At 42.2% G+C, this 72089-nt stretch overlaps 1 protein-coding gene across 6 annotated transcripts; it reads right to left on the reverse strand.

The window, feature by feature from the left end:
- Positions 1 to 4630: 4630 nt before the first annotated feature.
- Positions 4631 to 60305, reverse strand: BDNF (brain derived neurotrophic factor). 6 transcript variants are annotated; one of them, XM_060017357.1, is made up of 2 exons: positions 60192 to 60305; positions 4631 to 5722 (listed from the first exon to the last, which is right to left on the reverse strand). In XM_060017357.1, exons 1-2 carry the CDS (start codon positions 60192 to 60194, stop codon positions 4955 to 4957), a joined length of 771 nt encoding a protein of 256 aa, XP_059873340.1. In that variant the 5' UTR covers positions 60195 to 60305; the 3' UTR covers positions 4631 to 4954. The 6 variants fall into 6 exon arrangements, with proteins under 6 accessions (XP_059873340.1, XP_059873343.1, XP_059873344.1 ...); XM_060017360.1 differs by lacking the exon at positions 60192 to 60305 and adding an exon at positions 59577 to 59651; XM_060017361.1 differs by lacking the exon at positions 60192 to 60305 and adding an exon at positions 59116 to 59178.
- Positions 60306 to 72089: the final 11784 nt, after the last annotated feature.

Genomic DNA, 72089 nt, shown 5'->3' on the forward strand with positions numbered 1-72089 from the left:
GACCCTCAACCACTGCGCCACCAGGGAAGCCCCCACCCAACCTTTAAAACAAGTTAAAACAACCCGCAGCTAAAAAAAGAATAAAAAAAGAAGCCCAGATTCCATCACTAATTTTGCTGTTCAACATTTTAAGGTTGGATCAAATCTGTGGGTCATTCTTTCCAAGCTAAATAATTTATCTACCTACATTATGTAGATAAATTGTTTCTTATCCCAATTGTCAACATCCTTTACTTAACAATGGCTTACCAAAACATGCAGCCACTTCCACTTTAACTGTCTTATAGAACAGGCTTAATGCGAGAACATGGAGGAGACGTGTGTTTTAATTAGGCCTAAGCCCTAACGCTGCTAGGGTGCTGGCTGAGCTGAGGCCAGGCATGAAGGCTTCTGTTGCAGTGCATAAGGTGTCCGACATTTTATCCAGAGGCTAGTAACCTCTTAAATGAATCAGGGAAAATTTAACACTGATCCATTCTACGAATTAGTTCAGATTCTCACTCAGAACTGTGACAGTATTCACAGAATCGGTACAGCTAATAAAAAGACTTCATAGCCACTGCTAATGACCACAGAGGCTTATGAATAAGGTGAAAAACAATAGCAATGATCTGGCTTATTTCCAGGCATCTTCATAATGAAAGAGGTTTAACCGCTTACCCAATGACTAGAGTACAAATTGACTAGTCCTGTTAAGTTCAAGCTGGTTAATTTAGGAGATGTCTCCATCTTTTGTTTGCTTGTTTCTCTGACCTCATCTTCTGATGAAAACTTCCTGTCATGTTTACCAAACTCCTTTAACTTTAAGGAGCTTGAATGTCACATTGAATTCTCACTTCTTTTTACTCAAGATTCAAAAACCTTTTAGTCTTCCTCGACTGTGAAAATTGGTTAAGTCTGAAGTTTCCTAAAGTTCTAATTCATTGCTGGGCTCGCTGGCTCACTGGCAGCCCATTGCTGTCTTCACTGGCCGTCGGGACTTCTCCTAGGATTTAGAGTACTTTGCAAACTCACTGGACAGATTAGGATGAAGGAATTCCTCTCATTCGATCTGCCCTTCCTTCCATACCCACAAATCTATGTTTGTTATGACTTTCTTGATCCTTATTTATAAGACAATACAAGAGGAAACCATGTGTGTGTATGTTTGAAATAGAAATGATACATTGCACAGATATAGTTCACCACGTTCTGGGATGGGTTGTCAGTGTTCAAATGGGGAGTCTGAAGAGTAGGAACAGATGCTTTTTTTCCTTAATGGCCCTTTCTCTCATTTAAAATCCTTCCATTTATTTCCCTAAGATTTAGCGATAACTTCAAACACTTTAACTAAATTACCCAGCAGCTTGGCAGCCATGAAAGAGGCAAATCTTTTTAGAAATCCTAGCAATCTGTTAGCTCGTGGGTACTGTGATATAAAATCTGCGTGTTCCACGTACAAAAATTAAATCAGTGCAACGGATACGAGCACATAATGCAAACGGCACCATTTCCAAACGGAGGGTACATGACCTGCCTCTAAATATTGAATTTCTATGTTTTTTTCAGTCATTGACTTTCTAAATTTGGACCAATTTATCCTCATTATCCCTAAGTAAACCTACTTTGATTTTTTTTTAACAGTTATTTTATAATCAAATAGAGCCAGCCAGCCCTAATTCACGGATCCTGATGTTGCTAGGATACATGGCTTGGTATTTGATGAAAGTATATCACTTCAAAGGGGAAAACTTTCAAGTGTCCTAGAAAATGACACTCCCGTTTTCCACTGTGGAAGACAGGCCCAATCCTAGAGCTTCTTGAAAGCTCACAGACTGCAGGATTGGTCTCCCATGCTCTGAAATAAGCATCCTCTCTGGAGGGCTGTGCAATTGCTAAAACTAGTCAGGTTGGTCTTAAAGCAAGGAACACACGTATTTATAACAAAACACGTTGTCATGTTTGTTTTACAGTGAAGAGAATAAAACCCAGAACCCCCAGATTTTACGTACTTTGAAAATATATTTAAAAACATTAAAAATTCTATATTTAAAACATATATTATATGTTAATTAGTACACTTAAATAGAACTTGTATTTACAATAGGCTTCTGATGCGATTAAGTTTTAATGCCAATTTTTTCAAGAACATAATTATATAAATATACTAAAATACAATAAATATTTTTTGTTTGTTTTACATGGTGAATAATATCTTTACCATAGAGAGAACAAGGCCACAGACATTTACATTGTCAATGGGAATCACCAGAAAAAAGCAACAGACCTGCTGCCATGCATGAAACACTTCTGCCACAAAGAGACCACAGCAAGACTTTAAAAAAACAAAACCAAACAAAATGGAACAAAAATGAACAGCAACAGAGAAAGATTTTAACAAAATCAACCTTAAGTCAACGTAAACCACCAAGCAGGTGACTGTGATGTAGCTTATTGAATAAGAGACTGCCACCGACCACATGATTGCTGAATGCCTCCTGCTCGGCCACTTAAGAGATCCGGCCTTTACAGTACACTTCGAGACTGTGATGGGGACTTTTTTGTTTTGTTTTAGAATTTTGTCCCTTGACAGGAGGCTGTGAAAATTGATCAGACAGCAGATATTCCGAGTATTCATTACATGTTAAAGATAATTACAAAGATAGTAGTTTCAAACAGCACAAAACAAACCTATACTACATAAGTTATTCCTTCTTTTAAAGACAGGTATTCAGGATGGTACCGTAAAAGATAGCCTCGTTCTAAATGAAAGACTGAACAAGTAGACATTATTTGCTGATGGTATCTTCATTCCCTGGGTCATGATGGACAGCCTCTTTTGCTTATCCCTCACCCTACTAAGGTGCAGCAAATTTCTTGAGGCTTTCTGATACTCAAGGACCCGGTCCAGGACATTTTCAGGTTTACACGATGGGCTAAATGGGCACTAATTTCCACTGGAATCCATTTTACCTAGGACCACTATTTCAGGCTCCCAACTCGACTTCTCCTAACCCAAGATTGCAGAGGTAAGGCAGGGACCCTCTCCATGAACAGACAGGATGGTCACGAGGTGGCTGCAGCCTTTACCGGGGAGCAAAACTTTGTCAGCTCTGTCCTGGCCTCTTCCACCGAGCATAGCGCCTTCAAGCCTTTAGTGTCCTGGATGGGCAGACACCATCCCAAAGTCTTGTCTCTGGACAAGATTTTCTTTTGGTAGCCATGGTCATCCAACCTGAGTTCTGGGGCCTTTTCCTGTTCCCTTCCCCTTTACCAAAAGTTCTCAAAAGACAAAACCCTGGTTTCCTCAAGTCTAATTTCAAAGCAATAAGTGCTCATGTAACAAACATCTCCCATCTCATCGAATCCATTCCATGATCACAATGCCATCGTGTAGTTCCAAAAATGTTCCAGGCTAATCCAGCTTTATGCAAAATTACTCAGAGGTGGAGGGTGTAAATCGGCTTGAGCGCGCGGTCCTCCAGCGAGAACCTCTTAGCACAGTTAGATAATGTAGGCACTTAAAGCGCGAGGTCCAAGCAACTTGACGCGTGTCATTCCAGAGCCACCCCGAGGGTCCTTCAGAGTCCTCCCTTCTGGAATGTCTCAAGTACCCTTCTCCACCCCACCTAGACCTCAGCATGGCCGCTCAGAAATTCCTTCTGCACCACCTGGAAATGATAGGTCAGCTCCACACAGCCTCCAGAAGGCTGTTCAGTCTCATTTCACTGGCAGTGTGGACTCCTGCTCTGATCTAGGTGTTTCTGGGTCTGTACAGAACTCTACCTTTTGCTTGCAAGACAGTTATATGCCTTTCCATGATTTTTTTTTTAAGCCTCACAATGATTGACCCAAATGTTTACCCCTCATCTAAAAGAATTTTTATTTTTGAATTATTTTTTGTTTTTCTCTCATCTAAAAAAGAAAGAAAGAAAGAAAGAAATCACTGTTCTCCATGCTTATATGAGTGCTACGATGTGACAAAACATGTCTACTGATTTGCAGCAGTTGTAAAATATTTCAGAGCGCGCAACTGATTTTTCTCCCTTCGAGAAAACAAAACAAGGAGGGGACCAGAGGGGGTGGGGGGGAAAGAATGTGCTCAGAGTAAATGGAGATCTTTCCAACCAAAGAATCTTCCCCCGACCAAGGCCCAGAGGGTGAGCAGGCGCCTAAGAGGTGCGTCACGGGAAGTGGAGTGAGCACGTCATTCGTTTGCCTTAATTTTTATTCACTTTCCAGTCATCTGATTGATACTGCCGACATCTCTGCAACATACAAATGAATCTTTTATCAACCAGACTCTAGATGGAAGGAATTCTTTCCCCATTCCTACACCCTGTGGGAACTAAAAAAACAAAACGAAACAAAACAAAAAAAAGAAACACAAAACAAACAAAAATATACCCCTCCCATCCCCCATCCCCTAAGCCAGTAAAGCGATGACAACAGCACCTTGACATTGTTTTAATTCCAACGCTATCAGAAGTTAAAAGCAGTAAAACAGATAGAGTACTAACAAGAACGAAGATACTTACTGTCTAAAATGTAAACGGAATGTTTTGGTTCAAATTTTTGTTAGGCTTTTTTTTTTCTTTCTTTCTTTTTTTGTTTGTTTTCTGAAAGAGGACAGTTTGTTATCAATTCACAATTAAAGCAGCATGCAATTTATTAGTAGTATTTTTTAAACTTTTTTTTTTTTAACGTTTTTCAATTCTTGGCAACGGCAACAAACCACAACATTATCGAGGAATGTAATGCAGACTTTTTTAAAGTTGTGCGCAAAAAATGACTGTTTCCCTTCTGGTCATGGAAATGTCCAATAAATAGATCGTAGAACCACTGTACTGTATAAACTTCATTTATACATGCAGTTCATAAAATTATTTTTTTCTTAACTGAATAATTTACCCTGTTATGTATATATACAAATAGATCATTTTTGTCTCAATATAATCTATACAACATAAAGCCACTATCTTCCCCTCTTAATGGTCAATGTACATACACAGGAAGTGTCTATCCGTATGAACCGCCAGCCAATGCGCTTTTTGCTATCCATGGTGAGGGCCCGAACGTACGACTGGGTAGTTCGGCACTGGGAGTTCCAATGCCTCTTGTCTATGCCCCTGCAGCCCTCCTTTGTGTAACCCATGGGATTGCACTTGGTCTCGTAGAAGTACTGCTTCAGTTGGCCTTTCGAGACGGGGACTTTTTCGAGGACCGTGACTGTCCCGCCTGACATGTCCACTGCAGTCTTTTTATCCGCCGCCGTCACCCACTCGCTGATGCTGTCGCACACGCTCAGCTCCCCGCGGCGGGCAGGGTCTGAGTGGCGCCGGACCCTCATGGACATGTTCGCGGCATCCAGGTAATTTTTGTATTCCTCGAGCAGGAAGAGGAGAGGAGGCTCCAAAGGCACTTGACTGCTGAGCATCACCCGGGACGTGTACATGTCCGCGTCCTTATTGTTTTCCTCACTGGGCCGAACTTTCTGGTCCTCGTCCAAGAGCTCTTCGATCACGTGTTCAACGGTGTCAGCCAACGACGACGTCAGGCCTCTCGAACCCGCCTTGGGCCCATTCACGCTCTCCAGAGTCCCATGGGTCCGCATACCTGGGTAGGCCAAGCTGCCTTGTCCTCGGACGTTGGCTTCTTTCATGGGGGCAGCCTTCATGCAACTGAAGTATGAAATAACCATAGTAAGGAAAAGGATGGTCATCACTCTTCTCACCTGGTGGAACTGTAGGGAGAAAGCAGAAACAGGACACAAGACTGTTTAGGGCTTTCTTTTGCTGGGATACAAAGCAGCCATCTGATTGTAATTCCAGGCCATTCTGCACGGTCAAGGTTTCTGCTGTATTGGTGATAAACTCCAGCTGCACCAGACACAGGTTAATGTCAGTAGTGTGCTCGATGGGCCTTAATACAAACCAGAGCTGTGCAGCCTTGGCCCCAAGGTTTAGCATGTAAACCCGAGATTAGGTGGCTCCTGAGCAAGTGAAAAGAAACTGTGGCTTCGAGTTTGCCTCTTTCCTCCCACTTGAGCAGCTCTGTAAGTTTAATTTTTAATGATCTCTGCTCGGGCTGTCACAGGAAACACAACAGCAGAAATGTTACCAAGCAACAACGGCGAGGGTAATAGTAATCTTTTTTTTCCCCTCAAGCCAGCAGCGTGGCCCTATGGCAGGAACGTGTGACAGGACCAGTAGTGGCTTGTGGGGTCTGAGGGGGCCTTTCTAGCTAGGGGCTATCCAGGCATGAACAAGAAAACAAGTCAGGGAGCTACAAGGAGGCTCCCCATTGACTCTTTCCTCCCATGGAGATAATCCATTAGAAGAAAGGAGGGAGTTCCTTGGTGGTCTAGCGGTTAGGATTCAGCACTTTCACCGCTCTGGCCCGGGTGTGATCCCTGGTCAGGGAACTGAGATCCGGCAAGCCATGCGGTGCGGCCAAAAACCAACCAACAAACAAAAACAAAGGAGAAAGATCATTTCGTCAGATCATCCAGTTCTACCGATAAGAAAACCAAAGGCCATGGAGGACTTGCCTCCCGTCACGAAGAAAGTTTCTATTAGAACTCGGGGCTCCCAAGTCCAGCTTCAACGTTTTTCTACTACACCTTGGGTGGTCGTAACGAAAATAAGCTTTGCTCGTTCCCAAACAGAAATCATTTTCTACACGTTGATTTTAATGACGCGTCTCTGCCTGGGGCTGATATCATGAAAGCAACGTGTCTGCCTGAGAGAGAACTGGGGCTTCCCTGGTGGCGCAGTGGTTGAGAGTCCGCCTGCCGATGCAGGGGACACGGGTTCGTGCCCTGGTCCGGGAAGATCCCACGTGCCGCGGAGCGGCTGGGCCCGTGGGCCATGGCCGCTAAGCCCACGCGTCCAGAGCCTGCGCTCCGCAACGGGAGAGGCCACAACAGTGAGAGGCCCGCGTACCGGAAAAAAGAGAGAACTGAAGAAGGTGGCATCAAAAAGCTCGAAGGCAATTTCAAGTGCCTGCCACATGCGCATCGACGTGTATCTCCACTAACTCCCTCAGCCCCTCACCCCTCGGCTTTTCTGGCTCTTGTGCAGACTCATCTAAGAGAGTTCAGCCTCTCTTTTTATTGGAACGTGACCTGTGTGCGTGAGCTCTGAGTCGATCGTACCTTTAAAAAGCCGGGCGGCACTGTGCACATTTTGGTACAGGCAGCTGAGCTGGTGCTTCTTTCTGGGCTTTTGAAGGTTTCTGGGAAGTCCCTTAACAGCACACTACAAAATTAATCTTTTCCTGTTTGCCAGAGAGTAGCTATACTCTAAATTTGGCTCTCCAGCTACAAGCATGCTCTGGGAAGCCAATTAGAATGAGTGAAGCGCGAGGTGAAAACATACCTACAGACACAAGGTTCCCGTCGGATGGTGAAGGACTTGAGGATCACTTACCTGAGGCATCGCGTCCCTGAGTAGCAATGGGAAGCATTCCCCCGCCCGAGCCCAACATTCTAACTTTATTCCTACTTCTGGGTTCTGGAGCAAGGGCTTACAAAAAGACACGCACGTGCCACAGCTGTTACGCTGTGCCAGTCGGTAGGAAAGGGGACTGCTTTTCTGTCCATGAGGTGTCACTTGCCAGGAAGGTAACCTACCTCCTCCAGTCAGTAGGTCATACTGCAGAAAGAGCTGAAACTCTGGGAGCGAGAACCCAATGTTTCCGTCCTCCAATTTTATCAGAGATCACATTTTCTACTACTACAAGACTTCATTACCGTCCCCAAACACCAACCAACTTCCTTGCAGATTCACTCTTGCTTCTGCATGAGTAGCAAGCATGCTCAGAACTGCTTGGAGTACACAGTCTCAGATTAGGAGGGCACACTGGTTTGAATAAAACACAGATATTCAGTCTGCTAATACCTGAACTTTTGTGAAGGTTCTGGATTCCACACCATCAAAGAAATGGATCCTCCAAGGAGCTTTCTATTCCTGGTAGCTGTATTTACACCACTGAATGAAAATCCTTTCTCCTAGTGTTTCCGGTCCAAATTAAAACAACCCAAGGGGCACCTCAAATGCAGGCCGATGAAAAAAGTCAAATTTAGAATATTTTACTCCTCCCCTCTATCACACTGGTAGACATTTGCTGTGATTAGCTATCTTTTAATACCATACTTCATGAAATCTAAGATACTATCCTTCTGAAGTACACCATTTTAGGTACCACTAGGATATCAAAAACGCAGCCAGTTAAACTATTGCTTTCTTTACCACTTAGAATGGAAAAGAGTTCTTTTAGACTTATTTGGACATATTTTATCATAGATAACTTCTGTGCATATGTAAAAAAGAAAATGAAGCAAAATAAATTGGTTAAGGCAATGACAACTATGTTGCAACTGCTACACAGCCAACGACAATAAAATGACATCAACTGTAACCCAATTTCAGAGACGTTAAAAAAATGAATAAGAAAATGTGAATCTTTGAATTAATGAAAAAGTTTAGTAAGTATTTACTAAGTGCCCACACTCACTGCTTAAAATGGCCCAAGGCACTGAGGCATCTTAAACTACAGAGTGGGAAAATTATTTTATTATTATCATAGTAATGAGTCTTTTAATGATCCTTTTTTCTATACTTGGACTTAAAGAAGTTGACCCTGTAAAGTTACTGCTTTTCACTTGTCGCATTTATCTTTCTATTAATAACTTTTCGGTTATAAAAATAGTTAGCACTTTAAGTATCATTTTCTCATCCGTTCCACAAGCAAATTTTTCAAAGGAACAAATGGCATCTGAGTAAATATTACTTGGCTTTCATCCTGAAGCCCAAACATGGGCATCCCTCAAAGCAGAACATCTGCAGACATTCAGTAATTAAACTACCTGGTGATAAAGCCCAACCCCAAGCCACGGCCCCACCCAACTGAGTGACTTTCTACAGTGCTAACTGCCTACTGGCTTATAAGGCCAATACTTTTTGTTGGAACAATGTCACTTCCTAACTTTTCTGTTTCTGACAATGGTTTCTTTTTTTTTTTAACATCTTTATTGGAGTATAATTGCTTTACAATGGTGTGTTAGTTTCTGCTTTATAACAAAGTGCATCAGTTATACATATACATATGTTCCCATATCTCTTCCCTCTTGCGTCTCCCTCCCTCCCACCCTCCCTATCCCACCCCTCCAGGAGGTCACAAAGCACCGAACTGATCTCCCTGTGCTATGCGGCTGCTTCCCACTAGCTATCTACCTTACGTTTGGTAGTGTATAAATGTCCATGCCTCTCTCTTGCTTTGTCACAGCTTACCCTTGACAATGGTTTCTTGATACTTTGGACCACCCAGGCTGCAGGATAGAAATCTTGGAATCAATTCTGCCAATGTATTTCTTGTAGAGCTTTTAAATCCAGTCAGTGAAGAAGTCCTGCTCATTTTTCCTTTAAAATACTTCTCCTGTCCATCCTGTTTCTCCATTCCACTGCCACTGTCTCAGCTCAGCCCTTGCCATCTCATTTTCACTATAATGCCCCCAGCGCTACCCACCTCCCCACGCCCCCCCGCCCAATGGATATGACATCCTTTCTGCTCCATTTAACTCTGATGACCTGCTAACCTCTCATCTTATGCTCCTATACAAAGACTTGCAATGACTTTTTTATTCCACCAGATCAAATCTAACCTCTTTTGCCCGGTATTCAACACCCTTCAAAATCTGGCGTCACCTTACTTAGCTAACTTTCTCATGTCAACTCAGTGCTTCATCACCTCTCCTCTGAGCAGGCCAGAGTCCTTGGAGCCCCAAATGTATCAGTGCCTGTAAGTGACTTGTTCCTTTCTTCTGGAAAATTCTCTTTTCTCTATCTGACTAAATCTTGCTTATCCTTCATGACCCAGTTCAACCATCAAATCACACATGCCACCTTCTTTAAACTACTCCAGCACACACTGCCCTCCTTTGCCTCTAAAATTCCACATAACATGTACCTCATTCCCTACTCACTGGTTAATTGGTAACAGTGCTTGCTAATTATGGTCAGTCTTCAATTGGATGATAAGCTCGCTGGATCATGGGTGATTCCCCCATAATGCTTAACACAGAATAATGTAGCAGTAGACTCAGTCAAAACTTACTGATGGGTTTATTAAACCATGAGAAAACAGTGCTGATGTCATTTTCACAGGAAGCCTTTCCATATGGCAAGCACCAGTGAACTCACTGAAATTATTAGGTCAAGTACAGGCTGTACTAAACCCAAATTACAAGCTCTAAAGTATTTGATAGATGGTAATTATCAGCCATGAGGAATCGCTTGAGTTTCTCTAATAGGGTATAACTTACCTTGAGTAATAATTTTTTAAACGCAAATAACACTACAACACACTAACTGCCCCTACTACTTCCTTTGTTGCTCTGTTTCTAATAGAAGACTTGGAAAGGGGGTTAGTAATAATAATTATAGCAAAATTTGGAACTTTCAGTCTTTTAATGTTCTTTGTCCTATTTACCTCTTCAATGAGTAATTTTATACCCTGTATTAGGAAATCAGGAAAGGTTAAGAACCTCCATGACAATTTTCTTATATGACAGTTTCTTCAGGTGAGTGTTACACAAGAGATAAAGAGGCTATGCAAAATTGCTAAGTAGCTTGTTAGTCTATATATCTATTTAAACATTACAAAATTCACTGCTGTTAATTCTGTTCCAAGCCTTACAACAATCAACTCAACCACATGTATAAAATGCTAGGAAGGTTGTTTTTAGCCCCATTCTCAAAAAATTAAATATAGTGCACAGAGCTAAAAAGAAAATCAACGAAATAGAAATAAGGTTTACTTTTAAGCATGACTCACAAGTCTTAAACATTCAACCAAATGAATATCCATGACAGCAGGCTGTAGTAATAACTTATATTTGTCTAAAAGACTGCAGAACATTCACAAGCATCGTCTAATTTGATTGCCACAAGGAGATAGATAGGACAGGTATTATTATCCACATTATACAGATGAGACAATTACTGTTCAGATATCATAAAGCTAAAAGGTTCCCCGTCTCACTGTCCACATTTTTACCATCAGGCCATGTTCTAAATATATATATTTTTAAATTTAAAATATTTAACCACAGGGAGGAGAGAAGTGATGCTATGAACGGTGGTCAAAGAAGCAGCTTATAAAGTATGGACACAGTTTTCTGCAGTTGTGTGTATCTTAGAGCCCAACTTCCTAAAGGCAGCACCATTAAGATGATATTCTGACCTTCAAGACCCTTCAACTTTATGGCTTGATTGCTTCAGCAGATGGAATTTCAGACAATTCAGTCCTCCTCTAAAAGCAAGCTTTGCAAAAATTTAGGCATGTTAGAGCCAAGTTTCCATGGCCAGAGCTAAGAAGGGGAACCAAACAATAATATGGATAATTTGGGCATACAGGCGGAAAAATACAAGGCTTTGTTTTTTCCCAGTCCCTTTGGGTTTTGTCTATGAGCATGTAGTCAAAGGAAACACAGTTTAAAGATATAGTTGCTCACGTTAGACAGTCCTATAAGCAACAGGGATAATGCTAATGTTGGCAAAATTATCAATTAATATTTAATTCCTAACATACCTGATGCAAAAATCTATTAAGAGCCCAATTTAATGAAATCTTGCAAGTCCAGGCTTATTTTTGGTTGTTCATTCATCAGACATGGATCTGTTTTCAAGCCTTCCAGTCTAGGAGGGAGGTAGGACATATATGTAAAGTAACTAAAATATAAAGGTAGAAACGACCCAGAAAAGTATAGGTACATTTCTATAAAGAGAAAGAGGCTACTTCCACTTAGAGAAAGAAGAATGCTTTGTGAAGACCATAGCAAAGGATAGAAAGGATTTTAATGTATCCAGAAAAGACCCCAGTGGATGGACGGCAGCTTGGTTAAAGGCACGGAGTACATTTCTGGACAGAAGAGTAGTGAGGAATAAGAGTGAATGACTGTTAAGTTTTGAAAGGCTCTGAGGGTGATGCTGAAGAGTCTGGACCCTGCTGTACAAGCACGGAAGAATCAACTAGAGTTTCTGAGTGGGAGGAATGCTTCAAGAAGCCCAGTTTATCACAATGTGTAGGAGAACCTGAAAGAATGATACATTGGAAGAGACACGTCAATTAATTGACTTTATTCTTAGCGGCTGTTGAGCTTTGAAAGTAAATACTAAGGAGTTACGTAAGTGTGGAGTTGGGGTTAAGGGGCCTGGACATAATTTTTAACTTATTCTATGTATGTATGTATGTGCGTATGTATGTATTTTTAGGCTTAATTAAGTTGCCAAAAGCAAAGGGTTTAGAGAGACATGTGCAGAGCTGGGTGGTAACCATGAACCGTGTCTGTCTGGTCCAAAGGAACAGAACGGAGGGAGGTGGAGGGAAGGCGGCCATATAAACTCTCATTCCAATTATGATTACACCGAACTTGGATTCTACTGCTCAGCACTTTTAATTCGAAGATCTCCAAACGCTTTGCAAATATTAATTAAGACTCATAGGCCCCTAGAGGTGCAGGTAACTATAATTATCCCCATGTCATACAGGAGGAAAGAGGACCAAAGTTTTTAATCAACTCATCCACTTCCCCTGGTTCCCCTGAAAGAACAAGGTTAGAACCTCGGATTCCAAAGGAAAACTAGGCCTTCACCTACAGGGACTAGTTTCTTCCATCCCTCTTCATTATTTCTGTATTGTTTTCCCATTAGGTATATATTGTTTAGCCAAGAAGATTTAAAAGAGAAACACCTCACATCCCTCAAAGAAAATAATGGGTAGTTGGAATCCACAAATACAACGGAGGGAAGAAAAGCTCATGATCGTTACAGATGCTCACCTACTCACCTGAAAGACCAGTCAACTGAAACTAATAAATATTTTAGTAAATGATATCTGATAATGCATATGTTCCAAAGCTTTGAAGGAAGTTCCTTTAAAGATGTAGTTTTTAACCATAACATAGTTTATGTCCAAGAGTATCTGATTACACTTCTTATAAAACACAGTCCTTCCTACTACTCTCTGACCCCTGAGTACGCTCATGGTGTTGAGTGACACTTGGATACATTACTTAGCCTAAGAACGCCAGAGAAATTGCTGGTTCTTAGTTCAAACCTGGAGTGACACATACATGCAAGTACCATGAAAAAAAGGTGTATTTCCCTGAATCATAAATTTGATAGACAAAAGTACATACATCTTTGATAGAAAGCCCTATAGCTCTGGCCCTCTATTCACTCCTTCTATTCCGGCCCCCCCCCCCCACCGCATTTCTGAAAAAGGATTTTTTCTATTGGTTGGAGACCTACCTTATCCAGGAGTAAAACCAGACCGTAATCTCCATTAGGAGAGGGATTGGGCATTCTCTGAATTACCACAATTTGTACAGTACCTTGCACAAACTAGGTTCCCACACACATTAAATGACTCAGTTCCCCTCTGTACTGGTAATATTTGCCTAGTATTTAGGGAGGTGCAATGAAAGTAAGAGCAGTAAGTCTTAAAGTGAGCTATAATGATGGAATGAATTTTGGAATAAGAGATAGGAAATGCCTGGCACAAGGACCAGGCCTGGGCAAAGAACACACTCCACCTGGCATTCCAACCCCAGGCACAGCTGCCACCATGCAAAGGTCTACAAGTGCTTCCATCATTACTGCTCTGGGAAACCTGCTGTTCTACGGGAACCAAGGCAGCATTCCAGAAAGCCAGAGGCACCCAGAGCTGGCAGTCTTATCCATTTATCCATACTCTGCCCCCTTCCTCCACCTCCTCTACACAGAGAAATACTGCCCCAACAGTGTACATCTCTAGTCCCTCCTAAAGAAGTCTCAAGCATACACAGGTCACTTGACCATCAAATAAGGAGACTGTCTAAAAATGCTTTTTAAAGTATTGTTTTAAACTGCCAGTTGTTAGATTACAAGAACGAAATGGCAGTTAACATTCAATTAAAAAGCCTAACCTCTTTAATTAGGATTCTGTTTCCTTTAGAATTTCAGGTGGAGTTTGTCATAATGAGCTGAAGTTCATATTTAACAATGTTCTGACTATTAAATTGCCAAAAAGCAAGGTATTATTTATTAAATTTCCACACAGGGTAGACAGTAACATTAATTAAGAAGACACTGTCTACCTGGTTCTGTGAAGTTTCAGTGACCCACTGCGTAAGGAAGGGCCTGAAAAAATTATCAAGTATCCATCACATTTAATGCTAGGTGTTGATCTCTACAAGTCCTGTGAAATCATGGGGAAAAATTTCCCGTAAAGGGAAAATGACTCTGGAAATAGTAAATAAGGAGATATAAACATCATTGTAACACAGGCATTTAAGTTACATTTAAACACATGGACTTTGAATTTATAGAAAAAATTTAAGTACAAAATTCATTTCATGCAACCTAAATCTCCAACTTCAGATAATTTTTTGAGTGTTACATCTATAAATTAAGTGTATTAATGCAATTCCAATTTGTTACTAAGAATACTACAACAGAAGGAGAAACTTGTGGAGCCTGAAACAAGTTTTAGGAAATGTAGGTATGGGATAAGTGTCCATGGGTGGAAATTAAATGAAGCCTTGCTTCTCAAAGTGGGATCCATGGGCCAGTAGCATTAGCAAAACCTGGGAGCTAATAAGAAAAGCAGAATCTCAGCTTCCCCTCCTCCAAACCATCACAGCATCCACTCAATCAGAATCTGCATTTCAACAAGACTCATAAACTTCAAGGTGATTCATATACTTACTAAAGTTCAGAAGCACCGGACTAAGTGATAAAACCAAATGGCGGTTAACATTCAATTAAAAAGCGGTGTCTACTTAAGACACGGAAAACGGCAGGGTTAACATCAACTTAAGTAACCTCCTTGGTTCAACTTGCTTTATTGGGACATTTATTATGCAGCAAAATAGTTCTGCTTTTGAAATGTTAAGTAAAATCTGGGTTCCCTTTATGTCAACTGGCTTTTCCACTGTTGTGTTCATACCATAAAGTGCAGGATACCTATAAACGTGACAGGCTGAATGAGAATTTACAGAGTACTACTGATCTAAATCTGGACTTCCACTCAATCATTAAATTTTATCTCAATGCTACAAGGCAAGTACAAGCATAACTGGCCTCCCTGATCATTAGAACCCTAACATCACTCACTTGATCAGAATGATACTGGAAATGATGTGATCAGTTAGAGCAGCGAGTAGATTTCCAGGCACATTAATATTACTTTCAGCCGGATGTCTCTGATCCTCCTGAGTTCTTTCTGTTGTGAAATGGTGAAACAGAGGCAGAAAGAACTGACTCACCCACTTAATGGAGATTTCTTATTTCTACACTTGTCCTAAAACTAACAGATCGAGCTACCTCCTACCAAGTACTATGAAGTTAAAACAGAAAACAAAAAACTCACAAAATAAAACAGCAATGGGGAAATTCCCTGGTGGTCCAGAGGTTAGGACTCCACGCTTTCACTGCTGAGGACACGGATTCGATCCCTGGTCGGGGAACTAAGATCCTGCAAGCCCCACGGCACACCCAAAAGAAACAAAAACAAAAACAAGACAAAACAAACAAAGAACAACAACAGCAGCAAACAACCAAACCCTAAAGTATATTAGCGTACGTACCAAGCATCAAAATCCCCTCTCCAACCCAAATCTGTCTCTCTTTCAATAAGGTACCCAGCAGCAACCCAATTTCTCAGTTGAGTTCCAACATCTGGGATCATTTGCTTCAAGACTGAAGCACCCAAAATGGTTTTTAAAAAATGTTAGATTTCCAAAGAAAAGTAAAAACTTTGAGTTGAACATCATTATCAGGGAGTCGGTGGGGTAGGGTAATTTCATAAACAGAACTGCTAGAGACTGGTCCACTCTTTAGGCTTTTTACAAAGGACTAAAAAAGATGGCTAGTTACCAAACCCCAAGAAGTCACCAAGTTCACCAGTACAAATGCAAGTGACTCGCACTGGGAACCCTGATATCGTGGGTTACATCATTGTTACATCATTGGCAAATGGGTGGGTGAGATGAGGCTGAGATGCCACAAAACCCTATTTTCCCAGGCAGTATCCACCTTGAGCCCCACCCAGTACAGATGTCAACAAAGCTAAGGGACTGCCTCTCCAAATCACAAACAAGGTGCACCTACTGACAGGGGCTGTTGTGAAAGCACAGTAGAACATGGTCTTCCAAGTTCCTGGATCCAGGAAGGAGCATGCTCTGTCTAAAAAAAATGCAAGGGTGACACAACTGCATTCTTTGTCCCTAAGGGGAGAACATGCACTAATTCAAACCAGAGGATAAAGAAAATCCACCTTTAAGAAGTTGGCCACAATGTGGAGACTGGGAATATGCCAGAACAATTACAATCGGAAAAAAAAAAAAGGCAAAGGAAGAAAGTTAAGACCGTCTGTCCTATTTCAGTCTCTTCTTTCAGAACCGGCAATGTCAAATCGACAGGTTGCTTTCAGAGTGCTGCTGGACACTCTTGAGTTCCTGCCAGGAGGTGCCGTGGGGATTCTGACAGCTGTGAGCCAACACCCACCAGACACCGTCCCCATACAAACACACTCTTAATGGACCCCAAAGCTGTGGTAGAGGTATACCTTTCTCAGTGTTTCCACAGATGGTGCTCCTGAAAATTTCCATAGCCAATGTATGCCTGTGGTTAATTAGTTATCTGAGCAATTTCCATAAAGAAAGAATATCTGTACATAATTAGACCCATCTTAGGTCCAAACTGGAAAACTTCAATGTCATTAAATCAGAAGGGGTACAAAGAGAATGGGATGGGTAATTCTCACCTGATGAAGAGACCTCTCTCTAGATTAGACCCTATCCTCAGAAGTAACACAGAACTTTAATTTTTAAAAAAGCAAGGAAAAAAAAAAAAAAAAAAGCAAGAGAGGTGAAAACAGGTGGGGGAAGAACCTGAACGGAGGATAAGTTGCCTCTAGAATCAAAAGAATAACATTCCTTTAAAAGCTACTACCAAGAAATACTAGGGGAAAGATAAAATTAGCAAGAGAAGGCCAGCAGCTCTGTTGCTCACCTTTATGAGACCATTTTCAGGAATCGGTTTGTTAAATTCCACTGAAGCACAAATGCACACACCACAGCCCTTCTTCTGGGATGCACAGTCATACCATACAGAAGCGTGTGGGTAGAGGCCAAACATGTGTGGACACGCAACCCTTTCTGTAGCAACGCAGTGTTCTGTGCATTCTCTAGGATTAACCTTCTCCACACATGGAGAAAACTGGCGGTTCCACACATCGAGTTGTCCTTCAGGTTATTTTTGCATCCACCTCTATAATTTCTTTTAATTGCTTATTGTAAAACACAGGAAAGTGCTCATTATTTGTAGCTTAATGCAGGAGCAAAACTAATTGCGTTGCCCCGCCCACTGCCCTACCCCAGCCCTCAACTCTTCTGTGTGTCACCGTTCATCTGAACAGCACAAGGAAGCCGGTTTCTGGGCCCTGCACATAATGAGCCAGGTGCACCCTATTCCAGAAACTGGCTGTGCTCCAGAGCTACTATAAAATACAAGGAAAATATTAACATCTCAGATGACAAAAGATCCATATGGCTGGTCAGAAAATATCTACATCATAGAATGTACCTATACGGAAACATTCAGTTCTGTGGTTTCGTGAGTATCAGGACTGTGAGAACGTTTGTTTAGCTCCAACCCTTTTCACTCCACACTGATTCCTACAGAAGTCATGCAAACTCTAACATCAAAACATTTAATCTAAACAAGGGGATGAGGGCTGTGTTTCTACATAGTACCATAAATAAATACAGTATTGGTAATGCTGTATATATATGGGGGGGGTGAGTTGTGGAAGATGCTCTAGGGAGCTGGTTAAATAAGTAACATCAAACTTCTCTTCATATTAAAAAGCGATTTAAAATAACAGCTAACATTTACTAGCTATGAGGTAAATAACCTAATTATTGACAGTTTACAGCTGAGAAAACTGAGGCTCAGAGAGATTTTGTAAATTGCCTAAGACCATATGCCTGGCATGTGGTGGAAATGGAAATCTGAACCTGGGCTAGCTTGCATGCCTCTTTCCACATGGGGTCAGAGGTGAACGTGGCGTCATATTTTGAGGGAGGTCTATTCCACCAACTGCTTATTTATTTAAGCAAAGCCGCATGTGATCATTCCTGATAAGTAGTTTGTTTACACGCTAATTCCACAGAGGTTGAACATCATCTTAATGTTTCTTCTTCACTACCCTCTTCCCAATATTGAATTATTCCCTCAAGGTACCAACCATACATGCATACTTAATAGGGCAGAGTGTCAAAACTCTGCAGGAAGGTAATTTGTTTGAAATGGCAGGACATTTTCCCCTGAGAAGATTTCTTCGGGCACTGGAACAAAACCACATGCTTTTCAGACCAGGAACTATAACTGCCAAATATATGTGTCAACTCCACTTGAGTAAGAATACAGTAAGTCCCCTACATACGAACCTTCAAGTTGCGAACTTTCAAAGATGCAAACGTGCATTCACATGTCCAATCACATAAGTTAGTTGATGTGTCTGGCGTACACTGTCACGTGCATGCACCCTCTACAAGTGGTTGTGCTTTTGTGTGCTTTACAGGACTGTTGCTGTGCAACACGAGGCACTTACTAATGAAGACCTGATGGAATTGGAGGCCCAGAGAAAGGACGAAGAGAGACAAGAAGAAGAAGAAGGAACTGAAGAACCGAAGAGATTCATGCTTCAGGAAGTGGCAAGGGGATTTTCTTTATCTGAGGAGGCACTGTTAGCTTTTGAGGCACAGGACCCGAACGTAGAACAGTACACGAAGGTTGCAGCAGCCGTTCAGAACGCAATCCAGTGCTACCGTGTCATCTATCGTGAGAAAAGAAGAGCTACTACCCAGACATCACTGGATCGTTTTTTCAAGAGGGTAGATAGAATTGAATCCAGCGAGGAACCAGAGCCTGTGCCATCAGCGTCAGGCGTGAGTGAAATTGCAGCTCGCCCTCCGTCTCCTATTGCTGAGGATCCCTCAGCTCTACCATCTCCCACCTCCTCTCCCTCCTCCAGTCAGTAACTCTCTTCTTGCCTGTTCACTCGATGCCAGCCCCTGTATGCCAGCTGTTGTACTGTACTACTGTACTTTTCAAGGTACTGTACTGTAAGATTAAAAATGTTTTATTTTTTTGTGTTTGTTTTCTATGTATTTTTTGTGTAAAAAGTATTAAAACCTATTACAGTACAGTACTAGATAGCCGGTTGTGTTAGTTGGGTACCTAGGCTAACTTTGTTAGACTTACGAACAAATTGGACTTATGAACGCACTCTCAGAACAGAACTCTTCAGTACGTAGGGGACTTACTGTAATTTCAATCAAGACCCAAGTGCCCATGTGTCTTAAAAAAAAAAAAAAAAACAAAAAAAAAACAAAAAAACCTTCTCACATAAAAACCTTTCTTTTCAGTATCTCAACCTAATCCCCTCCAAGTCTGGAGCCTGGTAGCCTAGGTTACCCCACTTCTGACCCATGAGGTTTGTCCTGTTACTCAAGAAAAGAGCTGAGGGGCTGAGATGGGAGTGAAAAGTATGGCAAGACAGTGTCAAATATATGCCTGGGGAGCAGTTCAGACACCTAGTTAGGACCACAAAGACAGGAGAACAGGTGGCCCAGCATGGACAGAGCAGCGGACTGTGCAAATAGAAGCCATTGAGTCAAAAAAGTCAAAGGAACAAGGGTGATGGAGCTCAGATCTCACGCACGTTCTCTGCCACCAAACTGATACCCAGAGGCCCTCCGCGTGAACGACTAAGGCAAAATGGACCCCACAGCTACACGGAGCTGATGCAGAACATATCCCTGGGATGACATCCTGAACGTGTGTGGTGGGTTAGATGATAGCATAAAAGAACACCACGCTTCTGGCCTTAGTCAGCCCTCGGCAGAGAGCAGCCTTCAAGAAGCAGCTGCGAGGAGCCTGACAACAAAACTGGAAATGCCTGTTGTGAAGCCTTGACAGGTATTAACAAAAGAAAATGGGTATCTGCATTTGTCAGTGGTGTGTCAGCTAGCTTCTGGCAGTCCACCCTTATACCCAAGAATTATTTTGTGTTTCTTGTGTAGGGCAGATACAGTCATCAATTAACTCCCCAAGTGCAACTAGTCCACATAGGAGAGAGGAGTGGCTTTCCCTTTTTTTTTTTTTTTTTTTTTTTGCAGTACGCGGGCCTCTCACTGTTGTGGCCTCTCCCGTTGCGGAGCACAGGCTCTGGACGCGAGTCTCAGCGGCCATGGCTCACGGGCCCAGCTGCTCCGCAGCATGTGGGATCTTCCCAGACCGGGGCACGTACCCATGTCCCCTGCATCGGCCGGTGGACTCTCAACCACTGTGCCACCAGGGAAGCCCTGGTTTTCCTCTTTTAAGTGGCCCCTTCAAAAATTCTATGAAAGAGAAGAATGTTTGTTTGGATTGAATGACCATTCGGCCAGGCTCATTCAGCACACTTCTCTGTGCAGTGGAATTAAAGTGAGTTTTTTCTGAACGGAGCACACTGTCCTCAGAGAAGAATAAGACGGAGAATCAATCTTACCAGTGGGAATGGCAGAGTCGTGCGAGGATGATGTGTAATATATGGTCTTCAACATGTGGAGATGTTCTCTAGGCTATAAATCTTATGTTCTCACAGGATGCCCTATTTGTAACATGCAGAAAACTACCCGACAACTTTAATGGGGAAGTCTAGCAATACTGCAACATTGTATCCCATAGTTTTACTTTACTTTAATTACAAATGTTGGGGTAAGTGCAAAATTATTTCTCAAAAGAGCACCCCCTTGGGTATGAAAGCTCCAAATGTAGCAAGACTTCCTCTGTGATTTGGGATCTCTCTCTTGAACTCAGTCCCTAGAAATAAGGTTAGCAGCTGGGAAACAAGCATTGAAAGCCTGGTACGCAGGGCGCTGCAGTGGAACAATTTCCTTTTCTAGTCCAGTAAACACTGTTGTGCTCTTTAGACCCAGTATTGCTAGCTGGGTGAATAATGAATGCATGCTCAACTTTCCACTGCAGGAAATTCTGCAAGTGGCAATGTGGGTCCATTCCATGTGTGTCACTAGAGCTGGCGTAAGCCCACGCCATGGTGAGGCATTATTTCCATTGGAACTGATGCCGGCACCAGCTCTCGGAACTGGGCAGTATTCCCACTGCAAACCAGGGGACTCGGAAGAGACTGAGACCTCACTTAGAAGGTCGCCTCCCGTTTCTCATCTTTCAGACTGACATGCACTCTGTTGGTGAGGCTGTAGTGAAACAGGCATTCTCATTTACTGATGGTGGGTGTACAAAGAGTTCAAGATCTTTTTGCAGGACAAAAAGGCAATACCTATCAAAATTTTAAATGAATTTTCCTGCTAATCCAGCAATTCCACTTCTGAGAATAAATGTACAGCAACAGGTAGGTGCATATGTACAAAATGATGCATACACAAGGTTATTAATTGCAACAAGGCATAGAATAGCAAAAATGCTAGAAGGAGTCCCATTTCTAGCTAAAGGAAAGTATATAAACTATAGTGCATACTTACAATGAATTTGTGCAACTGTAAACAAGTTAGCTCCCATACACTGAAATGGAAAGCTCTCTGAAATATATTGGTAAGTGATAAAAGCAAGATACCAATCAGCAGATGTATACATATACATACTATCTTTTAAAACTGGGGGAATATAACAATATTCATATTTACTGTATTTCCATAAAACACACTGTATTCACATGAGACGAATACAAACGACCACCCACAGATGGTATGTGTCGGGTGGGGATACAGGTGGGCATGGCACAGGTGGGGCAGGAATTCTCAATGTAGCCTCTTTTTTTTAATATATATCTTTGTCGGAGTATAATTGCTTTACAATGGTGTGTTAGTTTCTGCTGTACAGCAAAGTGAATCAGCTCTATGTATACATGTATCCCCACATCTCCTCCCTCTTAAGGCTCCCTCCCACCCTCCCTATCCCACCCCTCTAGGTGGTCACAAAGCATAAAGCTGATCTCCCTGTGCTATGCCACTGCTTCCCACTAGCTATCTATTTTACATTTGCTAGTGTATATATGTCAATGCCACTCTCTCACTTCGTCCCAGCTTTCCCTCCCTCCTCTGTGTCCTCAAGTCTGTTCTCTATGTCTGCATCTTTATTCCTGCCCTGTCACTAGGTTCATCAGTACCGTTTTTTTTTTTAGATTCCATATATGTGCATTAGCATATGGTTTTAGTTTTTCTTTCTGACTTAACTTCACTCTGTATGACACACCCTAGGTCTATCCACCTCATTACAAATAACTCAATTTTGTTCCTTTTTATGGCTGAGTAATATTCCATTGTATATATGTGCCACATCTTCTTTACCCATTCATCTGTTGATGGACACTTAGGTTGCTTCCATGTCCTGGCTATTGTAAATAGAGCTGCAATGAACATTTTGGTACATGTCTCTTTTTGAATTATGGTTTTCTCAGGGTATATGCCCTGTAGTGGGATTGCTGGGTCGTATGGCAGTTCTATTGTTAGTTTTTTTAAGGAACCTCCATACTGTTCTCCATAGTGCCTGTATCAATTTACATTCCCACCAACAGTGCAGGAGGGTCCCCGTTTCTCCACACCCTCTCCAGCATTTACTGTTTGTAGATTTTTTGATCATGGCCATTCTGACCGGTGTGAGGTGATACCTAATTGTGGTTTTCATGTGCATTTCTCTAATGATTAGTGGTGTTGAGCTCAACGTAGACTTTCTAATACTATTTTGATTTTTGAATCATGTAAATAAATTATCAAAAACTTAAATTAAAAATAACCAATTAAAAAAATGTTTAACCCAGTGGCTTTGCTTTCGGCACCAAAGAATCTCCCACACTGCTCTGAGGCAACAGACACTCAAGAGATTTAACCAGTTCTAGGTCCTGGTGGTGACTAAAACCAAAAGTCTTTGGGGGAACCATCTCAATTTCTGGGACATTTCTCTGGAAACCAATCTAACGTGGGACACTTGGATATAAAGGGCTGTCTCTGGGGCTGGGGACTGAAGACCTGAGTTCTGGTCTGCCTTTCCCACCTGCTATTAAGTTGACCCTATAAAATGGCTGAGAACTGGCCATATTTTTACCAACAAATTGGGCAAATTCATGCGTGAACCTTCATGGGTGAGCCAATTCAAGGACTCTGCTGCCTCAGCTCTGTGACAGAAGGAGGATTAGAGTTCTCACCCTGCCTGTCACAGCATCCTGCCAAGGGTCATCAACACGTAGAAAAGGGCTCTATAAACTCTAAAGGGCAACCCTATAAACAACCTTTGTAAAGCACAACACCAAGCTGAGGGGTGACCATGGCCAGACACAGAAGGAGAACGAGACCCATTCCCAAACGTCTCTGAGACACTTAGATGGTGGGGAGGAAATAAAACTCCCAAAAGATGGAATCTAAATGTAAACAGAACACAAGAGCAGGCTGACAAAGAAACACTTTGAAGATTAAGACATGTGGTTAAATGACTCCATATGCGGTCATCTGCAATTGAATATACTGCAAATTCTAGAAGGCTTAACAGGAAATTCGGGAAACATATATGGAGCAAACTTAAAGGGTACAGACCTGAATACAGATGCAAGATCAATGTCAAATGAATGATCCAAAAGGATGGCCCTTATCCTTGCGAGCAGTGTAGTTGTTGGAGCCATGTGCCCGTCACACATAGGCAGGCCTCCAACCTTCCTCCAAAATAAAATGCAAACTTCAAACACTTTTGAAAATGCCCCCTAGGAGACCACCTTTTACCCCAAATTTAGAAATGGTAAGAAAAACACTCTCTAAAAAGGCAAAAAGGAAAAAAACCTTCTCAAAAAACAAACAAAAAAAAGAAAGAAAGAAAACCTTCTCTTCTCCATATTTATGGTCATTTGGAAAGCAGATCTCCCTTTAAACGGATGGTCAAAGCTGGACCACAATGTTAAACTCATCGTGAAAACCCAAAGGTTGCTTCTCTCACCTTCTTGAAGTGAAACATTCCATTCTAAGAGGTAGGAAATAACCACAGGAGGAAGTTCACTGTTGGTGCCCTAACTTGGTACTGCTATCTAGACACCTGGTCTGGAAACCAGAAGTCTCTTTGGAACTCAGAAGAAAGCGAAGAACTCCTTTCTTTTTCTCTTTTTTTTTTTTTGCGGTACGCGGGCCTCTCACCGTCGTGGCTTCTCCCGTTGCGGAGCACAGGCTCTGGACGCGCAGGCCCAGCAGCCATGGCTCACAGGCCCAGCCGCTCCGCGGCATGTGGCATCTTCCCGGACCGGGGCACAAACCCGTGTCCCCTGCATCGGCAGGCAGACTCTCAACCACTGTGCCACCAGGGAAGCCCAAGAACTCCTTTCTACTTCAGTTAAGGAAGGTCCTTGTGCAAGGTGCCTGGTTCCAACTAGGTCTAAGTGGTCTAAACCGTACAATGCATTGAGACCACCACTTAATGACTTTGATGGACCTTGCTAAGAATTTCCCAGGCCACTTTGGGTCAAATGCAATGTCCTCTCACTTTCAGCTTCATGTTTCAGTTGACCATGCTTCCTTACAGAAATTTCCCTAGGAGGCTTACTATCCTATATTATTTCCAGTCAGAGTCTCCTTTTGCACAAGAGGCTTAAACTAACTCTGATTAAGAATCAGAATATGCTCTGTTTTAGTTAAGGATTCATTTATTCATTCAGCACAGGTTATTAAGAACTTACCAAGTTTAGATGTGCTTTGCTTTAAGAAAATCATTTTCAAGGAAGCTTCATGTAAAGCAGGAATAATTAACCTGGTAACTCTTAATGGATTCTTCAAGTGGCTGAATCCTGAGTTTAAATCCTCACTGATTTTCAAATACAACAAGAAAATCAATTATGGAGGTGGGCACACTCCCAGCTAACTGTCAATAGCTTTCAAGGGAGGTGTTTCAATGTCGCTCCAAATGGTCAATATCACATGGTTAATCATTTAGTTAGAGATTCACAAGATCAAAAACAATTCTTAAAAAAATGTTTACAGGCACACAGGGACAATGAGTTAACACCTCCAAGGTGTATGTCAGTGTCAAGGGTACAAGCTCATGTTTCATAAGCAGAGCTCTGGTCACTTGATTGAAGTTGAAGGTCATAACCGGCTATGTTTCTGTCATTTCCTCATGTGAAGAAAAGTAAGTTGTAGCCCATGTTTATTCCACGAGGAAAAAAAAACCCCACAAATGTTTTTAAAGCTACATTTTGGCCTCTTCTCCCACCAGAGCTACAAAGGTTGCCCATCGTTCCATGGCTGGGTTATGTGTGAAGGCCTTGTTTGGATATCAACTTGTCAAACTTATTGCTTAGAATGACTATGACTTAGTGTTCTCCTAAAATTGACTTTTTAACTTTTTGTTCACTTAATAGACATACTCTGAGCACAGATACTGGGGACACCAAAATGAATGAGAGAATCCCTGCCTTTGGAACTTCACTGTTAAAGGGGGCGGGGGATGCAGAACAGTTTAGACACGTGAGCCAACGATTACAGCTCAATGTAGAACACGTTGTAAGCATCCTAAGCAGGATACTCTAGAAAGTTTTTCTCGACTAAGACATCACATCCACAGCTCCTAGCAGAGAACCTGATACAGAGAAGACACCCAATAATGTTTTAATAGTTGTGCAATTATTGCTTATATGATTAACTATTAAATTGTAAGATAGAGACCATGGATGACCCAGGAATCCAGATAGAACAGGTTTCTCTTGGGCAGAAGTCTTTCTAGAGGAAGTCAAATTCGAGCTGGGTCTTAAAGAATGAGTAGGACTCAGATGGATGAAAGGAAGAGCAAGTCAATGAGTAAACAAATTAGCCTCCAAAGATTACAACAAAAGAGTTCTGGTCTTGTCACCGTTGGTACCAGGTGAAGCAGATTTAGGCGTGGAGCATGCTGATACAGTTTTTAATTGTCTTGACAATAAGTCATAAAAGGTACTCTTTTAGGGCTGGAAAGTGCCAGTAATAACAACAGTGGCTGAAATTCATTAAGCATTTACTATGCCAAGCACTGTCCTGAGGACTTTACATGTATGAACACACTTGATCCCTACCATGACCCTGTTAGGAGGTTGAGGCACAGAGATGGGAAGTAGTTTGTACAAGGGCCTAGACCTCGTAAGTAAGTGGTGGCCTTGGAATCCAATTCGACGCTTGGGCCCAGGAATGTCGTGCCAGGCCTTCTGCTCTCACATGGAAGTCTGCAGTTACGCACTATCTTTCAAGTCAGAAGAATATCTTCAACAGGCCTCTGACCTCAAAGCTCCTGAATTTCTGATTATTTACAAGACTGCAAACCCCTTCTAAGCACGCTCAAATCCAAGTATTTGGACGATGAAGTAAATGATGTCTTTTAAAATTTATTTGGTTTCTAGTTCAGCAATTCTTAAACCTCCTGCACACCTGAACCACCTGTGGAAGTTTCTAAACATAACATATGGCCAGGCTCTGGCCCAAACCCACGAATCTCAGGGATTAAGACCTGATAGCTGTATTTTTTTTTAAGTTTCAAAGGTAATTCTGATGATCACCGTCTTTAAGAACCACTGCTCCATGGTATGCTTTCCAACAGTTCACTTACAGGACCCTCAGCTTTAAGCAAAATTATAACTAAGAAGCTCAAGGAACAAGTTGAGCTTCTTTTTCTCTTTTTTCAAGAGTTTTTTGTTTTTTTTAAAAAAAGGAAACTAAATTTAAAAACTCCTTAGAGAAAACATTTCTTATCTTCCCATCATCATCTTCTTCCTTGGCACACAGAAGGTTGCCAATCTCTTCTCTAGAGAGTGGACACTAGGCCAGGGTGACAACACTGGTCTCCATCTGTGCTGGGCACCCACATTAAAGCATCAAGGGTGAAATACGGTTTCTAACCTGACTTCTGCAGTTCACGGTTGTAGACAACCAGCATGATGGTCAGAGGGCTGGATTAGGAGGAGTCACGGAGCTGTAATCCTTGCTCTGGTTCTACAGCTGTACATCTTGGATCAAGTTATTTAACTACTCTGAGCTTCAGTTTCCTCAACTGTTATATAGGAATAATGTCTGCCCAATGGTTTTCAAAGGGTTATTTATAGGATCAAGTGGAATGAGACGTGTGGATGCATCTTCTTAATGTATGGAGCACTACACCTCTGGACAAGGTTATTACCGAGGTGTGCAATCCTACCTACATGTGACAATAAAATCATGTAGGAACGTTAGTGATGGGATTTTTGGTCCCAGTACCAATGTCTACTGGGGCACTGCACTAGGGCAAGTCGTCAAAACCTCTGATACTGGGGCTTCCCTGGTGGCACAGTGGTTAAGAATACACCTGCCAATGCAGGGGACATGGGTTCAAGCCCTGGCCCGGGAAGATCCCACATGCCACGGAGCAACTAAGCCTGTGCGCCACAACTACTGAGCCTGCACTCAAGAGCCCGCGAGCCACAACTACTGAAGCCTGCGTGCCTAGAGCCCGTGCTCCGCAACAAGAGAAGCCACCGCAATGAGAAGCCCACGCACCGCAATGAAGGGTAGCTCCCGATCACTGTAGCTAGAGAAAGCCCGTGCACAGCAATGACGACCCAACACAGCCAAAAATAAAAACACACAAATAAATAAATTTTTATATATATATATATATATATATAAAAAAAATCTCCGATACTGCATGGAACAGTGATGGCGAGGGTTGCCCTAAATTCTTAGATGAGACTAACTCTGAAGAACAATCAGATGCTCTGGAATGATAGACACTTCAAAGTTTTAAGAAAATCATTGCCAGGGATGTGAAAACCAGAAAAATATACTGGTATTTTAGGAAGAACATTTTAAAATAAATTTTATTAATGGTGATAAATTTCAATGATTAATAAAATCTTTAAGGTAAGGGCACCTTACCGTTTTTTTCTCAGCCGTTACACGTCTATGATTATTTCTAAAAATTATGCAGTGGGGAAAATGTCACATACCCGTATCTATGTTACCAAGTTACCATCCGTGAATAATTTAAACAAGCAGATGAACACAACTCTCAATGCGACAGAACGGCCACAGGAACGGGCAGGGGGACAGTGATTTTCGTGAAGAAGGAAGGAAGATTTAAGACTTTGGGATTTCCACTTATTGATTTTTCTCTAGAACAACAGTTTCCCAACTGGGTTTTGCAGACAAGAGTGTCGAGAGGCTTCTTGCAAGGGGCTAAATCGAGGTCAAGGAGACAGGACACTGATGTTCCCACCTGCAGTTCAACTAACTCAGCCCTGCTTATTTTTGTTTTACACATTGGGATTTTAAGTTAAGGCTGTATTACAGGAAAAAAAAAAAAAAAAGTCCTACAATGTACTTATTTACATTTATACCACTAATTTGGAGGTTAGAGGACCTGTGTCTAACCCTCTGATTTTGTCTCAAAGAACAAAGAATGAATGGAATAGTCCTGGCACTATTTATTTACGGCTTATTCTTTCTTTATTTATGGATTTATGGTTTATTCTGATTGCCCTGCTCAGGAGTGAAGGAGAAGGTTAGAAACGTGGCTATAGGTTTGGTATTAGAAGGAAAATGGGATGTATTACCACTTCCTGATCCTGTGATTTTTTTTTTTTTTTGAGATTCACAAGAGAATATGAAAATTTGCTTCCTTGTTCAGTATATCAAGAAGCTAAACATTTCTGAGTTGATGGTACCAAACTGTGCTCTAGTTCCATTGACATATTTACATGATCCACAAACACTACATACGGATTCTTATTTATTCCATGTATTTGAGCAAAAACACCTCCTGACTTCACAGTGAAAGGAGACCAACCCAATGGATTGAAAAGTGGTTTTAGGAAACTCTTAAAAAAATTACCATTTAAGCATGTTATTGACTAACGTTTAAAGGCAATATAGTATTTACTACACTGATTTTTCCTTCTTTTTCTTACTCAGCATAATCATGAAACCAGCTTCTAGTAAATGGAAGCATTTTCACATTTTTAGTTTCTTTAGGGAGGAAACACACAGGGTTTATAAACACTGCAAAATAAAAGACACACTCCTGAATACTAAAAGGCCCAAACATGTCCTTGTAAGTACAGAAAAAATCCATCATAACATCAGTGGAAATGAACAGCATCTTTAGTCCAGAAGTTCTCCTTCTACTGTGGCTTCTACCAGCATCATTACAAGAGTTCCTCTTGAGGGCTTCCCTGGTGGCGCAGTGGTTAAGAATCTACCTGCCAATGCAGGGGACATGGGTTCAAGCCCTGGTCCGGGAAGATCCCACATGACGCAGAGCAACTAAGCCGGTGCGCCACAACTACTGAAGCCCGCACACCTAGAGCCCATGCTCTGCAACAAGAGAAGCCACCGCAATGAGAAGCCCACGCACCGCAGCAAAGAGTAGCCCCCACTCGCCACAACTAGAGAAAGCCCACGTGCAGCAACGAAAACACAACACAGCCCAAAAATAAATAAATAAATAAAAGAGTTCCTCTTGAAATATCCTCAAATAATAGCAAAATGTTTAAGACACTAACAAGCATTTTTGTTGCCTTAATTTGAACATGAAATGATACCCGATTGTTATATATATAAAAAAAGATTAATCTCTTAAAAGTGACATAAATTCTTCCAAAATATTACAATCCATAACTGAAAATACAGGGTGGGCAGGAAGTTCTGAAATGACTCAGAGAATTTGTTCAATAGATTTTTAAAATACTCTTTTGAAGTGAGTATATGAAGAGGTAATGGAAGACTTACCTGGCAGAATCAATGGAGTTCCTTATCCAGGGGCACCTGAAGATGGATGGAGCCATCTAGCCCAGTGCCTGGCACCCACTGGGCACTCAATTAACACTTGATGAATTAATAAATAAAAGAATCATTCCCTGCGTGTAATGCTTTTACTTTTTTTTAAAGAAAAGCTTTGAAACAGGAGAAAACATACATGTAGCAACATGAACTATATATAAAATATGTGATGCTCTAAGGGGGATGTAAACGGTAAACTGCTTGCTTTGATGACTGACAATATGAATATTTGAAAGCAGTATTAGAGACCATGAAGAATAAATATTCATGAGTACTAGGAGTGGGCCATGCAACCTAGGGTCTAAACTTGCATTTTAATGACATCTCCATGTTGGTTAATCTCCAGCTGATCTACAGAAAGCAAAATAAGTTACAAAAAGAAAAGTTAACTCCATCCACGTTGGAGCCTGAAGGGGTTGGGGGAGGGGTCCACTGTTTTGACAGTTTACATTTAAAAAAAGAAACTCTTTGGAGAGCTGAGGATTCTGCAGTTCCCAGAAGGGGAAGGTGAACGTTGAGGGTTTTTTTCAGTTCAGTTGCTGAACTCTCTAAAAAATCTAATGTCAAAAGCTAATTTCTTAAGCAATTTGGGCATCTGAATCTGATCAGGACTCTTTTTTTAAACATTCCATTCTGTCTGATCCAAAGGAGAAATAATTACTTTTGTAAGCATGAAAAAAGTAAAAGCCCAGAACTTTGCAAAGAAATGAGAAGGATTTCTGATGCTCAATTCATGATACGGCCCCTATCTCAGGTAGAGGATCCAAAGACAGAAACATATGATCGTCATTAGGATTGTATATGAACTCAAAATAAGGAGCGTACCTATGATATGATCAATATATTTGAAAAACCTAGGAGTACAAAGGTACTTCAGAATATCCCTAACTCTGACCTCCCATGTTAATAGCTGTCCTTTCTGAATGGGTTTCAGCCTCAGCTTAAACATCTATAACAGGAAACTGATCATATTCCAAAGAAGCTTCTTTTTTTCTTTGTTAGATCATAATTCCCTCAACACAGTGCTTTGTATGCAGTGAGCCTGCAATATCTGCTTAATTAAATGGAACTGAAAGTTCTTCTAGATACTACGTACAGTGCCTAAATTATATCACTGGTCCTAGACCTGCTGTCTGGGGCAACATAAAAAAAAACCCTCTCCCTCCTCCATGTGCCAGTTCTTTACACTCGTGAAGACTGTCCTCTAAATTAGGACGTCAAAAACATGTCACACATGCTGCCACTCTATCCCACAGCCGTGGCGGGCAGAAACAGAACATTCTCATTGAGCCTGGACAGCTCCAGAATCCTTCTTAACCCAGCCTTCCAGGTACCTCCCATCATGTGATTTAGACTACCTAAGGGAGAAAGAATATGTTCACCATTGCAGCCTAAGTTTCCTTGTCCCCAGGCCACCCAGTCCAAGTTCCCTCAGCCATTCCTCACTTGCCAATGGTTTCCAACTTCCTATACATCATGATCATAATGATCTCAATATACACCAATTTGTTAATGCTGTACCTAAAGCAACCTATTTCAGTTCCTTAAACTGAAGATATTCCATACATAGTCTACTTTAGAAATGGGGGGAAATTATTAGTTTCTCCATTTGCGTGTTAGGCTTCTACTAGTACAGACCAAAACCGCAATAGCTTCGTCCAAAGCCCCCCACCGCACACCAACACACACACACACACACACACAGACACACCACTGGCTCCCACTGAACCTGCAGTTATTTAAAACGTCTGAGTTTCCTTTGTACAGTCTAAGTCAGCGCCCAAAACCTTGTCTCAACTCCATATTCTCTCTATTTATACAGTTGACTTTTAACCTAACCACAGTATTTTACATTTAAGTAACTGTAAATGATCCAGGTTCTATCATCCAACAGAATGCCTGCTGGCTTTATGTTTCAGAATGATACGCCCATCATCTGTGACTTCAGATACATTATCAGACAGTGTGTGAATGCTGGATGTGCTCTCCCCATGTTGCGTAAGAGACAACACCTTCACCAGTCTGCTCTAGGAATGTGGCCTGGGACTCCACCAAGCATCTCTGCCCGCAGCATGAAGCAAATTTCTCGGCCTTCAGATTCTGCGTGATGTAAAAGAAATTTATCTGTGTTTAAGAACACTCCCCATGATTCAAGAAACAGATGAACATGTGAAAAGATAGAAAAACTTGTTTCAATCTGAGCACAGGTTCCGTTTTCAAAAGCAGAAAGCAAGTATCAGAAAAGGCAGCAAATGCTGATGGTAACAGCTCCAAACCAAGAGCGATTAGACCAAATCCCATGTGGCAAAAATGTTATTCAAGGAGTTTCCGTCCGTCTCTCTCTCTCCCTCTCCCACCGCACCCCCATCTCTCTCTATGTACGCATAAGCTATAGATATACAGCTTTTTTTTTTTAGTAATTTTTTTCCTGAAAAGTAAAGTTTTCTGCACCTGATTGCTTCTACGCATGACACAGACAATATAATGACTTTCTTTGGTTAACTGCTTACCAGAAATTGGAACCAACTTAACATATACCATTTTCCATTCCCTGAAGCACAAGGACTGGCATCGCCCACCAGTACCCCAAAACTGAAAACATTTAAACGAAAATCCACCAGTAGCTTTTTTTTTTTTTTTTGCGGTACGCGGGCCTCTCACTGTTATGGCCTCCCCCGTTGCGGAGCACAGACTCCGGACGCGCAGGCTCAGCGGCCATGGCTCACGGACCCAGCCGCTCCGTGGCATGTGGGGTCTTCCCGGACCGGGGCACGAACCCGCGTCCCCTGCATCGGCAGGCAGACTCTCAACCACTGCGCCACCAGGGAAGCCCCCACCAGTAGCTTTATAGTTGCTACTGTCTAAATCAGCTTTAACATTTCATATGGTCCAAACATGACAACTTTACGAGTGAGCCAAATTGTACATAAGAAATTTCAGAATTAAGCCAACTAAAGGACAGTTATAATACATACTAGAAAAACAAAACTATTATTACATTTATTTCTTCCAATTTCTGCCTCTCTGCCAGCAAAACAAATACACATTTTTCTATAATTACAGAGTTTCTTCATTGCCCACATTGCTAGTCAGAATCTGAGGCAACTATTAGTCAATCTATTTGTTCGTTCAACAATATTTGCCTAAGTGCCTTTTCTGCTACCAGAATCATTTTGGATACTATTGTGGAAGCATGCAAAAATGAATGAAATGCAGATTTTGTCATCAAAGAATTTTAAGCTAATTTGTAATTATTGGCTCCTGGCTCTGTTACCGGTTTTGGTGCTGGCTCAGATGTACATCTTTATTTATTCTAAGGTTGAGGCAACTCTTAAAATTGCCTTCTCCTTGTCCTTTCCCCGCCCCTTACTTTTTTGGTGTTTAAAGTCTTGCCACATACATGACCCTTTATTTTACTCTTAATTCTTCTCAAATCATTAAAGTTAAAATGAGATCATCACAGATCAAAGACATTTTTAAGGTCTCTCTACTCTATTTATTTGGTGTTATTATATCTCAGAAAGGGCAATGAATTGCCTGTAGCAAGTAAATAAAATCAGAACCTTTGTACTCAATGCTTCAGCATATATCCTTGAAAATAATAAATGTTAAAAAGGAGGCCAGCCTTTATTCCCGGCAGGTTATTCTACATCTGGCTAATATTAAAATGTTAAAGGGACTTAGTGTAGGTATTGAGGTATGGGTATGGATCTGGCTGTTTTAAAATCTCATCTACAATCCGAAGTGCATCCTAAGCCATCCCCTCCCTGCCCCCCCCCCCCACCCCGCACATACACTCACCAAATCCGAATAGGGTGCCAAGGCAATCCTAGTAACTGTAGTCTTAGAAAATGGCTCATATGGCAAATGAGCTGTTTGGCTGGTAAAGCTGGTGATTTTGTTCTCTAGGTGGCGCTATTACTTCAACTTTTGATGAGTTGCTTAAATTCCTTGAAACTGTCCGTTTATCTTCTTTCCATTTCCATCACATAAATCTTAATTGTATACATACTAGTTGTAATTAAAGGAAAGATTGCCTTCTAGTTTGATTTTAATAAGCCACTTGAAGTTAAGTGATTTTTCTACCATATGATTTTACAGATTTCCTAGTTATGCTGTCTTAGATTTAAAGAATCTTCCTTTGCCTGCCTCATCCCTTTAAAATGCAGGGGCATGTCAAAAACACAGAGGGTCGTCTTAAAGCTTCAGTCAGACCAAAGGAACCAAGATGAAAGCACATTTAAGAGCTACTACGTTCTGTGAGGTTTCAAAATCAAGACATTACTACCGTGACAACCAATGAAAAGTTCTTTCAAGTGAACCTCTGGGGAAAACTGCATAACATTCATTATTCTCTGGGCTCTTTGGAAATAAACTTTTATTTTATTATGGCTGTCACTGAAGCTTGTGAATTGACTTTGCTTCCCCCCAGTCACTCTCCTGTTCTACACCCAGTCCCCAATTCATCTAATGGAACCATGCTCAAACTTTAGGCAACGTATAGATGAGATATCAAGGCAATGAGTCACTTCTTAGCATCCAGTATTATTGGGTCAGATTTATTTCACCAAGAGTATAAGTGTCCCAGAGTTTGTACTTGAATTTGAGTACTTTCATTTAAATACTTCTTAATCATGTTTTTCTTACAGAAATAAGAATACCTTCCAGTTCACTTAGAAAACATGCCCATTTGCCACTCCCTCACCCCCAAAAAGGTTTTCCAAAGTCCATATATTAGTGAGCTCCATTGTTTCGTGTCTATCATCAATAATGATTCTATATATTTAATAAATGGGTCCATGACTTTTCTAAGCCTTTAGTATAAGTATTCTGGAAAGTCAGAGATGCATTTAAAGTATAAAATGATTTAGGATTAAGTAATTCTATGCCTTAAGTGGAAGTTTAAGGAGACTTTGAGGACGCTTGTCTAAGCTTAAAAATACCAATGCCTTCCTCTGTCTCCTAGGGTTAAACCCCACATACAAATGACATATGGATTTCACGTGCCAACATCAATTATTGTTTGGCATTACTCCATCCTAAACAGAGTAAACGGATGCAGAGTGTAACCAAGAAGTTCACTGATTCACTTTCTAAATGCTGATCTGGGCATGTTATTCATCCTGACAAAGAAAATTTACCACAATGCAACTTAAAGTTCAAATGACTTCTTCCTCCATTGAACAACAGCCAGTTGTTTTAAACCTAGAATTCCCCGGAATTCTCTCCTCCTTTCCTCTATTAAAATGCAATTCACAGCCTGAGATTACAGAGGCTGCCAGTGGCTGAAAGGCTGCACTAGATGGTTGAGAGTCCTTCAATTAAGCAGCAATTTTGCAATTAGTGGAAACTGCTGTGCTCCATAACAATTGTTTGACAACAAGTTGAGACAAGTTAGCAATTACCCTATTATTGAAGGGAGATATTCACATGCTTTGGGCTAGGCTAGGCTAGCCCCCTCACACAAACAAATCTTCTACACAGGGAGATGAAAGTTGAAAATTATGTTTCAACCATTAAAATAAATTCAGCATTATGGACATCTGAAATAGCAGTGCTTCTCATTTTAAAATGTATTCAGAGTTGAGCTTTCATATATTCAATACTTCTCCATGCTGTTTTCATTCAACCAGTCTAAAATCATTCTTCTGTCTACTCTGGGACTAACCTCCAAAACCTAAAATGTTAATCAACTACTAGTATATGACCTTTCCATTGTGTACATCTTCAATATTCTTGAAGCTCAGTAGAAGATTAAGTCTATGGTTGAGACCCAAAGCTGCTGGCTGCTACATTCCACAAATTCACTACCTGCATGTAGGGGCTGTGGATGGATGTGTGTGACCCAAGTTGGGTGGTGGCGGAGGTGTTGGATACTTACGGAAGATTCTGAAGACAAATGTACAAAAACATAAACAAGCTCTTTGCTGTACTATCAGGTGGGTGTGCTCAGCTTGCTGTGTGTGTTTAAGTTACAAACCAGAGCTATTTATGTTGCAAAGAAATGAGATTATCAATCATATGCCTTTTGACTACTGAAAAGCTGGGACTCTTAACCATTCCAGGAAGAAGAGAATAACTTACATTCTAATGGTGCCCCCTATTAAACAGGAAACTCAAGGACTTTGAGCCGGGATTTTAGAAATTTGCATTATTTACAGGACTTCCCTCTCTCCTGGTGAATCAAAATGAACCAGCAATATTCCAGCACCTTCCCACCCTTCTGTGGCCATTTTGAGGTTTAGGCAATTGACTCACATAGTATAAATGAATCATTCGAGGAGATCATTGCATTTTAGGCAAATGATCACTTTCTTAGTTCCTTCTGTTTGCAAGTTACACTTATTGAAAAGACATCCTAAAACAGAGTTCCTAAATGCTTTATTTTCTGGATATTCAAATGTTGACCTGCTATAAATCTCAAAAGACCTTAAATATCATCTTAAAATAAACAAGATTTCCAGTTACTAATTCAGCTCTGAATAGGCAATGAAAGGCTCCAAAGGTATGTGAAAAATTACTCTGTTATTTTCCTTAAAAAAAAATGTGATGTCTAAGTGTGTCTGCAATGTTCTAATGCTTCAAAACATGTACGTAAGTCTTGTTTATCTGGAAATCATTTCTTTCTGCTTATATCATTCACAAACAGAAAACGTTCTGTAATGACTTAAAATAGCTCTACATACACAGTGCTTCTCCTGTCATAATACTTAGTACCGGTCTATATTTACCAACATTTATCACATTTTGCAAAATAAAGTGGAAGAAAAAAAAAGACAACGACTTTATGGCCCTGGAATTCCAGTAAGGGTAACCAATGTGTTTTAAATTCCAGTAAAGGTATGGTTACATTTCAACAAGTGTCTCTTTCCTTTCTCTTACCTCTGCTGCAAGTCCAGCAGTAAACTTACAAAAGAAGAATCTTAAGCAAGGTATTTGCAAAATCAAGGAACAGGAGTTAGAGGCTGTTTTAAAGGGGTGTGGTTCCCAGGGTCAAAACTTTGTGATCTATTACTTATAATAATAATAATTTGAAGTGCTACATGCCATAATCTCAGAACCCTTCAACCTAAAAAATAATGTAAACATCGAGGGGTCCCATGTTTAGATGAATTAAATCTGTAATTATACCTCAATAAATTAAAATGCAAAAAATATAAGTATATACAAATATACTTTTAAATATACTTTTAAGCCTCTGACTTTATAACGAACATATAAAAAGTAGATTTGGGGGGATAAAATTAAAGGAGAAGGGGTATTTTCCCAAAAGTCAAGCCAATTTGAAGGTCTCATTTAATAACATTATATCCTATTAGAAATCAATATGCAGTCTTATATGCAGTGAAAAATCAACGTTCCCAATTACATATGGCTTTGCTTTAAAAGATAACTGTACTAGAATTAATAAACACTCAGCAATATGCTTTTCTTTGCTTCTGGCCAAGAACATTCCTGCATTCTTGTCAGAAAACGTTCGCTGTTTACTGCTGACGTAGAGAAGTAAGCGTTAAGATCCCTGAAGGACACTAAAATGAGATCCAGGAATCCCTAACACACCACTAACCGTAGCCTGTCAAAGCTCCCCCAGCTCAAGGAAAACTTTTTGCATTGGAGCCAAAGAGGCGCAACCAGTCGAAATTCATCCGAGTCGGGAGTCAGAAGCGTCATTCAACAAGTCCCTCCTACCAGCTACTGAAGGGATTCCGCAAAGCCGTCTCTTACCACTTCCCCACCCCCAGCAGCTGCTCGGGGCAGCTTGGCCGGCAGAGGGCACCCTCTACCTTCCCTAGAGCCTTTCTCCCCACCCCGCCCCCCACCTCCTTCGGGCCCCTCGAACCGAGTCCCTCCACCCCGCTCCACCCGCTCCACACAAACACAGCATCCTCCAACAGTGACTCTAGCTCACCCCAGCAGCCCCAAGGCTTTTCTTTCCTAGGGGTGCCACCGGTCTGCAATTCCCCTTCTCTGCCCGTCGAGCAAAAAGCCTCCAACCCTCAGCGATTTCTTTCCAGGCACGGCTCACTCACCCATTTACTCTTCCCGGCTCTGCATCCCCAGAGACCTACCCGAGTCACAACCTGTCCCCCCCCAATACACACACACATCCTTCCCAGCCCCCGAAAGTCAAAACTTTTTACTTTCCTGTAAGGTGCCTCAAGGGAGGGGCACGGGATGGAGAGAGGTGTGGGCACAACTAGCCCCGGAGTCCCGCAGCCCCTTTCACGTCCGAGCTGCAGCAGTGTCTCAGGTTTCCTGAGATAAACTGGTACTGGACCTGGATAAGTCCGCTTTGATCTCAACTCTTGGGGAGCAGGTGACAGTGTGCAGCCCGGCTGGAGGCCCGGACGGGGATGCGGGCTGAGGGAGCAAGGGGCCCCCCGAAATCTGCGCGGGGACCTCCCAGCCCATGGGAAAGATTCCCATCTCAGCCCCAAGCCCGTCACCTCAGTCGGGGCCCCCGACAGCTGGCGCCCTAAATCGCTCTCACGGCCTCTGGGGAAGGGTTTCGGGGGACACCGGGGCGCCGTCTTCTCCCATCGCGCAGCTCTGGTTCTCCTCTTGGCTTTCTCTCCCCCACTTCGGGGCTTCCTGGCGTCCCTCTCCCTCGGGGGTCCTGGCTGCCCCTCTGGATCGTGGGGTGGGAGGAGAAAGCTCCGAAGGAGCAACTCAAAGTCCCCCCTTCTCGGGACTCGTGCAAGGGAGGAAAGGAGGAGTTCTGGCCTCTTCCCATAACTTCAGGACCCCCCGCCCCCAGCCAACTTTCGCCGGAGGACCGGCGGCTCCCGCGCCAAGACCCACGCCCGATGCTCGCCTACCTCGGGGTTCACACAAAGCTCACGGGTCCCCGGCGGCGGAGTCACATCGTTGGCCCGCTCCTGGCCCCTGCGCCCAGCCCCGGTCCCCGTCGCGGAGCCGCTCGCCGCCGGCCCCACAGCAGCGGGTGCCAGCTGCAGTTCAAGCGTCTCATCAAAGCTTCTCAAGGAGGAGGTGGGGGGCGCGCCGGGCCGGTTCCTCGGCCCCGCCCCGGAGCCCGTGGCGCGACGGGGTGCGCGGGACGGTGAGCGGGCGGGTGCGCCCCGGCGCGGCGGCGACGGGGACCCAGAGCTCCAGCCTGCGCCTCGAGCTCGGGTCAGACATTATTTAGCTCTTCGGTTGAGCTTCGATTGGTCAAACGGCGCCGCCCCCCGCCCCCCCCACCCCCGAGCTCGCCCGCGCCACCGAGACCTGTGCGGGGCGGCCGCTTAAAGGGGACGCCGCGCCTTTCCCTTGCCCCCGCTCGGCCTCCGGGACTCCCCGGGCTTCCGGAGCTCCCCGGGCCCGCGCGCCCCGTTCCGCCAGTCGCTGGGGGCCCGCGACGTGGCCCCGCAAGCCCTGCGCCCGTCCCTGGGGCGACCCAACTGGACCCGCGCGCCACGCCCGCGGCTCTGAGAGGCGACCTAGCCCCCGCCCCGGGGAACCCCGCGTCCCGCGCCCTCCGCGTAAACCCAGGCTGTGCGCGCCGGGGCGGGAGCTAGCGAGCGCGAATCCAGAGCCCCCAGGGTCTTGCTCCCCTCCTCGGCAACTCCCTCCGCCCCATCCCGGCACCCAAGTTCTGAGGGAGAGGGCGTACGTTTCCCGGGCCATGGACACACCTTCCCGCACCTTCCCGCACGACGGAGCTTGAAAACGCTAGCACACAATGAAATCGCATGGAGCATGGGGGCTACTGGTTTACTCCGCTACCTTAAACACGCCGCGGCTTAAACAGAGTTCGTGCACTGACCTCTCCGGAGTTTGCCTAATAGGAATTCAATCAAGATAATAACGGCATTTTTTATTAATGAACGCCCCCAGATAACGTTACACCAAGTTACTTGCTCCAGCCAGGAAGCCGAGGCAATGACAGACCTCACTCAAGCCATACGCTTTCTAGCCGACCAGAGAAAAACGGCAAGAGAAAGAAAGAAAAGAAACCCACCTTATTAGTCACTACTTGTCAAAGTAAACATCAAGGCAGCTGCTCTGGAGAAGACTTCGGCACCGAAACTCCCAGACTCTTTTTTTCACGTTCCCTTTGGTTAAAAAGAAGTGGTAGGGGGGAGTCTTTGGTGCCCGGTATGTACTCCTTCTGTTCTGCACCAAAGAAGTTAAATTATTGATAGTGGAAATTGCATGGCGGAGGTAATACTCGCACCCCCTGAGCGAAGAGCTCCATTTGATCTCGGCAGCAGGGAGATTTCATGCTAGCTCGCCTGGGGGAGCGGCTGCGCGAGCAGCACTCTCCGGGTGAATGGGAAAGTGGGTGGGAGTCCACGAGAGGGCTCCACGGTGCCTTGACGTGCGCTGTCATATGATACCTCCGCTGCCTCGAAATAGACACTCTAGTGCACGAATTACCAGAATCAAAATTCAGCGCATTTAAAATGATACATCTTTTATTAGAAGAGTTCCGTTAAAGGGCATTGCATGGTTCTGCAGATGTTTTCAGTTCCCTCCCTAGCAAACTTACACACATAAAACAACCCTTTTAATAAAGAACCTGGGCAGCAAAGATAAATAAAAAGCCTCTGTTTTAACGTGTGTGTGTGTGTGTGTGTGTGTGTGTAGGGGATGGGCAGTTGGCTCAATTAATCCTCACCTCGCGCCCCTCCCCCCGCAGCAGAAGAGCAGTCTTTCGGATTCTTAGTTGCAGGTAGCCGAGACCCTTGGAGAGAATTTAAGTGGCCAGGGTCCAGAGGACCATTTTCATTTTGCCATTGGACGAACGTTTTCAAACGTCTACCTAGGTTCCTGCTTTAAAGCTGAATTTTCTTCCCATTAGTTCGACCGATTCGTAAGCACTAGGACAGAACTTAAAATTTAGAATAAGGAACGGAACAAGACCCCAGCATTTAACTTGGAGTCCTTGGACCTCCTCCGAGCATAAAAAAACCACCTGGGTTGCCTATTAAAATGCAGATTTCTCCTCCTGAAATTGTGATTTAGTAAGGGTGGGGCAGCGTCCAGAAATTAGCATTTTAACAAGCACCTCTAGCAAATGGGAAGCAGAAAATCTGAGGTTACACTTTGAGAAACACTCTTTCTTAAGAGATGCATAAATGAGTGTCATAGCAATCTCCCATTCCCCCCAAATTTGGTAGGCAGTTCTATGTGTATGTGCATTTTTTTCTGTAATCTCAAAGGGGTTTGACCTAATAATTGCTAAGACTCACTGCTTTAAAAATTTGTCTAAACAGTCCAACATTAATTTGGGGAAAGGGAAAGATTTATAAACAGTTTCCTTTCCTGGACCCTCCTGTGGTTATCAAGAGTGTGCTGTTGAACTGAGTATATAATATCATTATATACTCAGTTCAGTTTACCTAAGGGTTTACAGTTTAAAAAATGAGTGCACTTATATTAGCTGTTTTAGAGCTCCTAAAGACTAGTCACAGAAATTATTATTCCTATTTTATAAATGAAAACCTGAGGCTCAGTGCCACCAAATAATTTGCCCAAGTTCACACAGCTAAATGCCAGAGATAAGACTTTAATAAATCAGGAACTCTAGATAGAAATATCCCTGCCTCTCTCTCCACCCCCAATAAAGGGAAGCTGTCTGTTTCTTGGAAGTGTTATCAGGATGTGTGATCTTACAGAGCCTCTTTGCAAACTGTTGGACTGAATAGTCAAATTATTCAAATACATGCATATTCTTAGAGTGTCATACATTTAGCTTTGCACCTCTATCAACTTGAGGGTATACATGACCAATACAAACTACCATACAGCACAGATGGTGAAGTATATTGTGGAATATTTAATGTAAGTGAAATAGACTGGCTAGTTGGAAGCAATGAAGGACAGAGGCCAAGAAGCCCAGCCTGGCCACCTCAAAGAACCTCTGAATTGACTCCCAGGGGTGTAGGCTGAATGCAGACACAATTTCTTTTAATATGGCAAAACAATTTGAGAGGCTAGATTATAAATTTAAAAAAACAAAACATGTACTGATTTATAAAGTACTGGAGGAGCCCTACCCTAAGATTTTTTTTAAATAATTTTATGCTAACTTCAAACCAATGCTTACTTTCCAACTTTAAATTTGCTTGAAAATGAATTACTTCCTCAGGTTTTTAAGCTCATTTGTAATTTAGTTCCTTCCTGAAAAATACCTAGCCAGTGCGTATCAAGAATCTTAGCATTCTCAGTGCTGTTGAGTGAGAAGTTATGGCAAATCTATATGCTAAATTCACGTCGCCACGTCAGCATTTCTTCTGAAGGAAGGAGTGTCCTTATTTCTGAGACTCTGATTGTATCTATGGCCAGTCTTCTTACTCCTACTCTCCCTTGATGTTATACAGATGCATATATCTTTACTTTCCAGTGTGTGGTGCAGTTTTACTGAGGAAAAGACAGATGAATAGAAATGTCAGGAATATTTAGAAATAAAAGAAGATCAAATGCCAATTCAGATAAACCCTCTAATGAATCAGACCTCTGGACACTTCTGAGCATTTCCAAACTTTCTGATTTGTGATTATGGTGTTACCAAAACAATAAAAGCCCATACTTAAACACTTGCCTATTTGCCTTAAAAATACATCTTACAGGGCTTGCCTGGTGGCGCAGTGGTTGAGAGTCCGCCTGCCGATGCAGGGGACACAGGTTCGTGCCCCGGTCCGGGAAGATCCCTCATGTCGCGGAGCGGCTAGGACCATGAGCCATGGCCGCTGAGCCTGCGCATCCGGAGCCTGTGCTCCGCAACGGGAGAGGCCACAACAGTGAGAGGTCCGCGTACCGCAAAAAAAAAAAAAAAAAAAAAAAAAAAAAAAAATACATCTTACATTTAAAAACGACACCAAGGTAAATTAAAGTTGTACCAGTGTCTTGAATGGAATTCTGAATAATTTTTTAATTCAGGTAGCATATAGAGATAGTGTTAGAGGTCTGATCTAAGATCAAACTTTCTACAAAATCATTTTCCTATTGTGATCACGGGTGATGCTGAAAATATAGAGCACGTATTTCTGACTCTTCTTAAAGATTGGTCTCTGACATGATTGCTGTGTTAGGAGCAAAGATTCCAAGTTTGTGATCTGAATATTTCCTCAATCACCAAAAGGAGGAAAAACTTCACTGCTTGAAAAGAAAATGCTCCCTATTTCACTTACAAAATTAATTTTGAATTAGTCAAAATCCCTATTTTTGGTTTTGGTCTAATACTATCCTAACACAATGTTCTAGAAGGACAAAGGTAAGGGAGAAATTCCCATCTATTCTTGTCAGGAAATGTGAACTAATCCTCATTACCCAAGTGGGAACAAAGGCAGTAAGCTCAGATTTGACATTGACATATTTTTTCTATTAATAATTTTAATTGGCTGAGGTCAATTCTACTATCACTATAAGCATTTTATGTTTAATTATGTTTACTTAAGTTTCCTAGTTACTCCTGCCTTCAGTCTTCCTTGCAAAAAAAAAAGGCGTTCAGAATCAAATGAATTGACCTCAAAAACTGCTGAAAATTGGAGTAATTAGCATAGGGAAAATAATAAGTAAACAGAAAACTCTCCCGCTGAGCAGAGTGGCAAAGATGTCAAATTCATGATTTCAAAGCCCCAATCTAATGCCAAACTGTCACTCTCAATCCTCCAAATTATTGAGTAAGGCCCGTCCTGAGAAAAATCTTAAGGGAGGAATAATATCCCTATTCATTAGATGGTACCTTAATATGAGGTGTACTTCTTGTCTGTAAGCTTCTCATAAACCATAAGAATAGCTGTGTGCCATATTCAAATGTGTCCAAATTGGTTAACACCTGTTACAGGAATTACGTAACCAGGCATGGCCATTAGTGGCAAAGGAAAGAAAGGAACCATAGTAAGAAAATGTTAGAAGGGCCAAGATTAGGAGAGTAGCACAAGAAGGTCAAAAACTGATCCCAACTGGAAATAATATTTAATTGGATCAAAAAAGAAAGGATAAAAACCATTATGAAACAACTAACTCCCAGACATATAAGAGTCTTCAACTTGTAGCCCTCCGAGTTACCAGATTTTCCCTGAGAACATTTAAAAAATAATAGTGAGGAATAAATTGGTTTACTTGTTATAATGTTTCTGTAAGCATAGTCAGAAGGGATGTGATTGAGGGCTTAGGACAAAAGTTAGAACTGACAATGGTAGCTGACTCTTTGCTGGTTTTGCTGGGAGAAGAGCCAGGAGATTTAGCAAGTTTAAACCAAAGGGTTTCAGGACATTGAATCAGATTGTAAGGAGTGGATTATATTTTTGAGACCCAACTATTTAGGCTGTGTGGTGATTGGGGTGAGAGATTCCCTACTGCTAAATTTTATATTCTTCATGGAGAAAGTTAGCAACATATGCAAAAATATAATTTAGAAAAAAATAATTACTGAACTTCCTAAAGTCATGTTTTAAAAATCACACTAAGAATTTGGCCTATTTTTCCATGATTCTGAATCTACACGGTGCCTATGGTGAATTTTTTTTGGAGGAAGGACCCAAGCAGCTTGTGATGCCTTGTCCAAGTCCTCTGGATAGCCCAGGCCTGGTGGGAATAAAATCCTCAATGGCACACATGTGGCAGCAAGGATTAGGCTTTAGATTTGTCTCACATGTGGAATCATTTGGAAACCTCTAACACTCTTGACCTTTCTCAACTTCAGTTAACTACCTTCACTTCTTAGTTCCATTCATTCAATTGATAAAAACTTGCTGAGCACCTACTGCCAGCCAATGCTCTGTGGACTAGAATCAAGGCGATGAGTAAAACACATTTCAGCCCTTTAGCTGCTCAAATTCTAGACATAATGTTTGTCTTTTAATCCATTGGGCCACTTGTGAGTTAGTTAGAAGTAGGAAATTATGCTTTGTTTGGTTTTGTTTTCCCTTGTCAGAGGTTTAGTTTATAGAAGAATGACCATCAGCATGACCCTAGTGGCCAAGGGGTAGCAGTGATGGACAAGAAACTTGTTCCCAAAGCTGGAGGGACAGGGACTTCCCTGGTGGTCCAGTGGTAAAGAATCTGCCTTCCAATGCAGGGGACATGGGTTCGATTCCTGGTCAGGGCACTAAGATCCCACATGCCGTGAGGCAACTAAGCCCCCGTGCCACGACTACTGAGCTGGCACACCTCAGCTAGAGAGCCCATGTGCCGCGAACTACAGAGACCATGAGTTCTGGAACCCACACGTCACAACTACAGAGCCCATGCACCCTGAAGCTCGCGTGTCACAACTAGAGAGAGAAAACCTGCAAGAGAAGCCAGCATGCCACAATGAAAGATCCCGCGTGCCTCAATTAAGACCCAATGCCGCCAAAAATAAAATAAATAAATAATTAACTAATTAAAAAAAAAAAGCTGGAGGGGCAGCTAGCAGCTGGGGAGGGCCCTCCCCCCCATGGTTGATCAGTGCCCTAGCCATTTTTGGTTAGCAGTGTTTTACAGAAGGTGGACAAAGGATAAGGGATCAGGGGTGGAGGTAGTGGTAGGGAGAAAATGAGACATAGTTCAGGAAAATAATTTTTCTAAATATGGTTAGGTAGACTTATAGAAAGATAGATCCAGAAGGGATCTTATGAGATTATCTCATCTTCCTCACTACTCATAGGCCTATCACCGCAGACCAGGGAAATAGACTACTCATCCTTCTTCTGAGGACCTAAGAATCCAGCCATTCTAATGCTTAGAAGTTCCCACTTGTAACACATTTTTGTTCTTGTTGCAATTTATATTTTATTTCATTTCATCCAACCTTAGTGAAGATGGAGAACAGCTGCTTCCTAACCTTCTTGTGCTATTAAGTCACCCCTCAGCCTTTTCTCATAGCGAGAAATCAGATCTCACAAACTCTCTTCATAAACTCCAACTTCCAATCCATTAATCATGTCCCTTGGTCTACCCTGGATCTCCTCCAAGATCTCCATATTCTTCTGAAAATATGGAGGCCCGTATTAGACATGTCTGTGAAATTATCCAGGGCTCAGGAAACACTGGAGTCATGAATTATCTGAACACAGCTGTTGGGAAAAACTAAAGGGAAGATTCAATCAGAATGACAAATCCCTCCCTTGCAACTTGGAGACAGAAGTGATTGTTTCATAAATGATGAGCCCTTATGTCAAAGCTATATATTCTATCCTTAGTTTTCAGATGAAGCATTTTTCAAAAGAAACAGATCTTTAATAAGACATTTGTTTTTACTTCTCAACAAAATTTTTTAAGAACAATTTTTCTGTTCTCCACTTAATGTCCAAAGTTGTACACATTTACCTGATAAATTAGGAGAGTGCTTTCATCTTCTCAAGTAATTTCTCTCAGAAGGTAAGGTCTACACAACACTACATGACTTTTGAAGTTTGAACTTTCTCCTAAATTGGACCATTTCTTTTCATTTTGTCTGCATTCAAAACCTAATTAGAATACAGTATAACTAAGTTGAAGTCCATAAAAGAGAATCATGTTAACCTACGTGATTCCTAGAATCAAGTTTAACTGATGATTTCACTTGTCAGGTATATCTCAATTATGATTTCACAATCCAATGTGACCAAATATTTGGGGCCTTCTAATTCTTGATAGCCCGGCTGAAGAGCATGGGATCAGCTGAAATAGCATTCCTACTACTCACAGTTGTCTGTTTAGGGCATGTTGAAGGAATTCAGTGGTAACTGCAAAATCAATCCAGCAATCCCAAGAAGAAATTAAGCCAGACAGGGAATGAAATCAACACTCTAAAAAGAAACTGAGTAGAAAAAGGGAACATTTACTTCCCCTTCATAATATCATTTTGAGAAACTGTCAAGGGACTCTGTGATCAAAAGATTACTAAGAGTGTTTGCTGTTAAGTAGGAACTTCTGAAACCTTAGTCTACCAAGAAGGGTAACAAGAAGTGCAGAATCTAGTTGAACCTAAGGAAGGGTGATGTTGATACAGATGGATAGGACAAATATAATAGTTCGAAAAACGTGAGGGCAGAGAGATGTGGTAGAATGGGAAACGAATGGGGGAAAGCAGAGCCACACATTTAAATCCCAAGACCCATTAATTAATTAATTATCATTTTAGTTATTGTTACATATGTACTCAGGGAAATTCATTTTTCTCTGCTTGGACAGTAGTCATGACCTGGGAGAGAGGCTGATGTGTGTGAGGTGGGGGAAAATAGGGCTAGATATCCAATTTTGGAAGTCAGATTTTGAGTCCGTAATACAAATTAAATATATTTCTGGGATGCAAATTCAGCCCATGGTCAGCTTTCCTTAAGGCAGGCTCCATACTAACTTAGAAAAATGAAGACCCAACACTTCCTTTCTTACCAAATTTTATGCTTCTCCCAAATGCAGTAAAATGTTTAGCACTGAGGAGCTTATATTTCATAGACATGTTTTCCAGGAGGCTTTGGGAAGAATGAGCCAATGCTATCATATATTCTGGCCTTTTTAGCAAAAAAAAAAAAAAAAATTCCCAGGATAAATAACTGAAATTAACTTGCATTGCTCATTGCTTTATGTCTATACTGAATGCCAACTTGAATTACCATTCTCACATAATAAACATATTTTTATGATATTACAACCAGATTGTGGATGTAGATCATCTTAGAACTACTTTGCAAGCCAAATTTCCATTGCCTTCCATTTTATCTGCACACAAAAACTAATTAAAGTGAGTAAAAATAAGTTGAATTCCATAAAAAAGGATCATGCTAACCTACATGATGCCAATTTATCTCAAAAAAATATGTCAAAGTTTGACATATTCTTGACTATTTGCTTGACTAATTAACATTTTTTCTAATTTTACTTTTTGTTACTGTGCTTTTAATAAGTCAGATTGTTATTTATTGATATGATTTTGCCCTGCATTCCTAGGAAGAATTTATAAAATTCTAATTTACCCTTCAATGAATTGATAAGAGCACAACTTCAGAATAGTATTTAATAATAGAAATTAATCTCAAAAGCAGAATTATATGTATAGATGTCATATGAAGAACAAAGGAACAGTCTTAAAGAGTATTTCTTTGGAAAATGACATGAGTTAAAAAATCTAAAGTTTAAATTAGTAAACATTTCCTAACATTTTTAAGACAAGGGATTTCAAGAAAATTTAGAATTTCATCCTTATTTCTTGATTGTTTTAAGAAAAATAAATCAATTTTTTGTTTTCCTAGGTTGAGAGGGGAGGAAGCTATAAGAATAATAAATAAAGCTGTTGTCAAATCTCAGATAAAAATCTAGAACCAACTGAAAACACTGGGAATAATATAGGAATGAATGAAAATTTGAGGTTTCAATTCATCTTGTCTTAGCGTCTCAATAATCGTAAATTAACTGTGGAGTGTTGAAGAAATTTAAAATACTATAATTAGTTTTGTGCTGCCAATTTGAAATTAGTAATATCATATTGGAATGGTATTAACATTTTGTTAAGTATGTTTATATTTAAGCAATTAATCTAAGCTATATACAAAAAAGCTTTACTTTGAAAATCAAGATAATTAAAATCTTGCAAGGCTATTCATTGTTTTCTTTTTTAAAATTTTTATTTATTATTTTTTTGGCTGTGTTGCGTCTTTGTTGCTGAGTGCGGGCTTTCTCTAGTTGCTGCGAGCGGGGACTACTCTTGCAGTGCGCGGGCTTCTCATTGTGGTGGCTTCTCTTGTTGCGGTGCATGGGCTCTAGAGTGCACGGGCTTCAGTAGATGCAGCACATGGGCTCAGTATTGTGGCTCCTGGGCTCTAGAGCGCAGGCTCAGTAGTTGTGGCGCACGGGCTTAGTTGCTCCGCGGTATGTGGGATCTTCCTGGACCAGGGCTCGAACCCACGTCCCCTGCACTGGCAGGCGGATTCTTAACCACTGCGCCACCAGAGAAGCCCCATTGTTTTCTTATGTTTTGATTATTGGGAAATAGAAGAAATGTCATTGTCACATGATATGATTGTAAGGCCCTCAGTAGTCAAGAGAATTGGGGTTCTAGTTTAAACTATCACTCTGGCTGTGTGACCTGTGCAAATCACTTCACTAGCCCAAGACTGTTCACATCAATACTATCAGTTTCACAGAAATATTTGTTGAGTAAGTGGAGCAATCTTAACTACCGTACACCTCAGCTGCCTGATCAATGAAACCAGGGCAGTGTGCTATAAGCTGTGGTCGTCAAGCCTAGCAGCACATTCAGACCTTAGCTCAAAGGAATGAATGATTCAGGTGATTTCAGTGTACTGGGGAAACCTGTGAACTAGATCATCTTTAAGGCTTTTTTCTATCTAAATTTGGACTGCTTGCAGGAACTGTGTATCATTTGGTAAACTAAACTTGGAACTCATGAAATTATTTCCCCTAAAGTTAACAGCCTTGAGCCAAGGTAAGGATTCATACTCTTCTATATACTACATAGTTATATCTGATGAGGTTTTAGGTAGACTTTTTCATACACCAAAATGTCCTTTGAGATCATCCTTTCCCCCTGGGCTGGTTTCTGAGCTCTGGGACTTATCAAATGTATTATGAGTTCAGGTCGTCCTTCCTTGCATAGATCAGAATGGCGGCAGGATGAATTCTTCCCATTGACCTCCACATCCTTGATTCCTTATATGACTTTAGCAGATCTGCAGAGACCACTGACTTGTACTATCTTGGACTACCAGTATGCAGCCAATGTCTCATTTAAAACCACATCTTTCTAAGAGCTGTTTTCCAGGAGGAAGATGGAAGAAATTTATTAGGAAGATGCGCAAGTAGATGTATAACTCCCTTACCCAGACTATCCCCCGCCTTAGTTTCTAGAGCTGCTATTCTGAGTTCTGAGTTGGTGCAAAGACGCAAAGGACCCAGACACAAATACTTGGCATTCTCTCAAACGAGATGCTATTTCCAGAGAAGTTCCAAGTTTGGAGTAGGGCTTTGGGAGGAAGAACATTAAATTGCACAAGGAAAGCCAATAAACATTTTAGTCCCCAGCAGGGACTGTAAGCCTTGTAATTATGTTTAGGATTATGCTTGTCCATCCTCTTCTTTTCCATCTCTGTAAACAACATGTTAGCTTTGGAGGTTTGTCATCCACTGTGTTTTTGGAGAGGGAGTTCCTCATCACAGCATCTGCAGTGCTATAGCCAGTAACAGTTTGAAAATGCAAATTTATGAAAAGGCTTCTAAACACACTAACTCCTAATCTAAACAATTTATAATGTTTCCTACTCAATAACTCTCAGAAGTCAACTAACTTGAAACTGCCCTAAACAAGTTAAGAAAGGAGTCAGACATCATCCATGGGGTTAATAAACTAAAGTAAGTGGAAGGAAGAACGTGCAGGTGAAGAGTTCCAGATAGTAATTTTTCTCTTCAGTGACTATGTACTTATTTCTGGACAATTTTCTCTCTTGTTAGTGTTTTAAACATGAAAACAATTATAATAAAAGCAGCTAAGATTGCATAGGGACTTACAGATTAGTTTACTGATTAAAAGAAAGGGCTTGGACCTGGGTTTAGTCAAGCTTTGCCACTTATTGGCTCTGCTAATTTAGGTTAGTTAATTAATTAATTGATGCCTCAGTTTCCTGATCTTTAAAATAGGAATACTAATAATCTCTGCCTAGAAAGATCGTCGTGGGGATTCAATTAACTATGGAAATGTAGAATGCTCACCACAGTGAACTCAGTAAAGTTTGATTTGATTATTAATTTATCTGATCCTCCCCAAACACTTTAAGTAACATCACTCTCTCCATATTATGATTGTGAAAATGGTGCTTCAAAGTTGATAGGTGACAATTAGTGGTTTGAAAGTTTTTCATTAGTTAGAAAAGATGCAATATAATTCTAAATCAGCATTTGTGGCCGCTGATTTGGAAATTCTCAGCCATCTCAAAGGGTTGTGTTGAAGATCTCTTAACAAAATGTATGTGCAAACCTGATAATGGGGGGCCCAAATCAAATCTGGGTGGTAGCTACTAGATAGGGAAGTGTGGTTTTATAATGGACTTTGGAACCGGAGAAAATTAGGTTTGAATTTTAGCTTTTCCATTTAAGATTCGCTGTATAATTTGGGGTAAATAAACTCTCTGAGCTCCAGTTTCCTTATTTATACAATTAGAATATAATCTAACTCAGAGAATTGCTTTGAGGGTGAAATAATAAATGTCAAATGCAAAGCAAACAACTTAGCCCTGGATAAATGCAAAATGAATGTTATCCCATCCCATCATAATTTGCATATACTTTCCCATAGTATAGTCATGACAGAAATGAAGTCTTTATAACTTGTTGAGGTTAGTGAAGTCACACCAGGAATCTGAGGCCATGCTCACTGAGTTAATGAACAGAGTCTGGACTCTTTCTCTTTTTCAATGGAGCAATGGATTCTAGGGTAGTGGGGTAGCCCGTGTGGTACTGAGGATAAACTTCGGAGTAACAGCAAGCTCGGCCAATAGAAACATGTCTACCACACCTTAGCCATCTCATCAGTTGGTTCTTTATCCACTTGGCAACTTGTCAAATGGCAAGAGTGAATTTTAAAAATTTCTCCAAATGCCAGGATGGAAAACTCAATGGCTCACACTGAAAGGCAGAGAGAGACTAAACTAACAATTCTGAATCTATGCCATGTTAATCAGTGCCCCCCTTCTCCAAGCGTTCTATGGTCAAATATGTTTGGGAAATGCTACACAGTAGTATTTGCAGACTTTGTCACTGATAGAAATCACAGTCACCTTCATATCACATGTCAGTTGTTACAGATATCTTGAAATACATTGATGCTTATCACTACTGCAAAATTATAGTATTCACCTTGCTGCTAGATCTTATTTAGTGCCTTAAGAAAGCACATATATTACTGTATCACACAATCTACTTTTTAAATATTTTTAAAACTATATTTCAAGGTAATTGGCTTCCTTTGTAATCATATGCTTTTAAGACTTATTCATTTAGAAACATTATTCTGAGAAGGGTTTATAGGCTTGACCAGACTGCCAAAAGAGTGGAGTCCACAGCACAGAAGTGGTTACCAAGCCCATGTTAATCCAACATATGCCAACGAGAGGCAATAACAAGGCCATTCTTAAACATTGGTTGTGGCAGTTGCTGGGGGAGACAGAAGCCCTTACTGGAGGAGGAAGGTAAAAGCAGAAGAAATCATTGTTTCCTACCAACGTAACCAGAACAATAATGAGCATGGATGGTAGAGATCAGGCTCAGTAGACAAATGGCCTTGAAGAATACTCTCGGAGTGGACACGTCTATTCAAGAGCCCCCATATGATACTAACCCTATTTTGGTTTCCCTTTTCATTTCTCTGCTCCATTTTTTTCACGTTCCCTCTCTTTTTTCTATTCACTTGCCCTGTAATGTCCGATCCCAAAGGCTTTAGATATTTATGGAGCCTTTTTACAATCACCCAACTTAGCTATTTTTTCCCCACAGTCACCTTATTACCTAGGGATAGTAGGTCGTTGCTATTTTCCTTGAAGATGGAGGTAGGACAAATCAGTTCCAACTCCTCCTGGTGCTGATGGGTATGGGATTTAGCATATTCTGAAGGAATCCTGGATTCCATTACTTCATAGCATGCACTCTGGGCACAAAGATCTCAGAGCATTTTCTTCTGCTGTTTCGGGCAATTGATTGGGTTTCCCTTTCCCAGTGTGAGAAGGTTTTTGAGTGCATTTAACGTTCACTCAGAGGTTGAAAACATTGGCAAAGTACTTGCTACCTCCTGGGGTGATCCAGAAAATGTTCATAAATGGTCAAAATGCCTCACACAGGCCAGAGGTTTCTCCTAGCTTCAGACTGAACTGTTAAATTTGGAGGTCACACACTGCTAAACTGCTGATTTTTAGAAACTCGACTTTAAAGTTTTTTATTTTTAAATTAATACTTTGAAATATATTTTGCCATTTGTCTAAAATAGAATTCAAGAATGCTGTATGTCATCCCGAGTGCATCCGAAGTTATTTTAAATACGGCATCTTTATAAAAGTCAATAGCTGACTCCTCAAAGGGCAATCATGTCCAGTGTGGGCAGCTGTGCCAATTGTTTTTGAACTACTGCAGCAATCTAGCCAATCCCAAGGAGTGTAGCCTTTCTGCACCCACATTTTTCTTAATTATCTCCGCTAGGCTGAGTTAGCTAAGGACGAATCTATAGCATTTCCTGGATGTCAAAATGCCCACACACCTTCTGCAATCCTTGGGCTACCAGCTCCCTTTCATGTTTCTCCTGGTTGGTCCATCTGATTATCTATTATCATGTGTATATCATGCATTATTCATGAGGCCCAGACAATTTCAGGGTGTAATATCTTTGATTTTAAAAAGAAATGACCTGAAAAATGAGAACTTCTGCTTGTACAAAGAAAATAAGCATTTAATTTGATAGTGAGTCTCTCATCATCCCATCCCTTTAAAAAGTAATCTGTAGAAGTTCGAGATCATTGTTCAAATTAAAACTTTCCAAGTCATCTTTTCTCAGAAAATGATTGGTTCAATATCTGGATCCTTTCTGTGCTGGGTTCAGGTAAGTTTCTTTGATTTTTCATAATGTGCTTCTTAACAAACAAGTTAAAAACTGCTGGCACCCCAAATTGTAAATCACCAAAGGTTAGGGTGACTTAAGCCCAAGAAATAAGTTATCTACCATATCACTCAAACTTGGAGCTAAAATGGAATTTAGAGTTGATCCTAAGGCTATCCTCTTTGTTTTATGTGGGAGGAAATATGGATCAAAGGGGACTAATTGATTTTTCCAGCTACTGACAATGAGTTGGCGGCAAAGCTTGAACTCAGACATTTAATCTGTTTCACTGAGTTCTCTTGAAAAAGGTTAAGAATCCAGAAGTCTGTCTTCTTCTAGGGAACAGCACAAATTCAAGGACAAGTCAGGTCTCTAAGCTGTGAGTTCCACCAAGATAAGTACCTTCTAGTCTTACACGTTGCTGAATCTCCAGACTTCAGCACAGCTCCTGGCACATAGTAGATTGTCAATTAATGCTTACAGAATAAAATTATGAATATTAGAGTCTCTATAGAAAGTATGCCTCTTGGGCAAATGGAAAATGGCCTGTCAAGCTCATGATCCCCATAAGTATCAGAATATCTACCGAGATAACAAGATCCCAGGCATGTAAGACTGGGATGAATATAGCTGATGCACTTTGCTGTACAGCAGAGACTAACACAGCAGTGTAAAGCAATTATGCTTCAATAAAGATATTGGGGGGGGGGGAGACTGGGATGAAATTCCAGAGGGTTAGAAGAAAACAAACCAACATGAATTCATGCATCAGATAGGGGCTGGGCTAAGTGACCCCTGAGAAATTTCCCAGGCCCCAGATTCTACAGCTCGCAAGTAAAAATTCTTCTTGCCTTTGGCTCTTCCTATTCTGTGTTGTTTTTTGGGGGGAATTAGTGACTATCCCTTAGATGGTATGTCAACCCTAGGAAGATTCCTGCCTTCTTTGAGCCTCCGATTATGGGAGAGTGAAAGAATGGCTTAGGAGGAGAAGGTCATATACTGGTAAAAACTTTTCATTAGGACTACAGACTTGTGGGAACTATTTTTTTTCTTTTAATTTAAAGAGATCAAAATAGGAGGAAATAATGCCTACAGTCCCCTCAGATGCCTGAGTAGGGTTTGAGGCAGCATGATCTAGAGAGCTGAAAATATTGTCCTTGAAATTTGAAGAAAGATTCTGAGTCAGTCTTCACCTCTTACTGGCAATGTGGTCTTGGGAAACTCTGAACCTGAGTTTCCTCATCTGAAAGGTGATTGATAATTCCTACCCTACCCTCCTGGCTGAGGAGATCAGATAAGGAAATCTGTGAAGAACTTTCAAAGCACTATGTGTATATAAAGTATTATTACTAGGAAATACAAATAAAGTCTGCATTATACAGAATTCTTCATAGGACTCCTTTAGAATGTTAGGTAAAAGGGGGAAAGCCCATCTGAACTTTAGAAAAACTCAGAATGAATGCTCCAAAGATTGCCAAATGACAATGGAGGCGGGGATAAAAATTTGACATTTTGATCTTTGCACCCTGGTGTTTCGGCGTATTAGTCTTTAGGGACCATATGTGTCTTTCTCAAGACGCACTGGTTAAAGCAGTAGCTTTAACTTCCAAAGTAAAAGATTATAATATTTTTGAAATTATGGTCACTCATTGGCCAAAGAGGAGAGAAATTTTTCGTTTTATTGTTTAAGAATTTAATCTTTCTCCACTTAAAGGCAACACCCTCCCTCCCCATATCCATAGGATTCAATAATGGTAAGCTCTCACTAAATGTTAATGTTTATTTTATTTATTAAATGCCACACACTGTTCTTTACATGGATTATGGCATGTAAATTAGAGATTCACCGCTTGTTAAATGCACTAGAAACACACAGAGACAAACATGCCTATACACACACACACACACACACACACACACACACAGCAGGAGCAGATCAGCAGAGAAAGACACCAGCCAAAGAAAGATAATTTGAGATACTTCTGAGCTAGCAGTTGTAAAATTAAAATAGGCAACTCATTAAATTATCCATAGAGTGAAAAGAAAGCTACAAAAATAGATATTTTTCTGGCAAGTCAGTGCTTTTCAGAACAAATTTAGTTTTAAGCAGAATCTTAAAATCAGATTCTATCAGTTCATATTCACTAGAGTCATTTAAATGGTTAGATTAGTTTTTCTTAATTAAAGGCAAGGATTAGCTTTACCGGCCTTAGATAGGAGTATATGTATGTTCAGTTAGACATCATTTTAACTGACATTTTGTAAGCAGTTTGATCAAACGAATGTTATTTGAGCAATTGGAGCCTCATCCCCAAATCACAGAATTAGAAATAAAATCCTTTGTAAATCATGCCTTAATGCTGATTTTTTTCCCCCCTCGTTTCTCTTTGTTGGTTTTTGTGGCTGAGTATCTATTTTGTGGTCATCCAGGCCTTGCCTCTCACATTGCCTGATAATGGAATGTTGTTTCTTACTAAGCTTCCCCTAGAGGACAGGCCAGGAAAAGGAAAGAAACTAAAATCACTAGCTTCTCCTCTTATTAAGAATATAGATTACAGATTCGATAGGGAAAGAGTCTGGTAAGTGAACGAAGAATCATATGTATTTTGATTTTAGATATTTTAAAGGTATTCTTTCCAATTTACATTGATTGGCAATTTTACAAATAATATTTTGTGAACCAACAAGAAGCTTGCTTTTAAAATCCCATTTACTGCCTTACCGTATAAAGTAGACGATACTTAAAAATAACTAGCATTCTGGTTCAAATGAAAATGCTGTATGCAGAGAATGACATAGTGATACCTCCCTCTTACGGAGTGTCTCCTTCCCAGTTTGCAAGGCTCTTTCAAACATTCTCTTCTATCCTCCAAAAATTGCTGTGTTGTAGGTCTTACTATCAGTGACACTGAAAAAGCTATTGGCAAAATGAATATATTTTCATCTGAATCAGTACTGATATAGTCCATTGGGGGAGCTAGACCAAGCTAAAAATCTCACACACAGAAATATTAATATACAAGACCAGGGGGTACAAAAGTAGGCTAGGTTACTGTTCATTTTTTTAAGGTTAAAAATATCCCTCTCCTCTTTCTTCCCTTCTCCTCTTTAACACCTTCTAATCTTCTGTCAGGTTTCAAACAGGACAGTTGAAATTTCTCGCCTTCGCGCTGAAGGGCTCTATGTAAATACACATAAACAGTGAATATCAGGTGCACTATTCTTAAAGTGATACTCATTCTCACGACACTTCAGGCGAAACCATTTCATCTACAAGTCAAGGATGTTTATAGGTGCGCGTGTGACAGAGGATGACGTGACACTTTTGAGGTTTGTTAAAGATCTCGAGGTTACAAGAATTAGTTAAGCATTTTCCCTCCTTGTCTCCCGAAGCCTCGAAATCTACAATTTTCTCCATTCGACTGTCAAGATAAATTGGCATGTCGACTAAAAGCATAATACTCCCTTAACGGTGCATTCATTTAAAGCCCTAGGAGCTGTATTAGGTAGCAGCGGGTATTCGCTAGCAAGGCATCTCGAGGAGAGAGGGAACTCTGCGATTTAGAGTGACAGATGATTTTTTTCTCATCCATCAAACCGCCTCAAAATGTCACAATATTTACACCTCTTCCTTGGTGAATCCAGAGACAGGCAGACAGGGAAAAAAAAAAAAAAAAAAAAGCCGACCGGCTGCCGCTTGATTTGGGCAAAAGGAGGCGTTGCACCTTTAAATTCTGCCCCTCCATTCCCCGTTACCCCCCGCCCCCTTCTCGGGATTTTGCAATAAATCTCCCAGTTCTGCTTTCAGCCCTGCAGATCCGTATTTAAAACAGCACCATCTGGGAAGGGTGGGTGGCGATGGTGATGCGGACTCCTTGGAGTTCCTTTGCAGCACGCTTGGAATTGCATCAGACTGATCAGAAATCCCCCCGCCCCCAAGCCCAGCCCCTCCCGTCTCGCTTCCCTCCCAGGCCCTCCCCTCCCCTCCCCTCCTTGCGCGTAGATCTGACTGAGAAAATGACTGGATCTCGGAACAATCTGTGCCCCATTCGCTGCAGCCTTGCTCCGTAAACCCTGCCCAACGCTCCCTTTGTGTGCCGAGCAGCCTATCACGGTCATCTGATCCTAGTGCCTGGTTTTTATTTTTTTTCCTTCTAAATCTCCACAATATCCTCGCATTGCCTATGAATCCATCCTTTTCACCTGAGCAGAGTTGGAATTCTTTCTTTTTTCGTTCGCTAGAACAGTCAAGTGAGTTTCGGAAATAGGTTTTCCCCCTACGCTCCCCCGTACCCCCATCCAAGCCTTGCCTCTTAATTAAGAAGGGCTGATCCAGGAAGGAGGAGTCCAGAACGCTCAAGCCCTGGGGCGAAGACTACCACGGGGCTTGGCCGGGAGGCCGGAACAAAGGGCCCGGGAAGGGGTGGGTTGAGGGTTGTAGGAGCATGGAGTGGACGGTGGCCCCCACGCAGGGGTGCGCAAGTCCCTGGACTCCCAGTGGAGAGGCAGGACAACGCTGCCGCGCGCTCGCTGTCCCCCCGGGGCGGAGGCGGGGAGGTGGAACGGAAGGCTGGGAGGCTCTGAGCAGCTTCGATCACCCCCGCCCCCCGGTCCACCCGGGCGGCTGCGGCTGCGGCCCGGCGGTGAGCCGGCCGCCCTCCACACGCGCCTCCGGGTGCAACCTCGCGGTGGCTGGGCGGTCTGTGCGCCCAGCTGATTGGTGGCTCGGTCCAGCCGCCGCGCGGAGCTACGAGTGTTCTCCTCCACCTCCTGGAGCCTCCCAGGCCCCCTCCCCCGGCCCGCTCCCTGGCTCTTCGGCCCGTAAAGGACCTTCTCCTCCCAAGTAGAGGCCCCCTTTTCCTTAGTTACCCCGACTGACTCGGACCTGGGCTCAGAGAGGCATCCAGCCTGGCGGGGGAGCGGAGCTCGGTCTCGGCGGCTCCCCTTCCCCTGAGAAAGCGGGAGCCCTCTAAGCCAGCACCCGAAACTCGTAGGGAGGGAGGAAAGAAGGGGAGAGAAAAAAAAGAAAGAAAGAAAGAAAACAACCAGAAAGAAACATCCAGCCAGGCGCGAGGGCGACGGAGGGGAAGAGAGAATAAGGAAGGGACGGAGGCAGGAGGAGGGGGCGGGGTGGAAGGAGGTGGGGGCGGGAAGGAGGGAGGGGGAGAGAGAGGGAGGGAGGGATACAGAGAGAATGAATCCTTTGCCTAGAAGAGCTGAAATTACCTTGATTCATTTTGTGTTGGAGATTTGGCGTTACCTCCTACCCTCTCCCCAACCTCCACCTCCTCTTTCCTCACCGCACACCACCTCCACCGCCTAATTCTAAATGGTACAAAGTCAAAATTTAGGAAATCGAATGTTGTGTAAAAGCTTCATAATTAATGAACCTACTGTACACACACACACACACACACACACACACACACACCCTGGCAAAGAAAACGGAAAAGAAGCAGATGAAGGGGAGAAAAAGAGAGAGAAATCTTACATTTGAATCAGACATTTGCAGGTCCAAGTTAACTAAACTCAATATATCCGCAGAAAAACTGAGCTTCCCCACCCCCCTTCTCGCTTTACCCCAAGGCTCTCACCTAGGGCAATTCAAACTGGGCAAATACCAGGAAACAACCCCCCTCTCACACTCTCCTTCTACTTCCTCCCCTCCACCGCGCGTCCTCTCGGGAAGATCGAGTATCAAAATAGCTCAAAATTTGGGGTTGCAGGGGGTCCCCGCCCCGGTGCTTACCTTCTTTGCGGCTTACACCACCCCGGTGGCTAGATCCTGGAGATAAACACTTGCATTTCCCAAAGTTAACCCAGTATACCAACCCTGAGCTTGCCAAGAGTCTATTCCAGCCTACACCGCTAGGAAGCCAACTTCAGCGAGCTCAACGAGGGGACCAAACTGGGGCTCGCTTTCCAAACGCTCCGCTCCAAAATCTGACTCTCTCTCCAGCCCCGATCTCAGTGTGAGCCGAACCTCCGAAAAGACGCTTCTTAAGGGCGACACAGGGCCGGCTTTCTGCGGGGCCGAGACGGCTACCTGGGGTACCACCACCTAGGACAAATCCGTTGGCTCTGTCCAAGGTGCTGAATGGGCTCGTATTTCCCGGATTACACACCCGGCGCAGCGGGAGGAAAAGGATAAAAAATCTCTAATTAAGTGATATTTGATATTGCTCTAGACGGTTTCTTGCACTTCCTTACGTTTTGTCACGTGCAGACGGCTTTGCCAAAGCCATCCTGTTAATAGTTGATCACATGTTGATGAGACCCCTTTCTTCTATGAGAGGCTTACCCATTTCATTACCGGTGATATGCCCTTCTGACTTATTTCTCTCCCACCAACCCCACCCCCATCTGCACCCAAACTCCCAGTCTCTATCCCATCCTTACCCCTACTCCACCCCCTAACCCCAATCTCTAATAGCATGATTGTTTTTAGATGGAAGTTAACCTCCTTGCGAATGTCAATTACATGCCCACATATAAATCATAGAATATGCTCATACACCACACACATAGAGGCAGAGAATGGAATGCAAGAAGGCTGGGAGAGAAGCATCAGCCTTGAACAGCCAATATAACACACACACACACACACACACACCCAACTCCAAGTTTGTTCCACGCAGTTCCACATTGCTGTGTTAAATCTCAAATGATTCCAATTAAAGTTGCACTGTGTAAAAACCCGATTCTCCTGGCCTGAGTAGCTGCTGTTCTTTGGCGTGTGAAGTGCTAGGAAGAGCTGTGATATGCCCGTTGTTAAGCAACATGTCAAGATTTTTCAATTATAATGCAGGGTTTATTGCTACTCACCATCGTGCCTTTGCTGTCCTGGAGACTCAAGTGTCTTAAAATCCCGTCTCCCCAACAGATGCTGGAAGGTAATGTGTCTTGTTTGAAGTCATCATGTGAGAAGTTCGGCTTTGCTCAGTGGATCGCCCACCACTTGGTGTGACTTATGAATCTAATAACCCTTTGCAATATCCGCAAGCTTAAACTGTCAACCACCTTGGCGACTACAGAAGACAAAGCAACTGTCATCGATGTTGTAAAACCTATAGATTTACGCAAACGCCCTCACTCCCAGAGACACGTTTCCTTTTGAGTTCTTACGTGATTCTAATGAATGAGCGAGGTTTCCAATGACTGCCCAAGTGCCCTGCTATATAGCGGTGGTTCCTGGGGCTGCCTCCCAACCGCCGGTCACTGGGTCCTGGCACAGAAAGTTCCCGGGGAGTTTCAGGGTACCCTCATAAAAATAACCCAGCCTGCACACTTGCCCACTGCTCAGGTCACACCTGGGGCTCTGGCAAAGCTGAGCTCGACTCGGGAGATTTCCCTGTCGCCAGGTAAGAAAAACCTTCGCCTCGTCAGGCTAGGGCGGGAAGACCGCTGGGGAACTTGTTGCTTATCAGAGCCAGCAGGCTACCGCTTTAATAATAATACCAGAAAAGCGCAGGGGGAGGGTGTGAGGGGGGGGCGGCAACGACGACGACTATCCGTGCTGCTTACGTGACCAACTCATTGTGACTCCTTTGGTAAAAAGGAAACTTCTTAGAAAAGTTCGTGCCCCTCCCCCTTCCCCCATGACTAAGGGTCTCCAGCTGATGAGGTCTTGAGTGATGATCAAATGCGTGTGGGGGGCGATGGGGGGATAGACGGGGAGGGGGTGTGGGTGAGTGACTTGTCCTTGGGAACAACTACTTGCGTCGAAGCGCGCATCAGCCCGGCAACTTTCCCTTTCCCTCTTAGGGACTGATGACTAGGCGAGAGGCACTCGGGCGAGCCACTAGTTGCCCACAGGAACCTATGTAAACCGAGCTCTCGGGCGGCCGAGTTGAATGAAGTTATGACTGCGTTTGCTCTAATGGCTTATGGCTTCTCAAATGTGAGTTAACAGCCCCGGTGCGCAGCTAGGTCGGCATGGCGCGCCGCGGAGTGTGGAGCCGCGGGCAAAGGCAGGGAGGGGTGCCTCTGCAGCGGCTCGGCGCTCCGCGTCCGCTCCTTGCTTCTTCCCCTGAGTCGCTTCCGCATCATCCGGGGGCTCCCGGGCCACCAGGCCGCCCGGGTGAGCGCGATGGGAAGCAGAGCCGCGCTCCGGAGGAGCGGGGGCTGGGGTGGAGAGCCGCGGGAGGGGGCTCTCCCAGGAAGCCCCGCGCTGAGCACCCGCGCTTCCCCACCAGTGGCGGCGCAGGCTGGGAGGTGGAGAGGTCACGTGTCGGCGGAAAGTAACTTAGAAGGCATAGAATGAACTTCAAGGAGAAGTAAAAAGCACAAGACAACAAACCAGCTCCCCACCCCTCACCCGCACCTCCCTCGTCACCCGTGTGTAAAATAAAGGTAAAGGAGGGAGAGGTGGGAGAGGGGCGCCGCTCCCTGCCGGAGACCTGGGGAGAGCTCGAGAAATCGCAGGCAACGAGCTGTATAACCCGGTCGTTGGCAACGTCCCCCCAGCCTAGGGAGGCGCTAACCCAAGGTAGCTTTCCACTGAAGCCGCCCTTTGCCTCCCCCCAGCCGGCGCCTCCACAGCGGAGCAGAGGAACGGAAGACGAATGTAAACCAGTTGTTATGGAGATGCCGGTCGCTCAGAGGAGCGCAAGTGCCCTGGAAAGTCCCCAGACGCATTTCAGGTTTCGTCGTTTTGGCACCAACACCAAGATTTTACTCTCCACCCAGAGTTCCCACGAAGGGGAGCCCACCAACGGCGTCACAGGCCTTGGCCGCGGCGCCATTGACTGCAGGGATGAGACAGAGAGATGCTGCAGAAGATGGTGGACAGCTCTTAAGTTTCAGACCATCCAGCCCTTTCCAATTTCCAGTTTCTTTATGCCGATCAAAAGTGCTGTATCTGAATGACAGTCGTGCTTCCTTAGGTGTATAAAGCTCAGTTACACGATAGGATGATTAGAAGCAAGAGAACATCGGCATTTAGTGGCTGCTTCAAGGTCCTGCTCCCCTCCCCCTCCTATTCCAGAAATGCCTTACTTACGGAAAACAGGCTTCACTTCCTAATTCTGTATATGGACTTCTGTTCATTGGAATCTCCATTGGTACCGGGTTATCATTACTGTAAGTCCAGTGTTGAGTTGACATCGCTCTAGAGATGCTTCCAGAGTCAACCTAGCTTATCCTAGGCTCCAGCCAAGATACATATATTGAAATGCTTATCAGACCTCATTAGGGGCAGTTCTAGACTTGCCAGGCTCCTAGAGACCTGAGATAGGTCATCATAAAAGGATGCCAGACACCTCCACAGTCACCAACACAACAGTTCCCTCCAACTAAAAGGACTGCTCAGATTGTCCACAAGTTGCCACTTTTTGTCGATCCATGAATTAACCAGCAGATGCTGCCCTAAGACTGGAACAGCTGGCACATACCATCCTCAGAGATCTTGGGGTACAGGTTTTGTGGACAAAACTGGTTTCCTGAGAAAGCAATTCATAATGCTGTAATTAAGTGTTCAGTGTCTCTAGTACAGATCTGAAATCTTGAAATAACACAGGGAGATGATTACTCTGTGGACATAATTACCCCCCACCGTCATCTAGGTGATATATTTATATGACTTTCTCCTCAGTAGTTGTGGTCTGTATAGAGACTATTAGTTACTTCTCTGGTGGATCCTTATTCTGAAAATTAATGTCATATTTTATAGTGGGATACCCTAACTTGTTAGCTTGGGTGCCTGGGGATTCAAAACATGAACAATTGATTAGTCTGAAATGATTTAGACAATACATGATTGTGCTGAAAATATTTCCCAAGGAATATTTTTGACCACTGTTCTTCTTTCTTGGAATCATTACTAAAACCTACAATTCACAGACCAAGATGAGGGGCAAGAGTTGTCACATAACGAGAGTTGCTCTAGAGAGTTAGGGAGAGAAGAGGTGGTGTCTGACATACATATATTTTCCTCTCTTGATTTCTCAGTGATCTGAAGAAGAATTCTCTTCTCTTGGTTTGTTACCAGCTTTCCACCTTTTAATCTCCATCCACTCACTTACATATTTTCTTTTTTTCCACCTGCAGAAATCCAGTTTCAAAAATAAGCAAAGGTTGCAGTCATTTAATTTGTTAAGAGAGATGCCAAGTACTGGACCTGCCACAGTTTTAATCTCAAGAGCACTTATTCTGGAGGCCATCTCATTTTCTCCACAAGAACCTAGTCAGCTATGATATGAATATCACACCTGTCTGGGTTCATCTGATCCCATTCATTTTTAGCAATGGTAAGAACATTTCAAACTGAACAGTAAACAAAGCTTGTTCCTTAAAGATTACCATGTGACAATGTAGCCAAATTTAAAGCAAAGTGTATTAATACAGCCTAGAAGGAAGGAATTTTGCTTTCAAACCACCAGTACTGTTCTTTATTGGTGAATTGTTTGATGTTCACATGCAGTTTTCTACCAAAGCCATAGTCATAAAGTTTATCCTCTGCCTGTACCTTTATGAACAAGGGTACAAAAATTAATAAGAAGGGGCTTATCAAGACTAGGAGGCACAAAGATATCATTAAGTAGATGTGTCAAGAGTCTCAGAATTAATGGGAGAGAGGGAACAAACCAGGAGTCTACGAAATCAGAAATGAAAAAGACTCCTTTTGTTTAGGGAACTAACAGATGCTTGGAATATCTCTTGAGACAGTCTCTCTCTCTTAATTTCTAAAAGGAAATTCAGCAAGTCACATTGTAAGGAATGGTTTGGGTACTCCCTCCCCCATATCAAGGCAGAGGTAATGAGATACTACTTCATTCTTTCCTCCCAACTTTTTTCCCCAAATCTATTTGTTTGTACTTAACTGCCAAGCTCTCCATCTCCCCTTGTGTTGGATAGATTATTTCTGTCCTTCTCCCTTACTTTTATTTCCTCTCCTTCCCCTTCAGTACTTGCTCTGTGCCAGACCCTTTGATAGAGGCCGATGATCCATATATTAAGAATTCCCTACCCTAAGGAATCTCAGAGTCTAATAGCCCCAAGATCTAATCTATGAAGAGCCACTGAGTCAGGTGAAGATGATACAGTTGAAGAGCACATGCTTAATTATTGCCAAGAGGTCAACAGTTACCTTCTCCGAACTAAGGATCAGTTGTTATCATCAATGAAGGCAAGTGTTCACAGAAAGGCTTCAGAGGGTGACAAAATTGCTGTCTTGGAGGCTTAGGGAAAACAAAAAACAAAAAACAAAAAAAGTAGCAAAAGAGTTCTGCTTATGATATAAGAAATGATTCTGACCAGGTAGGAAGAAAGATTGGCTCTCTTAGTCACTTCCTGATCTATAATGGTTCTCCACAGGCAATAGAAGGAGAAGCAAAGAATCACGACGCACAAATTGGAAAGCTTTCTGAAAACAAGAATAGGAAACAATTGCCAAGAACCTGGTGTTGAGCTCATATCTAAAAAGAACTCAAGGAATCTTCCATCTACAAACCTAGTTTAGTTAGAAAGGAAACAATCAGAGCATCAAAAAGAAGCAAGCAAGAGAAAGGCTTCGAAAAGTTATGATTTAGTTGCAATAACCTCTGTGCATTCCTGAGTCTGACAAGTAGCATGAGGCAGAAGATCTGGATGTGACTTAACTCAGTTTCAGGAAAACCAGACAACCCTATAATGAGGCTGAAGCAAGACCACGTGGAATATTGAGGAAGAACTGAATGACGCTGTCTAAACCATCTTACAGACAAGAAATGAATAAAAGGAAGTCTGGGTGGCAAGTAGAGAAGTGATGCTGTTAATACGAAAAGTTGATAGGGGATTAAGACAGGTCAACATGTCAGGTCAGGGCTCGTGAGCAAATATACTGAACTATATGTAAGATCATATTAGAAAGTGAATAAAAAGAGAAAGCAAATCCCCAGGGTGTCACATAACTTAGGATCATGGAAAGGCAAGTGAAAACTAGTAAAAGTGTCTATATTGTGATAGGGCCTAACAAGGTATGTTTCAGATCAAATCTGCCTAGAACATCTAGAGGGAAACTTTCACAGGTGCAAAACCGTGCTTCTCATAATTACCGTGCACATGAATCTCCTGGGCAGTTTGTTAAAAGTGGATTCTGAGTCTAGGGTGGGGACCAAGATTTGGCATTTTTAACAAATTCCCAGGTTGGACTGTTCTTCACGAATGCTGCTTCAGCCTATGGTATTGTCTGCATTATGGCTTCATTGAAAACTAGCTAATCTCTTTATTAACTGAAGTGAATGCCAAATAACAAAAAATAATTCAAGGAAGGGACCTGTTCCTTTCACCCTAATGTTACACGAATCACAAACTCTAGCTTACTTTTCAACCCATTAATTCCAGAAAGTTCCTGAATACAATGGGCATCAACCTCTCAACAGTAACACTGCCATAGTTTGAATGTTTGTCATTTCATATGTATTGGAATAAAAGAAAAGAGAATGAGCTTGGAATATATTGGGCACATTGAGAAACTGAAAAGGAGTCAGAGAAAATTATTCTAGTCATGTAAAGAGGATTGGTTAGGTCATATTATGAGTCCTGAGCTCATTCTGGGTTTCTTTCTATAAATAGGATATTTTGGAACTAGAGAAGGCATAGCAGAAGGCAACCAGAATGACAGAGGGATTTGGGGAATTTGCTTCTGCTGAAAGGTTAAAGAAACTAGGTCTGTTTTCTTTTGTAAGGAGAGGAACGTTGGTACCTCACTGAGGTGATATCATTCTGAAACTAGTGGAAGTAATAGGATGCGACAAGAGTACCTTATGGAAACAAGAGTAGAGGGATTCTGGCAAGGAATGAAGGCCAGAAGAATGGCTCTAGCTTTTCTAAAGGCCTTCAGTTAGCAGTGTCCCTATTGGCAAAATTCCACTAGTCACAAAAGGAGTGGTAAACACTGGATTTAGATCAGGAAATAAGTGGGAGATACAGAATTAGGCAGCAAGGAGGCATCTTATCTCTTTCTTCATTGAGAACATTTTCAAACGGGCATTTATTAATCCTATAGAAGCCCTGCACTCATAGCACATGATGAACTTTATTAACAGGCTCAAGGACTTTGCTTCCTCTTCATCCCCAAATGGTTCCATAAGTTCAGCAAAAAATGTAAATAATCAATTACAATATGCAGGGCTCTTCCTCTAAGTTACTTTTTTTTTTTTGCATCAATCCTGGAAAACATTCTCTTTTTCAGTTGATAGAAAAGCATTGTCCAGGACTTTGCATATGAGATCCTAACATCTTCATCTGATCCCTGAAGTTCAGAGATGGAAGTTCTTGCAAGCCACTCTGGTCAGTCCCACCATTTTAATTAATTAATTCATTCATTCATTCATCTATTTATTTTTGGCTTGTTGGGGCTTCGTTGCTGCACATGGGCTTTCTCTAGTTGTGGGGTAAGTGGGGGCTACTCTTCGTTGCGGAGCGCGGGCTTCTCATTGCGGTGGCTTCTCTTGTTGCAGAGCAGGACTCTAGGTGTGTGGGCTTCAGTAGTTGTGGCACGCGGGCTCAGTAGTTGTGGCTTGGGGGCTCTAGAGCGCAGGCTCAGTAGTTTTGGTGCATGGGCTTAGTTGCTCCACGGCATATGGAACCCTCCCAGACCAGGGCTCAAACCCGTGTCCCCTGCATTGACAGGCAGATTCTCAACCACTGCAACACCAGGGAATTCCCCCCATCATTTTGTAGCAGGGGGAATATAGAACTCACTGAGTTGATAATCATGCAGTTTTGTCTGTTTGGTACTGGAATATATACACTTAACAGAAACTTTGAAAATTCCCCAATGAACTATTTGGAAAATATTAGTCATACAATGAGTTAACTCAGAACTCTAGTCCTCTGTCTTTTCAATAAGACAACCCACGTGGGGGGAATTGATCTAGGAAGGTAGGACGGCTTAAACCACATCTGGAGTCTCCCCTTCCCCCATCTCCCTCCTAGAAGGTAGCAGATGCATACTAGAAGAAGCCTCGACAGAACATAGGCCAACTCCTTTCTACAATGGAGGTTATTCTTGAAACCCAAGAACTACAAATCAAAGATGGGGTATACACTGCAAATTAGGGGGGACTAATGAGATGACTCAGAGTCCCAGAATGGGTCTGAGTTTGCAAATCACTGAGGAGATGTTCCCAAAGTCTTGACAGATCTATGTTAAGGCAGAAACAAGGACATCTTATTCTCCAATATTACTGTGATTCAGAATCTAAATAGTGACCTGAACGCCAGAAATGTCAGCCAAGAAATAGAAAAAGGAATGAGCAGGGCTGAGATCTGGGTCTGAATAAAATAATTGTGAAAAGCCTGGAATTTCAAGAGAAAAAGAGGAATCTCTGGCCCCCACACTGGGCCCTTCTTAGTTCCTCTGCCTGTTTCCTGCCCCCTGTAAGGCAGGACACAAGTCTTGGAAAAGGGCTGCACTGGAAAGAACTCTCATTCCTACTCTATTACTCACTGTATTGTCTGACTTTGGCAAATCATTTTCTCTCTCTGGGCCTCAGTTTTTCTACTTATATAATGGCATTAGATTTGACATTTGTTATGTCAAACTGAATTCCATTTGAGCTGAACTACATCTCTCCAAATTCATCTTCTGAAGTCCTGATCCTTAGTACCTCAGATGTAACCATATTTGGAGATGTTGGGTCTTTAAAGTGGTGATTAAAGTAAATGAGGATGTTCGGGTGGAGCTCTAATCCAATACGACTGATGTTTTTATAAGAAGAAAGAGACAACAGGGATGCATGTGTACCGAGGAAAGACCATGTAAGGACAAAGCAAGAGGGTGGCCATGTGCACTCCAAGGAGAGAGACCTCAGAGGAAACCAACCCTGCCGGCACCTTAGTTTTGGCCTTCCAGCTTCCAGAACTGTGACAAAATAAATTTCTGTTGTTAATGCCACCCAGTTTGTGCTATTTTGTTATGGCAGCCCTAGAAAATGAATACATATTTCAAACGGCCAAATTATCTGCCTTCCTAGTTCTGTGAAAGTTCCTTCAACAGGTTTAATACTGGGATCGATTGAAGATGACTGCACATGCTTTGACCGTTCTGCCATCAAGAGGTGGGGTCTATGTGCTCCTCCCCCAAATCCTGGTAGGCTCTATGACTGCCTTGACTAATATGATATAGCAAAATCCTATGTGTGTGGCCCCATTCTCAGCATCACCTCAGGGTATAATTTGGACACTTCTTCTCCACCACCAGGAAAAAAGGAATGGTTGGAGAACGGAATATGCCATCTCTATAAGGAGATTTCCCAGAAGTTGGACACACTGCTTTTGCTTATGCTTTGTTGGCTAAACTTTCATCATGTGGCCAAATCTATCTGATACATAGGCTGGGAAATGAAGACTTGATTCGGGATATCTAGGTGCCTGTTTAAAATTTAGGAATTCTATTACCTAGGAAGAATAGAGGATTACTGAGGAAAAGAAGTAGTCTTTGTGATGGTTACCATTTATTGAGCATTTATTGTTTCAAGTAAGGAATGATGCTAGGCAATTAGATTAGTTACCAGCCTTACGTGCTTAAGATTCTTATTCTCATTTACTAGAGGGGAAAGGGGAAACCTAGAAGTGACTTGCATGAAGGCATGCAGCTAGTTAGTGCCTGAGGCAAGGTTGAAACCAGGTCTGTGTGACTTCAAGGTCTGTGCTCATTTCACTCAAGCAACCTGGTTCTAGTCCTGGATTGACCAGTTACTTACTAGTGTGACCTCGAGCCAGTCATCTCTCCAAGCAAAGGCAGATTTATTGTGAAGCTAGTGGACCCTTGGAGAGAGATAGGGGTTTCTTGGAGCTGTGTGTGCTGGAGGTGGCATGGTAGAGGGGGTAGGAAGTATCTCTATGTAAGCATTTCTGGCAAATTGACAATAAGACCCAAGAAAAAAGGGACTCCACTCCTAAGCCTTCAACAGTTTGTTGTGATCTCTTTTCTTATTCGAATATATTCACCCTTGGGCATAATGTTGTATTAGTAACATTGCATTCTTTCTTAAAGAGAGCCCCCAAATTGTATATCCTTTAGGTCTCACCAAACATGGATCCAGCCCTGTCCCCAGGTCAAAATCCAGGAAAGCCCAAGAGAATGAATTCCAGAGAAGTTTTGAATGAAAGCTTGGGTCTGAGAAATGGCAGAGCAGAGACTGATCAGGAGGGCAAACCCACTGGGAAGTTAGGTGGGGTTTTGGAAGTACAGCAAGGCAGGCCTTTCCCAGGAACTTCTCCCACATTCCTCCAGAGAAGGAACTCTTTCCCACTGGCATATTCCCATGGTCCTATCTGTCCTTTAGCCCATAGCACACTCTGCCTTCTGAGAGAATTACTTGTGTCCATGTCTGTCCCTCCACCCAGAGCAGCAGCTTTTAGAAAGCAGAAACCAGGTTTCCTTTACCCCTATAAATTCCTAGGACCCCAGCAAGAGGTCTGGCACAGAGGAGGAGTTAATAAATAGTTGTTGAATTAAATTGAATTGAGGAAACTGCGGACTCAGGGACACAAAAGGGAACACAATAAAAGCAAAGTTACTCATTTCTTTATTGTGTGATGTTCACCTGGCCTCAGTTTCCTTCTGTGAAATGACGGCCTTAGACCTATTGATCTCCAGGAGGGCAATTCTGAACCTGATAGCAGTGAACTAATTAACATCTCTGCACTCTCTATTCTCAGAGTGCAGGCTTTATACCTTGAATTGAGGTGAAATCCAATCTGGAGGGCTCATGTTCATTAAAAAGGCCTACGACATTGCTTGGAAGTGTCAGGTGCTGGCCTGCCCAAATTCCAGCAGGGATAATTGCATTCTGACAACTTCAAGTTCCCCTGCACTGTTCAGTTGGATAAGGTAGGCTTTGCTTCCCATCTCAAATTATTTTGCACTGCTGTCCTTGGCTGTTAAACAGAGATGTCACCTCATTTGTAAGCCATTTTGCTCTTTCTTTTGAAAGACTATGTAGTTTTGCTGAGGTTGAACAATAATTGTGACCCGTTAAGACATTGTATGACTTCAGGTAATTACCATGGATGAAAGGTGTGCCTACACACTATATTGGGGTTGTTTTACAACCTTATTATTTGTCCTCTGGTGCTAAAGAACGACACTGAGACAGGAAAATTCCTTCACAGTGACTGATCCATGTGTTTATGGGAGGAGAATGAAATGCTAAGAGAATCTGAACTTCCCTTCTGATAGAGGCATGGACTTGCCTCTAAAAATTGCCAGTGGTCACATGTGTTACCTCGTTAATGAAACAACTGTAGATTCCAGTGCGTTATACATTTGTGTCTTAAACACCCTGAACATAACCTGAATACCTTCTAATCTAATAAAGGAATGAGAACGTGTGAAAGGTATTGGAAATTGCAGTGGCTCCATAAATATTGCTATGATCATGATTACATTTATTGGTTTATTTTCTGGCTTCACCATGGAATGCAGAAACGGGAAGTAATGTACCATGGCTTGCCCTCATATTCAGTTCCATCAAGATACATCTGTAAAATCCTTTGTTTAATATTAAGGAGGTAATCTGACCCATCTTATGAAGCTTTATTTTATTAACAGCTGCTGTAATAGGTTTGCATCTGATCATCTTTCTTTGGTTATAATAATAACATCCTTGTCCTCTTAATGATGAAATTTTCTCTACCTTTTTGATGTCTGTGCTAATTGCTATCTATTGTAATATTTAAATTCAGGATTAGAATGAGTTTCTTTCTTCATCTGTAGCTCTTAAAAAAGTCAAGTTGTGACCAAATCAAACCCTACCTCGAGGCCTATAATAATCTTACTTAACAGCTCAATGACTCCACTGTTATAAATAGATGGTTCATCGCTCCATCACCAAATGTTTACTGAGCACTTCCTTTGGCTAAGTATGGGTAATGAAAAGATCACTGTACGGATATGACCCTGTTACCTGTCTCCTCCTTGACATGGATAGTATATATCTTGGAAAAACTAACAATTTCACAAAATGTATCTGGAGTTCAGATGAATGAAGATGGGGCATGGAAAGAGGAAAGGGGCGCTGATCATCAATTACAAAGTGAAGTCCCTGTAGAAGGTCTTCTTAAGTCTGTTTGGACTTTTTCTGGAATCTCTTCTTAGAAAAATGCACCCATTTTCTGAGTTTTGCTTGGGATTTTAGAGTATTTACAGATCCACAGAAGTTTCTCCTTGTGACCCAGGTCCATAATAGTATATTTGGGTGAAATTGAGAAAACATTTAAGTTGCTACCCAAAGCATGCCATGTGTTGCCTGAAAGATTTCCCACATGATCATTGACCTTACCTTGGAGTTTCTTGCATTTCTCAGCATGTCACCCAAGATGGGAAGCTTCCTGCTAAAAGGCCAGATTGCCTTTATCACCTTAAATTTATCATCATTATTAAAATCAGTCAAAATTCTCCTAATTTTGTGACCACTTTATTGATGGTTAGAAAATCTTTGGATTATATATACTTTTTTAGTGGTTATGATCTGGTTTAGTTAAAGGACTATCGATATTACCCTTTAGTTTAGGAGACTGCAGTCAGAAGTGTGACATGGTATTAATATTTATACAACTTCTAGGCCAGACCTGTTCACCTGCGTTTTATTTTCCTACTATCATGACTTTAGCAAAAAGAAGCAGGCAAAAATGCTCATGGGTGATCATGAACTTAGGGTTGGTAACTGTACAAGGGTTCTAGGGGCACCTGTGTCCTACAACCAAGGCAAACCAAGGCAAAATCAAAATCTCTCT

This window comes from Delphinus delphis, chromosome 8 (assembly GCF_949987515.2).
Source record: "Delphinus delphis chromosome 8, mDelDel1.2, whole genome shotgun sequence".
Taxonomy (NCBI): Eukaryota; Metazoa; Chordata; class Mammalia; order Artiodactyla; family Delphinidae; genus Delphinus; species Delphinus delphis.

What these genes read in the sequence shown, in the direction of transcription:
- BDNF (XM_060017356.1), bottom strand. Translation starts at nt 7,165, where the DNA reads ATGTGCACAGTGCCGCCCGGCTTTTTAAAG. An exon ending in TGCCGCCCGGCTTTTTAAAG is followed by an intron (nt 5,723 to 7,135) that starts GTACGATCGACT and finishes TTCTCCCTACAG; the next exon opens with TTCCACCAGGTGAGAAGAGT.